Raw genomic sequence first — 64,351 nt, forward strand, 5'->3', positions numbered from 1 at the left:
GAGGTGTCTGAGGGATCGCAGGACTAAAGGCTTATTCCCAGTGTAGCTCTAACAGTGCTGTATTCCCTGTGCAGTCCGGTCTAAAGACTAACATCTTATTCCCAATACAGTATTCCGAGAGCACTGTTATGGAGACTATGCCATATTTCTGAAGTAGTATTCGCAGTGCAGTCTGTAATAGATGTTGACGTAACATTTCCAGGATAGTAGTCTCAGTGCACTCTGTTCTAGAGACTAATGTCATTTTCTCAATGCAGTATTTGCAATAAAGTCTGATTATTATCAGTACTGTTTTCACAGGGTCTATACAAAAGTTAGAGACCACCCCTAATTTATCTAATTTACAGTCAGTTATTTTTTCAACATAAGCAGAAAAGGAGAAAACATATATATGACAGAAAATTATGCTAAAGCATAAAGAATTACATGCACAGTCTAAGCCACTTATCCTTCTGGGTCGCACAGGCTACTGGGTGGAATGCAGGAAACACCCTGGACAGGTTACCAGTCCATTGAAGGGCAAACACACAGATATGTACATCCACACACACACATTCACACCGAGGGGCAGTTTAGCGTGTCCAATTAGCCTGACTACATGTCTTCGGAGCACCCGGAGGAAACCCACGCAGACATGGGAGAGAATGCAAACTCCACACAGAAAGGACCCTGGTCATCTGGCCGGGGAATCGAACCCATCCCCTTCTTGTTGGGAGGCAAAAAGTAATAAGTAATAAAAAAAAAGTAACAAAAAGGAAATAAAAGACAAAGTTGTGTTTATGTAATATAAAACTGTAAAAGTCAGAGAGCACCCTTCATTTATTTAATTTCCAGTCAAAACAGCCATTAAGCATAAGTTAATAATTTTTTCAGTACCAGGAAAACATATTTAACAAAAAAATGTACAAAAGCCTCAACAACTAAATATTTTCAGTATTTATTGTGTTCACTCTTTACCTTTATTACAGTTTACATTCTTTTCAGGAGACTCACTTTCAGTTTCTCAAGTAAATCTGCAGACACACCTCCGAAGTTCAGTCTTAGAAGTTGGTTGATCATTTTCTGAAGTAATCAAACACATTCAGTGATGTTGGGGACTGGACTCTGGGGTGGTCAGTCCATTGTTCTGAAAACCCCATTACCTTTTTTATTTGAATTGCAAATGTACTTCTTTTTCTCTGTTTCCTTCTATTTCTTTTTGTACACCTTACTAAATCAGTACTTAGTAACACCCCCTTGTGGTTGATGTTTAAGCTTACAGGAGGTTTGTAGCCAGTTACGAGTCTTTCTATTCTTGTTTTAGGAATTTCACCCAATGTTTCCTGAGCCAATGGCTACCACACAGTCCCAAAGCATAATAGACTTAACAGCTGGCACGGTGTTTCTTTCATCAAATTCTATTCCTTTTTATCCAAACACACCTTTGGTGATTGTGGCCAAAGAGTACTGTTTTTGCTTCATCAGCCCACAGCATGTATTTTCAAAATGACCAGTGCTTATACCGATGTTGATTTTTGTGATGAGATGACAGTTAAGGTTTTCTTCTGATGACCGATGACTAACATTTTTTAGTTAATCAAATATATGGCAACTGTGCATTAATATATGCAGAAAATGTTATTTTTAGGGTAGTTAGTGGCAAAAAAGGTGTTTATTTCTTTTCACAAAACCCAAACTTACCACTATTTATATTCTTTAAAGTTGATGAAGGACAATCAGTATGTGCGGATATATAAGAGGCTTACTGCAGTGCCTTCAGCATTAGGCACAGTGGCTGCAGCTTAATATAAACAGCTGCGATATTCAAAGGGGGATCTAAGGCTATAATTCTTGCATTGCCCTGATGATCGCTCACTACTGTGTAGTACAGCCTTGAACTATTGCCACCTAAGCTACCGCTCTCAACACCACAAAAGAAGACGTTTTAGCTCATGGGGTTGGTGGCTGTTGGGTGGTGATACCACTGAGATCCGCAATTCATTGTGGGCAATAAAGCTGACTAAGTTACACTCTTACACCTATCAGCCAGGCATCCCAGCAGCCCCTTCTCCCCCTCTTGGCTGTGTCAGATTTCGTCCCGCTCCCTTTGAAGTGCATTGATGGGCACCCAGGGTTTTCCCTCACCCGCTAGCCAGAAAAAGCCCAGATCGTGATTGGTAGGTGGCTGCAGATGGCATAGCTGCCCCTAAGCCTGCGAATGCAGACCCCTCTCTTTGCACCAGCGGGTACAGGACATAAAGCTGTCACTGCTGAGGATCTCAGAGAAAGCTCTGATTGAGCCTTTACAAAGGCTGGGTGTGAAATGACTGGGGTGTTTTTGAACGTAAGTAACATTGACTCGCCCTCAAGTCACATGTTGACTGACTCATAATTTAACACAAAGAAACTTTAATTACAACCGCCATCTTCCATGTGGTAAACGGCTAATGATCTGATGGACAGAACACAGCACAACATGTGGTAAACGCAGTGTTTAAAAGAAAGAGAAAAACAGCCTGAAACAATCTGGCTTACATATAGTTTAGATAGAAGTATGCCATCCAGCAGCATAGCTAATTTAGCCAAAGTTGTGAGCTAATTAACCTGAAGGTTTAGTAAGTTACATATGTGGATTAGCTATTATGCTAGATAGCATAGTTGCTATGCAAACTTCAGATTAACCAACCATTTCAAGAGACTCGTCTCAGGCTTTGAATTGACTTGTAAACATCTCTGCTACTAACTTCTCTGGACAGCTCAACACATTTGGAGGAGAATGCTAAATTCCAAATTAGCTAACAGAAGCCTGCATTGGCTAGCATCACACTGAGAGAAGGAAGAGAGGGAGGGCCATCCTACCCACCCAGAGAGAGAATGGACGATTATGCTCTCATAGACTCCCAGCCATGGATGGCTGTGGTATCACTAGGAAACTCACAATAACATGATAATAATGGCAAAGTCTAGACAAGTGGTTTGTAATTCTTTTCCTGGTGATCAACCTTCCTGTAGACTTTAGCTCCATGTCTAGTTGATCCTACTTGATCCACCTAATTATTGCTTTCAGAAAGCCATCAATTAGATGAATGAGGTTAGATCTGAAGGTGAAACCTGCAGGAAGGTGGACCTCCAGGACGAGGTTTGGTGACCACTGGCTTAGACAGTTGCACCACTTGGGAGGGAAGTTTTGTCATTTTTGATGGGAAAACTCAACTCATCCCAACCCATCAACCCATCCCACCCTAGTGGTCTATTATCAAGCCTCCTTACCCATCAACTACCCCAAGACATTTTGAGCTTGTGCTTGCGGGACCCGTTAAACTGCTTGCTTGGAACAAAAACCCGAAACACTATATGTTAATGATAACTCCCCCAAGGAAGATATGAGTTCATACAATGTGCACTGTCAGTCTGTCCACCTTTGGAGTTCAGGATGGTTCCTGAATAGAGGGAAATCTCTGGCACCAAAAGTGGCAGTTTGACTGGCATGTTTGAGAGCCTCTATGTAACTGGATACACTTTCACTGCTGGAGCTCTACAGCTAACAGAGCAGTATGCTGTCAGGCATTTCACACATAATACAACCCCTGGAAAAATACAACGACAAAAGGTGACGCCGACCAGCTGGCACCTTTGGAGGAAGCTGTGATGAAGCACTGAAGTGTGTGAAGGAAGAGATAAAGAGGTAATGTATCCCAAATTGAGGGACTAGGTAAGTGACAGGCACGGGATTCCCCAGCTATTGTACACTGTGATATCTACACAATCTTTGGCTGTTGTCTTCAGAGCATCTGTACAGAAGATCTAAGGTCGGCATTTCAGAATCTGGTGGTCAGTAGGATGAACGGCTTTGTTAGGAAAGAGAAACCCTGGAGAGATGACCAGGAGGGTGATGAAATAAGTTGACGCAATGGACATGGAAGCAACATGGATCTTTTCAGAAAGCCGGGAAGGCTTTGTGCTCTGAACCTGCTGCTCTCACTCAGGAAGCGTTTTCCACTGCGGCGTTCTCCATCCACTGCAGGGCGCAGCTCCACACTGCCAAGCTCCACCGCAATAAAACGGTGTAACCAGATACACCGCCTAATCCCAGCTTGGGCAATCACAGGCATAGTTCAGCCCTGGAGGGTCCGCACCTCCTCCCCTCATGCCATGGTTCCTGCCTGTCACAGCATGGGCTGAAGCTGAGAGACTCACTGATCCCAGACCAGTTTTGAGGGTTCTTGCTTCCAGAGTTGTTACATGGGAAAGTGATGCCAGGACGCTTGGAGAAGTGGAGGGCGATCTTCAGTCTGATGTCATGTAACAGCTCCCTAGTGCCCAATATTTGTGTCGCTGGGAGTGGATGGAATTGCAGCTCGTGTGGCCTCAGTCTGCTGAAGATAAAATCACTATAGCTTCGACCTTCAGAAAGCAATTCTGGTACATTCCTAAATGTTTAATCTCATCAGACAGCTGTCCTGCTGGCAGGACGAAATTCTGGGGTGTCTTTAGAGCATCACTGGCTCTTGGTTCTTTGAGACAGGTGTCGATTTGTCCCAGGAAACTTGCAAAACTGGGCTAGCAAACCCTAGTTTGTCAGTCTGGACCAGTGGGGCATTTCTTCCCATCCTAAATGACCACCTAAATTTTCAACAAAAACGGTTAGGTTGCTGGATTATATGGCTGGAGTAAAACTGTACTTGTTAATTTTTTAATCAACTCTACTGGAGATTAAATGCTAGATGGTTATCCTATGGATTGATGAAGATCTTAGAGGTGGTGATCTTCCTAATGCAAGGTGCTGGAAAAGACACAAGTAATACTGTGAGTTCCAGGCCTGGTCATGGATGAAGCAGAGGAAGGCTCAGTTATTGAACGCTTTCTGGCAGGTATGTTTACGGTGTGATGGTTGGTGTTCCTGGTATCCAGTAGTTAAGGGCAGAGACAGAGATTGATTGGGGGAGGAGTTGTGGGAGGACAGTAGGAGGAGTAACTCGGGGTTATTTCTCTAAATAGTGCATCAGTGGGGCCAGTATTGTTTTATGTACTGCATGTATGTCAATCGAATGACAGTCAACACAGTGTCTCATTGGGTGGACATGTATCTGTTTATCTATAAACGTGTCCATCTGTATATGGATCGTTCTACTGAATTGGTTCAAAGTCAGAATAGTAAACACATGTTGAACTTTTGACCAACTTATACTTTAGACTGAAATCTTTTTACTTTGATATTTACTAATGTTTGTTTTACTAAAATAATGTTTGTTTAAGTGGTGACGGTTTTGCTAGTGACAATTTTAACTCATTTTGAACAAAACTCAAAAATTCTAGCCAGTACATGACTAGCAAATACAGTTTTGAGCAGTTGTACACACATAAAATCATCATATTTTTCAAACAAAGCAAAAAAAAACTTAATTGCAGAAAATATGCATTTTGGTAGTACAATTTTTAACATTCCTCACTGATTTTTTCGGACATGTTTGCTTCAAAACAGTGGGATCTAACTGCTCACCATGTGGCCATGAGGGACAGGGATGCAGACTCACTTGCTAAAATAAGGCTTCACCTATGGACTAAAACTCGATAGTGACAAAGCAGCAAGAAACAGTGAGTTTTTTTTACTTAAACTCATGATAAATCTAAATCACTCAACATGACTTAAAAAACTCAAAAAGATCTTTAAAAAATAACATTAAAAATACAAAAATGTACACATAAATTTTTACAAGTGTAAATTTAGGGGTCAGTGTTTGGGTCACACATCTCCCAATAGAAATTACCCTATACATGATGAGTTTGTACATATTTAGCTTATTACTATCTTCACTGATGTCTTGGGTTTAAATACAGTCCCATGCAAAAAAATGGGCAAAGCCCAAAATGGCAAAACATTAGGCTTTGACTCTATTGAGTATATTGACTCTATTGCCTATTGACACACACATACATGTATGTATATTATGTATACATGTCATGCATTTTTTAAACTTTTTTGCATAATTTGAAATCTGCGGTTGTCCTTTGCATCGTTTTAAATTTTCTAGAATCACCTGGATTTTTTTTACATTCCATTATGAATAAGGAATGTTTATGTCTTTCTGCTATACATACATATAGAACAAAACCTCCTATCTTCATTTTTGTCATTTTTCTGTTTTTGACATAATTTGAAAATGCCTGTTGTCCTTTACATTGTGTGTAAATTTCATGAAGAATGGACCAAAAGAAACGGCCTAAAATGACTTGGAAAAATGTGTGGTTCCATTGACTTACATTAAAAGTAAAGTATCTTTTGTCCTTCTCCTGTAAAGTTACCGTTTTGGACTAATATATTTTGCTTTGGCACCTCTGAAATAAGCTCGATCTGAGATTATCTATATATTTAATCTGCATATAACATATATAACTACAGTTCAGTGGAAACATGTTGGGCCTATCGAGTGTCTTTGGTGTCTTTCAGAAACTCTCCACTATATTGACGTTCCAGAGAAGAATATTGAGCCCCCCTCGTTTCCTCTCCGGCTCTCCGTCCTTCCCACCTCCCTCAGAGCGCTTAGCGCGTCATAACCCCTCCCTGAACAGACACGCCCACTCTGGATGCCTCCGCTGAGGCCAATCAGAAACTCTCCGGACAGTTTAAAGGCGCGCTGGAGGCTCTGCGACCTGGAGCTGCGTTTCTCTCTCTCTCTCTCTCTCTCTCTCTCTCTCTCTCTCTCCGTGTATAGAAGGTTAAACAGGCTTCATCAGTGCGCTCGTGATGAGACCACGTGAGGACACCTCCGCTAACCCATCCACGTGGCGTCAGCAGTTCGATGTGGCGCGACGGAGTTAACAGCCCAACCAAAGCGCTCTTCCCCTGGATTACTCCATGGCTTACCACCCCGCGGACTTCACCATAGGGGCAGTGCTGGGCCCCCCTCACCCTCACCCCCACCCTGCGGTTTTCTCCGTCCTGGAGCAGCTCGAAAGCCCCATCCAGCTCTCCTCGCCATCCCTCCAGCCCGCGGGGGCGCCGGACGAGCCCGTGGTGCTGCTGGAAGGCGCGGAGCTCTGGGCGCGCTTCCACAACATTGGCACCGAAATGGTCATCACCAAGTCCGGCAGGTAGGCCAAAGCGAGTAGCTCTGACACTGCCCTCATGCGGGTACTGACATTCATGTAGGCTGGGGTCGAAAAATGTGGCTTATAAGTCGTGCGTAATGAGCCGTGCCACCGTGCGCTTTTACGCACGAGTCGATCACTTCACGTTAGGACCTTGGAGATGAAAGTGAAGTCAGGAAGGCTTAAAAACAGCGCAAACTGAAGGAATTTGTCCTTAAGGTTTGTCCAGAGCGTCACATATATGAAACTAACAGGCTGGTGATAGTTATGGGTCGCAGGCTTTAATGTAAATGAGGGATATGTAATAAAATAATAATAAAATATTAACTTGATACAATTTCAATGAGCTTTACATTTATTTGTCCCACTAATTAAGGCAACACTGACCTGCATGGAAAGCATAACCTGAAAATACATTCACTTTAGCAACATATTAGTGTTTTTTCAGTTTTGTAATATTTAAACATTAAATACTTTTACATTCATTTTACTTCACTTATTCATCTCACTGTGTTGGACAAACAGTCACTATTAAAGATACTATAAGTAACCTAACGGCTCTGTTTGTTTGTCTCTTTCTTACAGGCGGATGTTCCCGGCGCTGAAAGTGCGCTGCGCTGGCTTCGATAAGAAAGCGAGGTACATCCTGCTGATGGACATCGTAGCGGCCGACGACTGCAGGTACAAGTTCCACAACTCATGCTGGATGGTGGCGGGCAAAGCGGACCCCGAGATGCCCAAGCGCATGTACATCCACCCCGACAGCCCGGCCACCGGAGAGCAGTGGATGTCCAAAGTGGTCAGTTTTCACAAGCTGAAGCTGACCAACAATATTTCTGACCAGCACGGATTTGTGAGTAGAAGCTCGAAGCGCGTGCGGCGGTTTGGGTCCCCAGATTGCTGTAAAGCTAGATGTGTTTCGGCTTGTGTGTTTTCTTTACTACACTGTAAAAATGTTAATTCACTTTTTTGAGTTGTTACCAGTTTTGCTCTTCTTCCATATTCATAATCATTTCTAATCTGGGTTTTGGCTTTATTTTGCAGTGAAGTCTCAAAATTAGACAACATTTTAAGGCAGCTAGTTTTTTTTAAGGTAAAACAACAAATTAAAACAAAGTTATTTTGCTTTACATTATTTTCTAAAATAGCTTCCTGTGAACAAAACCTGGTAAACTACTTATTACCACATATGATATGATTTCTAGGATGATATGACAAAAAACATTTGACAGCGTTGGCTGTGTAATAACTCTAACAGCACGTTTCTGAGTTCAGATTCGCTCAGTGAATTAAATGAGTAAATATTCAATCTAAAAGTTACTTAAACAGCAGCGTGTTTGTGTGAGTGTCTTACAGTGATATGACTGTTTCATTTCAAAAATATAATATAATATAATATAATATAATGTGGACAGACATGAGGTCATTTTAGATTAAACTGGCAAATGTTTATTGACACTCCCTTTTAGTCTAGACTTAGGCTTAACCCGCTTAAGAGAAACTCGGCTTAAAACCGGCTTCAATATACCCCCATTCAAAAATGTTGTTACTCAACATTTACATTTTTTTTATATTCAATAATAATAATGTAGACTAAAATATTATTGACAAGATGGAAAAAATAATTTTTCAATGTTATATTTGACATTTTAAGTCTTTTGGGGACAAATCTAAGTTATTAAATGATAAATATTATAATGTAATTTTATTTTCAGTCATTTTTGTCAAGTTATCTGCCTTGAAATTTGCGATACGAGGCATCATGAATATTAATGTTACTTCACATCAGTTATCAGTTGTTATAGACTCATCTGCAGCTCTTCATCATTCTGGACACATTTCTGCAAACTTTACAGCTTCATACTAATCATTATACCAAACGTCCGAACACTCCAGGTACACATGTTGTTAAGTGAAAATAAGTAACCACATTTTTTTGTAGATCAGTTTTTTTTTTTTAATTTATTAGCTAAGTTTAACATACTGGAAAAACATAAAATATAAAATGTGCCATAACTTTTGCTCTGGCCACATATTTTGTTTTTTTTCCCCAATATATTAAATTCAGTAAATAAACAGTAATTGGGTATTGAAATGTGCATAAGTGTGTTCTCTGTAGAGGACGTGGTATTTAACTTATTTACACTTCAACAACAGCATGCAACTTGACCAAAACTTTTGCACAGTGTAAATGTATGTACCATACATATATATCTGGTTCCAAATTGTGTGTATATATGTGTGTATCACTGTTGTCGGAAGAAAACCTTGTATCTCCAAAATGACAACTTTACAGGAGAAGGAAAAAAATGACTTTACTTTTAATGTAAGTCAATGGAGCCAGAATTTTTTTCAAAGTCATTTTGGGTCATTTCTTTTAGTCCATTCTTCATGAAATTTACACACAATGTAAAGGACAACAGGCCTTTTTCAAATTATGACAAAAACAGAAAAATGACAAAAATGAAGATAGGAGGTTTTGTTCTATATGTATGTATAGCAGAAAGACATAAATCATGTCAAAAACTGAAAAACAACAAAAATTGAGATAAGAGGTTTTCTTCCAACAGCAGCGATGTATATATATATTAGTTCAACTGGAAAAGCATCTCTGATGGTTCCTCATGAAGCTGCTTGTTTGAAAAATGAGTTTGTAAAGGGGGCAAATTTCTAAAGGAACCTAGAATAGAAAACTGTTTGATTTGTTTCACACTTTTTGCTCACTTTCTAACTCCATGTGTGTTTTATGTGTGTTTGATATGTTGTGATTCTAACAGGTGGAACATAGTTCAAACAATGCAAACCCCTCTATGAGTGGGCTTTCCACTGGTGCTCTCTTTAGGTGACGTTGTTTTTTGTTTTTGTGTTTTGTTGTTTTCTGTTGTAGACCATTCTGAACTCCATGCACAAATATCAGCCGAGGCTGCACATCGTCCAGGCCAACGACGTCCTTCAGCTCCCTTACAGCACCTTTAAGACCTACGTCTTCCCCGAGACCGAGTTCATGGCAGTGACCGCCTACCAGAACGACAAGGTTTCGACTGATTTTACAATTCAGACTCAAACTCAAACTCAAATTTAGACTTAAATTCAGACTCAAATTCCGACTTAAATTCAGAATCAAATTCAGACTTAGATAAGTTTTTTTCAACAAAGTATCACATAATATATATATATATATATATATATATATATATATATATATATATATGATATAATGATGTAATGTAAACAGATTATTGTTAAATCACAGTATGGACATCATACAAATGAATAAAATATGAGTAGGATTAGCATAATAAAAAATGCAGTACATAATCAATTAGAGTTCACACTGGCATATACATGTAGTCACTTTAATTATGTATATATATATATATATATATATATATATATATATATATATATCTCCATGATGTGTTGAATTGTAAATAAATACACAATTACTGTTTATGTAAGTGGAGAAAAACAAACAAAAGCATTTGTAATCTGTGTTAAATATGACGCTCCTTTGGTTTTACATGTACAGTCATATAAGTTTGTGCGCCCCTGGTCAAATTCCATGTTTTGCTGATCCTCTACAGGAAACACACTCCCACACTTTCTACTGTTTGTTTACCAAACTTATGTTTATTTTCCTTCAATATGTTAAACTCAGCACATAAACAGTAGAAACAGTGGACGTTTGTCCTCTGAGGGGGATGTGTTAACTTATTCACATTAGAAAATCAACAAAACGTTTGACCACAACATTCGCCCAAACGTTTGAACATGACCATGAATATATTATACAGAGACAGGATTATTCTTTTCACTGTATCTTTTCTTTATATCTTTCACTAATTAGCCTGTGTTTATTAAGTATGTGCTCAGTGTGGTTATGAGGTAGAGGGGCTGCAGCCCGACTGATATTACAGTAACAAGTTGTACTTAAGAAAAGATGAATTACTTAGAAAATGACTTGCTCTAAAGAAAAGATGTTGTGTAAATATATTTGTGGATCCGGACGCTTCATTCCTAACAGTGTAATAATAAAGCTCATGCAGACTGTTAGCTGTATTTTACTGTAACACCAGCTAATTAAAATATTCCGTGTCAACTTGAGAATCAACACTATTTACGGATAATAAGAGTTTTAGTTATTTTACTTTAGTTACCACTCCATTCATTTTTCGGACATATTATTTCTTAAAAGCTGCATAATTTGCAAGTCATTTTAAATTAGTACAAGTTGTCACCTTTATTTTACCATTTCATTACCAATTTGTTACTCTGCAACTACTAACTTATTATTTAGTAACAACTGGATAATTACCATGTGATTTTCGAGTTAGTGCAACGTCTAACCATGTTATTAACATGTCATCACACACTTATTACCCATCTGTAAAGCGCTGCCGCTGTTTTCTCCCCCGAAAGCTGTTAAATATTGCTGTAAACAGTCTGATGAGGTTGTGTTTGGGGAAATAAGGTCAGGCTGGTGGTTAATTTGTTGTGTTTGTGTGTTATTTTTATGTAGACTGTATATAAGAGTGTGTGAGTTGAAGACTGTTTCTCTTTACGTTCCAGATAACGCAGCTGAAAATCGACCACAACCCGTTCGCTAAAGGGTTCCGGGACACGGGGAACGGCCGGAGAGAGAAAAGGTCAGAGGGTCTTCATGTTGGTCAGCTGAGTGACAGGTTTACTGTGTAGAGAGAGATCTGAGAGCCTCTGTCTGTCTGTCTGTCTGTCTGTCTGTCTGCTGCTCAGGAAGTCGGCGGTGCAGCTGAAGCTCAGAGCGGAGCAGAAGAACGAGAGCGGATCCTCAGACGACTCCTCCTGTGAGCCCCCAGCTTACTGCCTCCAGGAGCCCACCGTTGCCACGACAACACCTAAAGGTCCCTTTACAGCATTCAGTTAAATAATAAAACATATATAACTATAATCAGGTTATTATTTTCCTATCAGTAATATTAATAGCCTTAATTGATGATTGTAATCAAACTATTTCATAGTTTTCATACAATTAATTATATGAATAAACAATCTTAATAATAGTAGTAATAATAACAACATGTCTTTAATGCCTTAGTAGCACAAATGTTTACTTATTACTAATAATAATAATAATTATAATATTAAAAGCAAAATAATAACATTGTTGTTGTTGTTACTGTTGTTCACAACAACAGTAATAATAATAAATACAATTATTAAGAGCAAATCAGTAACATTATTATTACTGTTATTATTCTTGTTGATATTACTGTTGTTCATAATAATAACAATAATAATAATTTCATTATTTTGTTTTAAATTCCATTTCTGTTTATATTTATTTGTCTTTATTTTTAAAGATTTCATATATTTTCATGTTATTTTGTATATTCTTATATTTTATTTTTGTATCCTATTTTTTTATATAAATCTTATCAAATCATACTCACATTCTTTTGCCCATTGACATTTTTAAATTTTTTCTATTGCATTCTGGGATATAAAAAATAGCAAATGTTTTATTATTATTTCTATTATCATTATTATTATTATTATTATTATTATTTGATTGTTGTAATGATTATTACCATTACTATATGAATAATAATAGCAATAAGTAGCAATAATAATGAAAACTCTTCTATTATTATTATTATTATTATTAACTAATATGATCCTTAATATCAGCAATACTGTACACTGAAAAAATAGTTAATGATTTCAATGTTTTATTAAAGTTTACTTGTGATTATGTGATACATTTTAATCAACAATATCAACCATAAACAACAATGTGACAGATTTGAATCGTGTAAACTCAAAGCTTCATTTCTCTCAATGAGCTACTGATAATATGTTGTAGTATTACTAGTTATTATGAAGAAAAAGAAAACAGCTATGATGATGATTATTATTATTATTATTATTATTAACATTATTATTATTATTATCATCAGTGGCAGTCGTTACTCTGTGGTTATTATTGTGAGTGTCAGTTATAACAGTGACTGTGAGCCGTTGAAACCGACGCTGTTTCTCTGACAGATCTGTGTGAGAGCGACTCAGACAGTGACGGAGGGTCTAACAGGCCGATCGCTCAGGCTGCAGAGATCTCCACCACCAGCCACGAGACCCCCGAACACAGCGCTGAACTCCCCGCTGAACACAGCCCCACCTCTGAACTCTCTGAACACACTGAGCTCCCCCCTGCCGAGCCCACCGACAGCGGTCCGGACAGCGCTCTTCCAGAGCGGACTCAGACGAGCCTCATAAACCTTCCCCCCACCCCGTCGAACCCCAGACTGACTCTCTACTCGGCGCGGGACACGCTCACTCACACACACCACTGCTGCCTCCCGCCGTCCGGCTCTGCGGGACAGCAGCTCGTCCATGGCCTCCTGCCCAGCCACGGTCACTTCCACCTGGTCCGGAGCTTACCGCCGCTGATGACCGCCGGGCCGCTGGCTCCGTGGCTGAGCGGCTGGACTGCTGAAGCGGAAGCTGGAGGTCGAGGAGCTTTTCACCCAGAAATCCTGAGACTTCAACAGCTCAGACCGGCCGCTCAGGTGAGCTTTTCAAGCCTGTTTAAAGGGGAATTCCACCAGCTTTTCAAAATTGTGGAGAAACTTACCCTCTCAGATGTCTTTACAGTGGTGGTGATAGAAACCAGGCATCGCAATGACTGCAACACTGTATAACCATTTTATTTACTATCCAAAACCACCAGTGAACCTGTATGTCTTCTGATATTTTACAGAAAAAATGATGATGAACGTTTTCTTTGAGGACTATTTTGCCTCACAGCGCCCTGCATGTATCCCTTCACCAGGAAACGTTATCAGCCAAAACCTTCTCAAAACTATCGTAAAACAGTGTCTCAGTCATCAGGCATTGAATTCATAACTATTTCATGTAATAACTTTCTGTAAAGGAGCCTTTAGAGGTGGACGTCTGGTTCCTATCACCACCACTGTGACTGCATCATCAGAAGGGGGGTTTCTAGTCTTTAAACTGGAAAATCTTACTCTGTGTCTGTTGCAGAACCGCAGTAAGAGGCGAGTAAACATGTTTACAACAGATGTAGTCATGTTTACTTTTTTCTTTTTGGGTGGAGTTCTCCTTTAAGTAATCTCTAATAGCTTGCTTATGTAATTTCTGACACTGTGTGATACACTGTTACCTATAAACATGGACTAAAGAGGCTTCAAGGCAGCTCCTATGGCCTTTATAAGCTCTGTGATGTACATTTGTCCATGCTAATTGCTAATTGGTGGGGTATAAGCTTCCATTGCTTGTTAGCTGCGTTAGCCTTGTAGCTCCAGTGCTAAAGCTAAAGAGGCAAACTTCAGACACCAAACATGTCTTGCCAGATCGACTGCATTTGAAGTAAAGGAGGAAATGATAGCTCAGTTTTAAAGCGATAGTTCAGCTAAAAATACAAATGTACGTTTCCCCTCTAACCTAAACTGCAGTCTGTCAGACAAGAGATATTTGGTGTCTGAAGTTTGTTTCTGCCTTTAGCACTGGAACTATGAGGCTAATGTAGCTGATTAGCAACACGTTCTGAGTTATCACTTTAATTTTAAAGGGCTCATATGATGGAAAAGTGCATTTTCCTTGCTTTTTGTGATGTCAGAAAAAACAGCACGTTTACAAATATCCACCTATTTAGCTTACAGCGGTTTAGCTCCGCCCACTCATGCTGGAGATACAATGAGCGTTTCAGCTTGATTGCTTATTTAACAAGGCAGCCAATCAGAGCAGAGCTCATTTACATATATCACTCTGAAAGGGACACTCTGGTTAAGGGATACAGAGAGGTTGGTCATGTAAATATGAATCAGGACTTTTTTTGTACATAAAGCCACACTACTGAGTGGCCCTCAGAAAGGGGGTTCGGGCCCTTTAACTGAGCCTCTTGCTTTCCACAGGGCCTCATCATCTCCCACTACTATCCCTACAACTACATGAACGTGATAGCGGCAGCTGTCCCGACCGTACAGCCCCGGCCCCGGCCCCGGGGCTCCCCGTACCCCCTCCCTCCTCTCCGGCTTCCAGGGACACCCGCGGGTCCGGGGGTCAGCAGGGGTCAAAGGACACCCACGTCCCGCTCGACCTGAGCGAAGAAGAGACTCTGCATGAGAACCGAACTGATTAAAACAACTCGGCTTATTAAAACAGACAGCCGGTTTTCACAGAACATGAAGGTGCTGTGTGGATGGCAGACCCACCTGAAAGGGGAATTCCAACAAATTTTCAAAATTTCTGCATTTGTCAGAAAAGTGGTTGAGTCGATCAGAGTGGTTTGGTGTGAAATGGTTGATTGTAGAGGTTCAAATTACTTTACAGTGGTGGTGATAGGAACCAGGGGTCGCCATGACTACAACAGAAATGTAGCCATTTTATTTACTATCAAAAACCACCAGTGAACCTACACGAGTCTCCTGAGGTTTATGGAATGATGATGATGGTAAAATAGTGACAAATCTGAAAAAGATTTGCCTCACAATGTCTTGAATGTATCCCTACAAGCATAAATATGGTTTAAAATATATGTTTTAGGCCAAAACCTTTAGAAAACGACTGTAAAACAATGTCTTAGACATCTCAGGCAGTGAATTCATAACCATTTCATGTAATAACTTTCTGTGAGGGAGCTTTTAAAGGTGGACGCCTGGTTCCTATCATAATGGAATTTTGAAAAATGGGTGGAGTTCCCCTTTAAAACTGTTTTTTTTTTTTGTCTGTCCTCTTTAGTCCACTAACATTCATCAGTGTAGCTCAGATATGAAAATCTGGGTTTGTGTTGTCGCTTAAACTGGAGTTTCAGTGGACTGAATATTTAAATGCAGCCGTAGTAAATAAAGTCAAAGACCTTCATTTATTTAATTTATTTACCCTCCAGTCAAAACTGCTGTTTAGTACGAGTTCATTTTTCAGGAGGTATTTCTGAAGAGATTAGATTTAAGACAGTCCACTTACATCAGGAAGGAGAAAGTGAAAAAAAAACGAGTTTCCAAAACTGGAATTTAAAAATGATTAAAAACTACAGTGAAAATGGGGCTCCTAACAGCCACCTGGAAGACCTGGTAGACACCAAAACTGCCCCCATCAGATAAACAGCGCTTAAAGCTTTCCCAGGTGGTTGCTAAAGTGTTGTTAAGCCGCTGCTATGGTTTCCCAGGTGGTTGCTAAGGCGTTGCTAGGCCGCTGCTATGGTTTCCCAGGTGGTTGCTAAGGTGTTGCTAGGCCACTGCTATGGTTTCCCAGGTCGTTGCTAAAGCGTTGCTAGGCCGCTGCTATGGTTTTCCAGGTGGTTGCTATGGTGTTGCTAGGCCGCTACTGTGGTTTCCCAGGTGGTTGCTCATGTGTTGCTAGAAGAAATTAAACGGGCTTCTGAAGGACTGACCACCCCAGAGTCCAGACCTCAACTTCACTGAATGTTTTTGGATTTCTTCAGAAAATCATCAACCAGCTTCTGAGACTGAACTTCGGAGGTGTGTCTGCAGATTCTTTGAGGAACTGAGAGTGAGTCTCCTGAAAAGGGTGGAAGCTGTAATAAAGGTAAAGAGTGACTCACTGAATACTGAAAACATTATATTTAGTTTTTGAGGCTTCTGTGTAATTTTCTGTTCTTTTCTGCTTTTTTTCCTGAAAAAAAAGAAAGAAAAACTCTTGTACTTAATGACTGTTTTGGCTGGTGATGAAATAAATGAGGGGGAGGGGGGGGGTCTCTGACTTTCACACAGTGCTGTACAGAAAATGTGAGTTACGTTTATGTTGAATCTATTTATTATTTACCCCATTTGGTTGTGCATGTTAAACTGAGTGAACAGGAGAGATTTTCACACTGAATCTACTATTAAACAACTCCAGACTCTGAACGGCACCGTTACTGACTCTGAACTGCTGCTGCTGTTCGTGTGGGACTGTTTTACACAGAATCTCTGTGTTTGGACTGACAGTGTTGTTTGTATGTTGGTGAAATGTTGCTTTCATACCTTTTTCCCATAATTTTACAGTGTTATTTTGAATTGTGGTCAGTTTTGCTATGATTTTAATTTATTTTAATTAAAAGTAGGCTGAAAATAAATGATGGCATCAGTAGTTTGCATGAAATTATTATTATTATTATTATTATTATTAAAGTGGCCTTTAATAATAGTTTGTCATTTAGGGCATAATTAAATCACTATATTTTTAAAAAAGCATACTTTTATATTTAACTTTTTATTTAAAATAAATTTAACTGCAGTTTCTTTATTATTTTACACTGTTGTGTACATTTTATATTTCTTAATTTCGGAGTTACTTTGTACTATTCTTTTTAATATTATTACTATTCTTGATTATTATTTAATGGTTGATAACTCTCTCATGCAGTGCCCATTGTTGCCAGCAGAGGCCGCTCTTGTAAAGGTAGTTAATGCACTGCACTTAACTGGACATCAGACTGTGTGCTAATCTCAGCAGTGTTGTAGTTCATATAGTTAATATAGTTAACAGAAATATGTTTTAGGCCAAGACCATTTATAAAACTACCGTTAAACAGTGTCTCAGTCATCAGGCAGTGAATTCATAACCATTTCATGTAATAACTTTCTGTGAGGGAGCTTTTAGTGGTGGACCACCTTAAATTTGTAAACAGAGTCATTCAGAGTCATTTTAAAGAAACTCAGTTAGAATTCACAAGGTAAAGGTTTAATTAATCAGAAAAGTTGAAAAATTGGTTGTGTTCCCCTTTAAACTGATGGGAGATAGGCTCCCCCTGCTGGAGAAACTAACACATCGCACTGATCAAATCCCACCTGTATTCCGACAGGTAACGCTGTGATTGGCTCAACAAGCTGATTGACCTGTGAGTCACCTACGATGCCAGTATTTTATATAACAAGAAACTCAATAAATAAATAAATAAATAAATAAATTCTAAATTATATTCCACGAGAGGAAGTAACATTTAAAATTAAGTCACCATAAACGCTGATATATGTTACTCTTCTGTTAAATAACTGACTGTGAACAGATTGTTTTATTTCCCACCTGCTTAAATGATTAAGAAGCCGTAAACAAAGTTATTCAGGGGGGGTTTGATGTGATGTGAAATCATCAGTTCAGGAGGTGAACAGACATCAGAGCTGGTACGTTTCTCCACAATGAACAATTTCACGGCAAACCCACTTGAATGGCTTTTTACATTTCAACCAGTGAATTGTGCACACATTTTAAAATTCTGTGGAGTTCCCCTTTAAGCCCGAATACGGGTGGGAAGTGGAAACAACGCTGAACCTCCCTCTGTCGTCATCAGAGAGGCGTCGCGGCTGAGGAGCGGACAGAGCGAGAAGAGCTAATCTGTAAAATCGCTAATAAACCCGTTTCAGGCGCGTTAATTCGGGCGGAATGCGGGCCGGGCCGGTAGCGGGGGTCTCAGAGAAGGCCCGGTGTTAGCGCTGCCCCGCCTGCCGCGGACTCTACCCGGGTTTCAGCTCGTTTTCCGGCTGTGTGTTGGCGATGCGGCCCGTCTGTGTGAGCCACGTCCTGCTGGGCGCGCAGTGTTTACTGCTGCTCAGCGCGCTGCTGCTGCAGAGTCTGGAGGGCTCTCAGTCCCCGAACTCCACTCAGACCCCCCACAGCAGAGCCACCACCGCCTCGACCACCTCCACGACCTCCTCAGCACCTGCCGGCACCTCCACGGCCTCCTCATCCTCCTCCTCATCCTCCTCCTCATCCTCATCCTCATCCTCATCCTCATCCACCACCTCCACCGCGGCTCTGCTCAGCGACCCAGCCGAGGGAAACGCGACGGGCGGAGTGAAGCCCTCCGCCGCCGTGGAGCCGACCAACCGCACGGAGCAGTTCGAGTACAGCCCACCCTCGCCGGTGGTCCTCTGCAAATACCTGTAAGAGACTGTTCTGTACTGTTTCTGTTCTGTACGAGGCTGAATTGTCTGTTTGCCAGCTTCTTATTCCAATTTCCCGGTCCACCTTAAATAATACAACAATTAAAGTGTGGCGCCTGTACATGTTTATATGCAACTGCTGAACTATTTAAGGTGGAACGGAAAATTCGAATAAGAAGCTAACTTTAGCCGTTTCTAAACGTGGGGGCCCTAATTTCCCGTTCCACCTTAAAGGGTGCAGAAGTTACAGTTCGGCTGGGCATTTTCTAAACAAGATGGGAGCCTTAATTTCCTGTGCCACCTTAAGTAATACAGCAGTTGCAGTCTGGCGTCTGTACATGTGTATAGGCAACTGCTGGACTATTTAAGGTGGAGCGGAAAATTCGAATAAGAAGCTAACTTTAGCAAGCAGGGCATATTCTAAACGTGGGGACCCTAAATTTCTCGTTCCACCTTAAATAGTGCAGCAGTTACAGTTTGGCGCTTGTACGGGCATGCATATGCAAGTGCTGCGTCATTTAAGGTGGAACATGAAATTGGAGTAAGAAGCTAACATAACCAGGCAGGGCAGTTTCTAAACATTTGAGGGCTCTAATATCATTTTGCGATTCCCCAAATCATATTAACTGATAAGAAATAGTCCATAATTAGCTTTGGTCAAAATATAATATCATACATATTTTAATAGGTCAAAGATTTGAAATTATTATTATTTGGGTGGTGGATCATTCTCAGCACTGCACCGACTCTGGCGTGGTGGTAATGTGTGTTGTGCTGGTACGAGTGGATGATACAGTGTCTTAACAGAGTGGACAGTTAAGTGGACACAGTGTTTAAAAACTCCCGCAGAACTGCTGTGTCTGATCCAAAACCCAAATAGTACCTGCTCTGTGGGGGTCCTGTGGGGGGTCAGTGATCATTGGCAGAAATATGAAAAATGTCAAAACCACAATATTGGCAAACATATTTATGCCAAAATCATAAACCCACTAAATGATCTATGAGTCTGGAAGGAAAGCTGCCAAACCTGTCAGCTCTACTCAGCCAAGTATTAATATTCATATTTTCACGTATATATACATACCGATCAAATCAATAACTAAGGAGCAAAGCTGAATATTTATTTTTGGCATGTATCGTCAGTTTTAATTAAGTATATGATATTTGATGATAAGTAGCTAGATATCTGTGAGATGTAGATCATTTTGAAAATGTACTTTTCAAAAGTAAATCTAATACAAAAGTGCATTCTTTAATGTTTACACTTTAAACATTTAAACATACGTTTTGGAACAATGTAAGTGTATTTAAATGGTCATGAAGCTGAGACTATTTATATAGTAAATGCCTTTATTGGTGCTTTGGAGAGCTCGGCTAGTGAGCAGATGTAAGTATGTACTTTGTAGACAATTGTTATTACAGTTGGAGTATATAGTGAGTATAAATATACTATTGAATGTAAAGATACACTTCAGAGCTCCTTACTGAGCTGTAGTGCAACAGAAATGCATTTCAACACATTCTAAATTATTCTAAACATAAATATGTTCAGCAAATGAAACGTATTTAAGAGTACTTTTATACAGAGTATACGTTTAAATATGCCTACAGATGCTTTTCTGTACTAAATTGGAACAACTTATGTTGCAGTGAAGTTGACTTAAGCCGTTGTTAAGACACAGGAAACATATCACTGCTGTGGGAAGAAAACCTCGTATCCCCAAAATGGCAACTTTACAGGAGAAGTAAAAAACCTACGTAACTGTTAATGTAAGTCAGTGTAACCAGACATTTTGCGCCGTCATTTTGATCCATTTCTTTCGGTTCATTCTTAGTTAAAAGGGCAGCAGACATTTTCAAATTATGTCAAAAACTGAAAATAGCCAAAATGCAGATAGGAATTTTTCTTCCAGCAGCAGTGATATTTTAAAGCTATACTATTGGATGTACAGGTACTTGTAGTTGATTTGTTAGAGCTGTATCACAACTAAAATGTACTAAAGCATACTTAGTTATTGTTGTAAAACATACTTAAACTAATGCACTTAAAATACTAAATAATACACTCAAGATGATGCCAGCTGTTATTGGCGATAACACACTACTCCAGTGTTCTATTGCTTTTATACAACAGTTGAATAAATAAAGTAATAAATTAATAAACTGGGCTGTGAACGCAGCGTTTAATATGTTTTAATGTTCGCAATTCCTTCCGCCAAATTATAGCTCCTTAACGAGCAGCTCGTTGCTACGTCAGAGTAACGAGCTCCGCCCACTCGCTGCACAGCCAGCAGTTCGTTCTTCAGCTCCTTACACTAAATTCCCAAACTGTCGTCACCACTGAGCAGCTTTTCAGTCGGCAGCTGTGACAGAAGAACAGCTAAACAACCTGGAATCAGCCAGAAATGAACCGAATACCATTCGCCAAACGTGTAGTCTGATCTTCAGAGTCTGACCAAATCGGACTGAGCCATAAAACTGCCTCAATATCAAGTTTAGCTCAGTTTTGTCATTTTTTTGCTGGATCAATATTAATGTTGTTTTGTTCCAGCCAGTCTGTAAAGCATCTTACAGTCCATTTAGTTTGGCGAATGGTGTTGGGTTCATTTCTGGCTGATTCCAGGTTGTTTAGGTTCTCTGTCTCAGCTGCCGACTGAAAAGCTGCTCAGTGGTGATGACAGTTTGGGAATTAAGTGTAGCCTCATCTTCAGCGTCTGACCAAATCGGCTGTCGGTCAAATGTGATCTTAAAAGTCTCCATTTTCTGTTTGTGGTAAAGTAAGAAGTAAAAACGTTTAAATGGTCTGAGCGTCTCCTACAGCTGTCAAAGTTGCTGCTTAGCAACGGCATCTCAGCGGAGTGATGCAGTGTTTGTGAAAAAACCTGTGATGTTATGGCGAAATAACAGCACGGTTAGACCGCCTCTCAACCAATCGGCTTGCATGGCCGGAACTAACTGTTGTATAATAAGTGTGTTTTTTTCTGAGGTAACGTTTGAAATCATGTTGCACAACTTACGACACCACAGCTGGGAGGAGGAGGAGTGCTGGTGTGAGGTGTTGTTTGGTGTTAATTGTTTGCAAAATTTGCATTAGATTGCAAAAACAGTCGTTCGTTCTCCATAATGCACGTAGTCATGCTTTTCTCATTGTGATATCACAGTGTCAGAGTGCAGAGCTGCACTCCTGTAAGTAAGACACCCCAGAATTCATTGCTTACTCAGGACTGAGAGAGTGAGTAAGGTTTAGTGTCTTATTTCATGCTCCGTTATTCTTTCCTTTTCCAGACCTGAGGAGTTCATATACTGCGAAGAGCCCGAGGACCATAAAGGAAACAGCACAGCCCTGCAGGAGGTGGGGCATGGATGCCTGAAGGCAAGTAGATGTTTTTTTTTGATGTAGGAGAGAGATTAGAGCCGGAAGAACACCTGATTTACTGCTGTTGCTGGGCGTCTCTCATTTTCTGATTCAAGCTGGTGTTAGATCGGTCAGTGCGGAAGTACAGACGGCAGTTTACGCTGAAAATTAACCACTGACATTTGTTCCTTTTTACAGATTGGGAATCAGGGTCAAGTGTACAAAGACGTGACCCACACCAAAGTGATGTGCACAGCTTTAGATGGCATTGAATGCGCCGGGCCTCGAGAGTTCCTCAGAGGGAACGAGCCATGCATCAAGTAAGTTCAACAGGTTCCACGTCTCTTGTGTTTTTGGATTAAAGGCTTTGTATTTTTGTTCCATTTGGTGAGACCTGTGTAATCCTTTGAAAGCCAATAATTAATTTACATGATTTAAGGAGGCTTTATGTAAAGCTCAGTTGCTGTTCTCACTGCATTCTATATTATTTTGTACCACTGGAGGGCAGTGTAGCACTAAAATTGATGATTTTTTTTTTTTACCACTGGGAGAGTGTTGGGGATAAGACTGAAACAGAATATCTCCTACAGATCATCGAAATGATGTAGATGTTTGTATACTGCACTGCCGACTCTCAGAGGATAGTATCTATCACCTGTCGAGGCGGCTTAAAAGAATAGTCCGGTGAAAAATCTAATTTACCCAGTTTTCCGCTTATCCCATTCGTAGTCGAACAGCCAAGGCAGGTTTGGAGTTCAAATTTTGCTTCTTCAGTTTAGAACTGGTGCTACGAGGCTAACGTTGCTAACTAACACTATAATTCAATAGGCACCCAAATAGCTCAAATTGTTTCTGTCAAAATACGTCACCAAAATGTCTCTCAAAGCACATCCAGCTTCAGTACCTACAGATATGCCCTTTTGTTAAACAGCCAGGCCTTGTTAATGATTTAACTTAAATAATATTTCATGCTACAGACAGAAGACTGGCATTGTGATTATATTGCTATTGCAATATGGACTATACTGACTATGGTGGTCCAAAAGTCTGAAACCACATTAAGAATCTGGGATTTTTTTTTAATTCAAACCTTCAAACAAGAAATATTTTGTTTTGTTTTTAAATTAGTTATTTAAAATTTTGATACATTTATAATAACCAGAAGTTTGTGACAATTAAAATTATATTAGTATGTAAGATTTCAGTATTCACCTTTACAGTAAGGTAGTTGTACAAAACAGTCAGACTATTTTTATTTTGTCAGTCCAGCTGACTCTCAGGTTGATTTGAATTTCTGAAATTCATGTAATGTTTTGAAGATTTTACTCTTCACTCAGATTGTTACGCTGATAATATGTAGTGAAACTTTGCACTGAATTAGTAAGAAATGCAAAGTAGGAGCATGTTCGAGACCACTAGTGAACGTTTACACCCCACTATATGTCCAAATGTATCCACACAGCAACGTTCCAACATGTAGGGTAAAGCCTTCCCAGAAGAGGCACTCGTTATTTTGACACAATAATTTGCATTTTCTGCTTCATCAGAACACTTACAGAAGCTCATCTAGAACTGCGATTGGTCCGAATGCTCATAACATCGAACAAAAATGAACACTGTGATTGGTTAGAGGGCTCACTTGCACCATCACTGTTGCAGAATCCAATATAGTGATACGGTTAATAATCATAATCTTGGCCTTTGCAATACTGACAATATTAACAATACAGTCAAGTTTGAACACCCCATATTTTGTTGATTTTCTAAGAGAAAATAAGTTAACGTTCTGTACAGAGAACACACTTCTGCACAATTATAATGTTGTTCACTTACTTTGTCGGTCCTACAAGGGAAATTTGTTATTTTGCTGCCTCACTATGCCCAATCTGGGAGCAGCACAGCGTCGACAGCCGAACAGCGCCGCCTTGGGCAGTGGGGCAGTCAAGTGCCTATACCTAATCAGTCATGGAATTTGGACCCGCAAACCCACCGGTTGATGGCTCACCTCTTCTACCACTAGACTACCGGCCACCCCATAATGCACAATCAACTGTCTGTTTGATGAATTTGATGCATTGGGATGAACAAAAAGGAAAACAAACAACCAAAACAGAAAATATTTGCTGAATTTAACGTTTTGGAAAAGAAAAAAACAGAAAATAAAAGTAAAAAAAAAAATGTATTGCACAAAATAAAACAAAATAAAAATGAACAAAATAGAACGGAACATATTTGCTTAATTTAATGTATTGTAAAAAATAAAAAAAAATTTAAAAAAAAGAAAATATTTGGTAAACTTAATGTTTTGGAAAAAATAAAACAGCAAATAAAAAATGTGCCATTATTAACTTTTGCACAGGCCACGTTTTATGTTTTATTGAATTGTGCATTAACACGTACATTTTGTTTTCTGTAGAGGATGTTTCACTTGTTTTCACTCAGAAAATCAATAACACAAAGTTGTTTGACCAGGGGTGCCCAAACATTTGCACACTACAGTATATTGTCAGTTAGTGCCGTTTTCTACCTGAAATCATTTGTTCTGTGTTTCGTGTCACTTTCCCTGCTGACCGTCTCCTCGTTTGTGGTGTCACTGCAGGTACACGGGTCACTACTTCATAACGACGCTGCTCTACTCCTTCTTCCTGGGCTGTTTCGGGGTGGACCGCTTCTGTCTGGGGCACACGGGCACGGCCGTGGGGAAGCTCCTCACTCTGGGCGGTCTGGGCATCTGGTGGTTCGTCGACCTGATCCTCCTCATAACTGGAGGACTGATGCCCAGCGACGGCAGCAACTGGTGCACCTTCTACTGACCGGCCACCTGCGTCCACTTCAGCTTTGAGAACTAGACGCACTGAGCCCTCTTTCGTTTGCACGTGTTCCCATGTTTCCGCAGGAACAGTCAGAAGAACCTGCTTAGTGTTTAAAGGGCCCAGCTGGTTTCTCCATTCTGTATTTAAATGAGACTTTGAAGCCTGTTCTGGTTCGTGTTTTTGTGATGTCACAAAAAAAGGCCTTTACTTACTGTATATCTGCCCGTTCGGCCTGCAGCGGTTTAGCTCTGCCTGCTCACTCTGAAGTTATAAGGAGTGTTTGAGCCCTGCTTTGTGAATGAGGGCAGCCAAACAGAACAGAGCTCATTTGCATATATCAGTCTTAAAGGCACAGTAGCGAAAACAGCCTAGATAAAGAAGGAACTTGTAAACATCGATTAAGACTGTTTTTGACAAAAGTGGACAAAATCAAATAAGGGGAAAATACAGAAAATGGGCTCTTTAACTGGTCTAACTTTTAATGTGCTGGGATTGGTTAGGGTTACTTTAATGTTGCTTCAGTTGGGCTTTTTCTGTGACTGGACAGTGTGGGAACAGGACTTCTTGTATATCCTTGTGCTGAGTTTGACCATTTTGTATGTCCATCCTTTAAATTAAATGTGTAAGATAGGTGTTTTTTTTTAAGTATGAAGATGGTTCTCTTGTTGTAAATAAATTATCATTCACTGTCCACAGGTCTAAAAGACCATACAAAATACACAAATAATAAACCTTTTAAAAGCAGTAATATATCTGAATTGCTTTGCTGAAATTCTACCCAATTTTTCGCATAATTTTTATACAAGTCAAACTTTAAGATGTATAGTCATCCATAGTGGTTTGGTGTGAAATGGTTGATTGTAGAGACTCTGATTTCTTTACAGTGGTGGTGATGGGAACCAGGGGTCACCATGACTACAACACAAATGTAGATATTTTATTTACTCTCCAGATATGTAACGATGATGGTAAAATAGTGGAAAATCTGACAAAAGTTTTCTGTGGAGGCCTCACACTGCCCAAGAGGACTCAATGTTCAACTTTGAAAAGTTGGTGGACTTCCCCTTCAGATCCTTGCAGCTCTACTGCTTTATCCATTTCAATGGTTAAGCTTTGAACCAACATGTTTCTTTTCTATTTGAAGGCCAATATGTCTATTCAATCCATTCCACTTGCTACTTGATACAGTGCCAAGATTTGCATAGGCGGCTGAAATGCTGACGGTGTGGAAAGGTGCTGCCAGAGAAAACTGGTGTTTTAGATCAAGTAGCAACAAAGTGTTGTGGGTGTACAGGGACGCGGCTTCTGTAGGCAAATGAACATGATGTCATCATCACAGCTTAATCTTGGCACTGTATCAAACGTCCTGCCAGGAGGGGAGCGAGTGTGTTAAATTCTGTGCGGGGGACAAAAGACAGCAAGTGGAATGGATTGAATAGACATATTGGCCTTCAAATAGAAAAGAAACATGATGTTGTTTTATCATATATTAAGATCCAAATTTTTACATTTCGTCCTCTTATTGAAGTGTAATATAGGGATCATTTAAAGAGGAATTCTACCAGTTTTTTACATTTCTGCATAATCCGGTCGTTGAGATGTAATCAGAGTCATTCAGTGCAGTTTGGCATGAAATGCTCTGTTCTAGAGAAACTTACTGTGATAGATTTTCTCTATAGTGGTGGTGATGGGAACCAGGTGTCATGTTGACTACAACATAAATATATAATGTTGATGGTAAAATAGTGTTAAGAGAAGTAAAAAAAACAAACAAAAAAAAACTTTTCTTTGGGGACTTGCCTGACAGTGTCCTCCGTGTAGCCCTCCGCCATGAATATAAAAATTTGTTTTAGGCCAAAACTTTTATTAAACTATCCTAAAACATTGTCTGAGACCAGGCAGTGTATTCATAACCGTTTCATGTAATAACCTTCTGTGAAGGACCTTTTGGAGGTGGACGTCTGGTTCCTATCAGAACTACTGTGAACAATTCTCACTCAGTTTCTCCAAAATGCGGCATTTCACTTTAAACCACTTTGAATTACTTTGTTCACATCTTAATCATTTAGTTATGCAGAAATTTAGTAAAATTGGTGGAAGTCCCCTTTAATGTTGTAATGAAGGGAACTACGTTAAAGGGGCACTCTGGCCAAAATGAAAAATGGTGCCACTGGTAGATCTGCTGTAAACATGTCCACTCGCCTTCTGCCGAGGTGCCACAGAAGTAGAGTGAGATTTTACAGTTTAATAACTGGGAAAGCCCCCCTCCTGATGATGTATCTTGGAGGTGGGAGGAATGAAAAACTACAAGCACTTTGTGGTGGACCTTTGGGGGCAGACTAAACCACATTTAGCTGAAGTTACTGCTAGGAAGTCGAAGATCCCACCTCTATGTGCTACCCTCTATATTAGTGGCTATGCTAGCAATCTTCAACAGTGTATCCCAGTGTTTGTGTGACTTAATGGTGCAGTGCATGCTGGGTATTATAGTGAAAGAATGTTGATGGCTGAAATTCTGTGAATTCTGTCAAATCAGTGAAGCTGAGGGATGCAATGCTGCGCTACAGGGTATTAAATATTAAATGCTAGTTTTTGGCCGGAATGACTTTTTAAAAGTTTGACACAACTTCCCTGCTTTGCAACATCTTGCCCTGTTAATAATCCGATAAAAGAATTCCTCCCGTCCAGTAACTCCTTTGATATGAGCTGATGGGAAAAGCGCTTTTACTGAAAAACAGCACTGAAAGCAGCAGCTGGTCAGGCCGTCTCATTCCAGCCTGGCGTGAAGAATCAGATTTATTACGGTGTGATAAAAACAGGACCACAAAACAAACACTGCATTTGGAATCAACACAGCAATGCACACTCCAAAGAAGTTGCCAGTTGCTGAAGATATTGAAATGCCCTTGCATGTAATCAGAAAAGCTTAGTTAATAATATAAAGCTCCGTATGTTTAAGTGATTGCGAAACCTGATGTTTCGGAGCTCCTATCCATAAAAATAACCTCAAACATTCACCCTTTTTATTCAAAACAATGTGCATATCGCTGCTGTCGGAAGAAAACCTTGTATCTCCATGTTTCTCGCTTTTGACATAATTTGAAAATGCCTGCTGTCCTTTACATTACATAGTGAATTTAATGAGGAATGGACCAGAAGAAACGGCTCAAAATGACTTGTAAAAATCTGGTTCCATTGACTTGCATTAAAAGTAAAGTAGGTTTTTTTCCTTTTCCTGTAAAGTTACCATTTTGGAGTTTTCTTCCAACAACAGTGATATGCATACAACAATGATACAGGTAAGTAATTGCATAATGTAAAATTATATACACTTTTGACAACACACTTCTGTAGCAGTACAACACTCACCCAATAAAAAACCCAACACACACACCACAGGCCAAAAGTAGGAAAGCAAGCAGTATTTTTTTGTAGCAGTATTTTTCAATTTTTAAAAATATTCATGCTAGCCTCTTACAGCGGTGCCGCAGTGGTCTTGGGTGAGATTTCCTGGTTTAAAGACCCTTCTGATGACCTATCCTGAAGGTGGACACGCTTGGCCACACTGTTGAAAACTGAATCATTCTTTCAACAAGTTTGACGACTGATAGAGAATAGAGCTAAATGACTAATACTAGCTGACACCACATCTGTATTCATTACTCTATAGATCAGTGGCTAGCAGTCAGGATTTGCTAAGCGTTGTGTGATGTATTTGTGTAATGCATGCTGGGTATTGTAGTGACAAAACATTGATGGCTGAAAACGAAATCATGAATTCTAATGAACCAATGAGGCTGAAAGATGGTGCTTTGGTACAAAATATTACATATTAAATGACTTCTTAAATGCTAGTTTTAGGCCAGGATGCCCCTTTCACGTCCGTCTGCCAACAACTGAAACTGGAATTTGTTCCAGAATATTTTGTTGGCGTATGCATTCCATGTTGGTCTATGCTGGTTTATGCTAGTCTAGCATTGGTTTAGTTGGTTACCCAGCATGGTCATGCTGGATGACCAGCATACCAGCATCCAAAACACAACATGTGCTTTGCTACGTTGGTTTTTCTAGCAGGTAATATGGAGTCGCACCCGAGTCACATAATGACTCACAACTGAAATTTGAATATGGCTTTAATTAGTGAGAAAAGCAAGAAATGCTACAATGTGGTGTTTAAAGGAAAGAGGCAAAACAGTGTGAAACAGTGGGCTAGCATGTAGTTTGGCTAGCAAACATGCCAGCTAGCGCAATAGCTCATTTAGCTGAGGTTGTCAGCTAGTCTGTCTGAAGTTTTTAGTAAGTTACAGATCATATTCCTTTAAAACTTACTAAAACTAAACCTGCTGCTGAATTTTGCTGTTATGCTAGCTAGTGTAACTATGCAAACTACAGACTAGCCAAATATTTCAAGAAGCTTTGCCTCTTTTCGTACATTTATTGTGTGGAGAACTTCAGTTCTTTCCTTCCGTCTGAAGGTTTTTCTGTCATGCGTGGCTCATCATCTGAAACCTGACAGGTTTTTAGGTGGGTTTACTTTTGTTCAGTGCAGTGCCTGAAGCTAATAAAGAGACCAAACTAAAATGCAAAACGCTAAACTACATCAGTATTTAATTCTTTCCACATTCCTAATGTAACACCTGATTGAGTGGATGAACCTTCAGGAGCTTCTTAATGGGGAAATCTGGTGGATCTGATTACAGATGTGGGAATCAACAGGAGCTAAACTTATATTAGTGTCGCTTCCAAACTTTTGGCCTGTAAACAATGCCCTTGCTAGTACTCTGCTGTTTAGCACACAGTACCTGCTGTTTGCTTGGTTCACACAAAAGAAATTAAGCTGTTGTACATTATTCCCAACAAAACACACACGCCTACGTCACCGTCACTCTAGCTCCCCGGGGACGATCGTGAGCGTGACGTCTTCATTAGCCCGCCGCACCGTCATGGACAGCGGTTCCCCAGACTTCACTGCATTGCTGACATCATCTGTGGTGTGAACCAGCTGGCCATTGATGCTAACGATCACGTCATGGTTCATCAGGCCAGCGCTGCGAAACACAATACAAACAGCACTTGGACACCTGCATATTAGTTCATTTTTTAAAAATCCATTCATGGTACAGTGGTACATGCATGCTGTAAGGCAAAATAGTCCCCAAAGAAAAGATATTTTTGTGGACTTGCCACAATTTTGTTATTACATATTATATATAAAAACTTATATAGTTTCACTTGTACATAAAATGGCTATATTGGTGTTGTAGTTATAGTGACTCCTGGTTCCTATCACCACCACTGTAAAGAGTCCCTACAATCAACCATGAAGAACTATACAGCTAACATCACAACATGCAGCAGTTTTGTCACAGGATTGGATCTTATTCATTCCTTTTTTCCCACTCCAATATTCCATCCAGAATTTTCTGCTGATATCAGCCCCGTTCCCATACCTGGTGTCAGATTGGTCTCATGTGGAGTTGGCCCTAAGAGAACTGCTATTTTCTGGCTAGGAGAGATGAGTCTGAGGTAGATTTCCATCTCTGGCCTTCAGGGTCGCTCTGATTGAGTCTCCCTGGAGGTATCACCTTGGCTACCTGTTTACTGTTGCCAAGACATTTGGCAACCCAACAAGCACAGCAACAGAGATGGTGCCCACCATGGAAGGTTTTGATGGGGTTCGGATTCAGCCTCTCTGGCAGTTTGGATCGTTTGCCAGCTACTTGATGACTGCACCATTTTCAATCACGTCACAGTCCTCCAAGTCTTGATGGGCCATATGTATCCTCCCTCCAGTTCTTGCTTACCTTCTCGCACATTGCCAAACTGGCCTGCGGTAAGTGACACATTATTATGGTGGAAAGTGGGGCCACAGAGGAATCTTTCCTGAGCGGAGAACCGCGCTGTAGAAAAGCCCCGTGGCACATAGTAGGACATAAATCGTGTAATGAGGTTGGGTGAAGGTATGAGTGTGGCCTCTGGCTGTGGGAGAGTGGGAGCTGGAGAGCAGAGGGGAGGTCTGGACCTGTTTTCTTACCTTGAGGCTGCAGTTCCAGGGATCACCTCGTAGACGTACACTCCTGAACTCACATCTTGGAAATCACTCTCCCTCTCCTGCAGCTCCCTGATCAACCTGTGGTGAAATAAGATATAAAAAAAACTAAAGAAAAATGCTAACTTGGTTTGGAACCAGCGAAAGCTGGGGGATCAGTTAGCATCTCATTTGAACAATGCTAACGGGCATCATGTAAAAGAGATCATGCTTAGTAGCTTTCATGCTAAGTACTTTTCTTTCATCACTAGGCATGTTATTTTTCTTGTTTGTAGTATTTCTGAAACGGGACTAAAACTAGCACTTAGCATGTTAGTTTTTGTTTTATACAGCTTTGTATCCTCCAGTCTTGTTGATTTGAGAGAATTCACAATTTTTCCATCAGTTTTCATTTCTCACATTCTAATATCCAGCATTCATTACACAAATACATCATACAACCATTGGGAGTCCCTGAAGCGTCAACCAATCCTGACTGCTAGCCTAACCACTGATCTACAGGCTAATAAATGCAATCTAGCTAACATTACCTCAGTTATGGAACAAAATCATGAAGAAAAAAGTGATTCTGTCCTCATTCAGTGCGAAATGGACACCAGATACAAGTTTTTAACCCTTTTTTACCAGATAAAAGAAGCCAAACTGAGGTAAAGTGCCTAGATAGTCTGGCTACCTCGCTAATTTTAGCACTTTAGCCTTTAGCTTGTTGTCCTCCTCATCTGGTGTGTCATTTCTGTCCTTTAAATAATCTGTTTTCTTCACTGTAATGATGTTTTGAAGATACAGCAATAAGATATTCAGCCTCCTAGTAGTAACTTTAGCAATCTGGCTAACACCCTTCAACACAGATACATCATTGGATCAGGGTTTTTCCTCATCTTTAACTTGGAAAGTCTCACTCTAAAGACTAATAGAAGGTGAGCAGACATGTTTACAACAGATGTAGTGATGGTTACATTTTTAATTTTGATTTTTAAAGTAAGTAAAGTTAAGATTAGGGTTGCAAAAGCCACATTTTATTTCTGCTTATCATCCTTGGCTATCTGTAGCTAAAATAGCTGTGGGTTGACACGAAAAAATGGCCAGTCAGGATTGCTAGTGCTAAGATACGTGGTAGGTTTTGATGTGAAAATTATTGTTATAATGCATTGACAACTACATATTTTATGCTACTACTACAAATTCTGTGAGCATCATATAAATGCAATAAATGCAAACAGCTTGCTAATATTTCAGATTAAATATCATACATATTCCAAACCTGGGGTGAACTTACGATGGGGTCAGCTGAAACATCCTCACTCCTATATATTTCTTTTTGGGCTGCGTCCTTCCTGCAGTCAGACCACAAAACAAAGGCTAATTTGGTCAATCAGGCCGGAACGAGGGTATATATACGGCCTTTGAATAATGCAAGCAAAAGCCTGAACAAACCTTTCCTTTGTCTCTCATAGGAGTCTGCGAGGAATTGCCGTATCCGGTCTGAGGGAATTGCAAATGATATTCCCGCTGTGACCTTCAAAGTGTTTATGCCGATGACATCTCCATCCTTGAAACAGAAAAAAGAGCGCAGTAGCCTAATAGCCTTTAAAATGAATGAACAATGAACAGTGTAGCCTTGAAAAGCCCACAGGATGCCCCGGTCAGAATCTTTGAGTGTTTCTCTTTTGAGAACTTGCACAGTTTAAGCTTGATTTTGGAAAGTATTCTCTAGTTTAACCAGTGATGTTACATTAGGCGCAATGGTTTTATACTGATAGAAGCAACCGCAGTATGAAAAATGTGCTTTATTATGTTTGTGTAGTAACAGAGTTACTCAAGACTTAACCTGGACTTTGCAGGCTGTCATCAACTGAATTTAATGTAAGACATTATTATTGTCATTTAAAGTGCAATTTCACCAATTGTCCAAAATGTTAAGATGCAAACAAGAAGTAAACTTATTCATTCAGAATTGTTTGAAGCTCTGAAACGTAACAAGTCACAGTGGTGGTGACAGGAACAAGACATATGAAGAGTTTAACGGCTCTAAAAGCTCCCTCACAGAAAGTAACTACATGAAGTCGTTATGAACACACTGCCTGATGCCTCAGACTTTGTTTTACAATAGTTTTGAGAGAACATTTTAGACTAAAATGTCTTTTTTAGACTGGCTTGTAACTCACTCACTCATGTTTAGCAGGCAGAAAACTCTCCACAAGGGGGCAAAGTTATCACTTAACCTCTTAAAATCCCAGGTTTATTACATACTAAGCCTTTTCAGCAACTACAGTGACTTCAATGCAAACTGACTGAGTTCTTCTTGGGTTATAGAAGTGTGTAATAAAACTTCAGGCCTGCTGGTGGGCCCTGGCCATTTAAGGGGTTAAATAGCTTTTGGTGCTTTAGAAGAGCATTAGCTATGTTTCCAATGAAAATGTGTTAAAAAATGTTTTGAAAGCTGCTCGGCAGCTGGATTCCATCAAATTGATTTTAGTGACTGAAAAGTGCTTTGTTTCCATAGCTACATCAAAACTTTTGAAGTATTTTGTAAAGAATTAATTGGACAGAAACTACTGAGACTGTGTCTTTGTCAAAATCCATTCATTGTGGATGGATACATGCAGGATGTTGAGGTAGATCAGTTCCCAAAATATTAATTATCAGTATTCCATATAAAACTCAGAAGATGTGAAGGTTGGTTTTGGATAGTAAATACAACGGCTGTATTTGTGTTGTAGTCATGATGACTCCTGGTTCCTATCACCACCACTGTAAAGAAACTTGAGTCTGTACATCAACTTGCTCTGAAATAACTTTGTTTACATCTCAACAATTGAATTATGAGCTCTCTTCTAACTGGCTGGCTTGTATTATGCCTGATTCAAAAAGCAGTCCAGTCTTAAACCCTACCTATAACTTTAGTGTCAGTGGGCAGGGATAAACAATGCAGTCTAAATAGATGGATATATGGAAATATGTTGGCATTAAGCTGCTTAATTTCCATATGTAGACGGCTTGGACTGTGGCGTGAATGGCATGTTTTAAACTTTAAATGTTTAAATGTTTATATATGATATCAAACTGCTTTATTTCAGAAATATGTGGAAAATGTAGTTTTCATAGGCCTGTTAAGGAGACCTACACTATATGGCCAACAGCATGTGAACACCCCTCGCCTTGCAGTCTCAATAGACAAACACTGGCAGTAGAACGGGTCCTGAAGAGCTCAGTGACTTTAAATGTGGCAGTGTCATTGGATGCCATCTTTGCCACAAGTCAGCTTGTGAAATTTCTGTCCTGCTAGATCTGCCCCAGTCAACTGTAAGCGCTATTATGAAATGGAAGTGTCTAGGAGCAACAACAGCTCAGCCATGTAGACCACGCAAACTAACAGAGCGAGGCTGCTGAGTGCTGAAGCCTGTAACACGTGAAAATCAGCTATTCTTTTTTGCACCACTCACTACTCAAAACTGCCTCATGAAATGGGTTTCCATGGCCGAGCAGCTGCACACAAGCCTAAGATCACTATGTGCAATGTCAATTGTCGGTTGGAGTGGTGTAAAACACGCTGTCACTGGACTCTGGAGCAGTGGAAACATGACCTCGACCCCACTGAACACCTTTGGGATAAGTTGGAATGTCGACTGCAAGCCAGGGCTTCTCGTCCAACATCAGTGTCTGACCTCACAAATGCTTTTTTGGCTGAATGGCCACAAATTCCTTCACAGAATGTGGGCTGTTACAGCTGCAAAGGGGGGCAACTCAATATTAATGCCCATGGTTTTGGAAAAGGACAAGAAGCTCATATAGGTGTGATGGTCAGTTGTCCACATACTTTTGGCCATGTAGTGTATTTTGAAATGTTCTCTATGGTAGATACATTGGGCTGTGTGTTGTGTTGAGTCTACCACTGTTCATACTGCCACAAAATGAATGATGTCCATTATAGCTACAAAGGACAGATGGACATCAGAATGTAATGATGCCACTCAGACATATTGCCGCTGGTCAGAATTTACAGCAGCCTTTTGGAAGCCACTCCACTCTGCTCTAAAAGCAAAGTTTGCTGGACGTTATTGTGGAACTCATAACGTCTAAAGCTGGGGCTGCTTCAGCCTTGGTGTGTTTATCATTCGGCGCCCTGATGATGTTTTTCATAGTCAACACTGGAGCTTTTACATATCTCTTCCCCTGCGTCCTTTTCCCTCCCTATAAATGAAAGTACTTTTTTATTGCGGATTGCAGGGGAAAGCTGGATTGAAGGGCTAGCCTGAGGCGCAGTCGGGGGCACATGTTGTTTTCACCCTCTCAGGATCAATAGGAGAATATAAAGCACGGCAGATCATTTATCCAGGGCAAGACTCCAGAAGAAAGTGGACATAAAACAACAGAGGGTTGAAGGAGAGATAGAGAAAGAGAAGCACTGAAGCGCAGCCATGTGTACTGAGCAAATACAAACCAGACACATGACCTTGGGCCCTCTTTTTTAACCAACGCGAATTGAGACGCGCAGAACACAAGGCCCAGAGAGGGCGAAAGAGGGGCATCACCTTGAGACAGCGAGTGAAAATGAAAAGAGAGAGCATGAACGCTCTTACCAAGTTAACAAGTGGCCCTCCCGAGTTGCCGTACTGCAAGAAAGACATTGAATTGGATTTAATGCTCTTTGCGGCTCACACAACAAGGAGACATAAAAGTCCATTCACAAGCAAGGACAGACACTTTCAGATGCTTTGCTCTGAGCTCTGCATAAGGAAACATAAGTGCTTCGGTTCAAGAGATCTCAGCGAGCTAACATTTGTCTAATGGCCACTTGGCTGACCTAATGTGCTCCCTTGCTTTATTCATGTTCTTGGTTAAACATTTCAAGCCCTTTTATAGTCTATATCTCAGTCGTTTGAATAGTTATGCAGTATAAAAATAATAGTTCTACCAAACATATGTGCACATTAGCTTATTATTAGCTTTCAATCATGGTTAGCGATCTCAGTGTAGTTTGTGTCAGTCAATAGTAACATCTTCAATTCTGAGATATGACCATCTGACCATCGTAGTACGGGCCCTGCTGGTCACATCCCTTCTTAATAAAAATAACGTGTGGCCACAAATCACTAAGGCATGGGAACTAATGCATGGCCACGACTTAGTAGGGTCTGGGAACAACTCAGGTGTCTCGTTCCTATGTCTTACTTTTACCTATTATCTTATTCCCACACTTACTAAGTTGTGGCCATGACTTAATTATCTTGTCCCCACACCTTACTAAGTCATGGCCATAATTTAATTATCTTATTCCCATGCCTTACCAAGTTGTGGCCATGACTTAATTATCTTTGTTCCCTACATATTACTAAGTTGTGTCTATGATTTAATTGTCTTAGTCCCACACCTTACTAAGTTCTGGCCATGACTTAATCATCTTGTTCCCACACCTTATTAAGTCATGGCTACACATGGTTGTAATAACTAAGTTGTGGCTACAACTTAGCTATTAGGACTTTATTATCTTATTCCCTACATATTACTAAGTTGTGGCTATGATTCAATTATCTTGTTCCCACACTTTACTAAGTCATGGCTACAAATAGTCATAATAACTAAGCTATGGCTACAACTTAGCTATTCTGACTTAATTATCTTGTTACCTACATATTACTAATTTGTGGCTATGATTTAATGATCTTATTCCCACGCCTTACTAAGTTGTGGCCATGATTTAATTATCTTGTTCCCACACTTTACTAAGTCATGGCTACATACGGTTGTAATAGCTAAGGCATGGCTACAACTTAGCTTATATGACTTAATTATCTTTGTTCCCTACATATTATTAAGTTGAGGCTATGATTTAATTATATTATTCCCACACCTTACTTAGTCATGGCTACATTGGTTATAAGTTATGGCTAAAACTTAGCAATTATGACTTACTAAGTCGTGGCCATTAATTATTACACCTTAATTATCTTGCTCCCATGTCTAATTTGTGGCCATGGCTTATTTACCTCTTTCCCACACCTTACTATGTCATGTCTATAACTTAACTATCTCATTCCCACATCTGTCTAAGTTGTGGTCATGACCTAATTATTATGAGTTAATTAAGTCATTCCAACACCTCACTTAGTCATGGCCACAATCATAAATATCTCAATTCTATACCTTACTAATTCATGACTGTGATAATTATCTCATTCCCACCCCTTACTAATTTGTGGTGAAGACTTATTATTCACATATCACATTATATAGTATGGGCTAACTATGTCAGCTGTAAACCATTCTATCTGAGACTTCCTTCTGAAGGCCTTGAAAGGCTCCGCTTACGTTGATGATGGCGTCCGTCTGGATGTACTCCATGTCGGAGTTGTGGAGGCCGAGCTCATGGCCACCTCTTTGGGTGGTGCTGATGATGCCCGTGGTGACCGTGTTCTGCAGGGAGAACGGGCTGCCCACGGCAACCACGAACTCACCTGGCCGCAGGTCCGAGGAGCGGCCCAGCAACAGCACGGGGAGGGACTCCTGCAGCCGGAAAGAGAGAGAAATAGAAAATTAGAGAGAGATTGATTGATTTCTTACAAACACTAAAGTGCTTTTTCATTTAACTCGGATAGATTCCCTCATGGACCGGAGACAAATGTACTTTCTAAGCCTGCAGCAACATTTCAGGACGTTTCCAATTCTCTCCTTTGGACCGGTCACTGCTTTCTCGTATTGACCTCCAATATCCACAAGAGAACAAACAGTCTAACTGCTTTTCAGAACAGCAGATGCAGACAACTGATCAAAACCCTTATTCAATCAGGGACAGTCCCACTGAGACTAAAGCCTTATTTCCAGGAACGTCTTCAGCGTTGCTGACACAATACACGTTTTTTCACACAAAATACACATCGCAATATTGCACAAAAGAGCTTTCAGTGTGATCTAGTTCATAGAGTTCATTCGAAAGACTGCCATATTCCTTGCAGGGCTGGAATATGAGTAGTTATTATCCTCCGAAAACTGGGCCGTGTAGTGAAAACAGCACAAATCTCCGCTCTTCCAGTAATACCTGAAAAAGCTCCTTGCTGTGAAGTGGATAGTAAGCCTGGCTCAGAACCTGCCTCTGCCTGCCTCCACTCCTGGTCCATGCCTGGATGGGGTGCGTTTTTACTGTGAGGGGAATGACAGTCTCACTTTATTACCTGCTCTCCTCAGGCACGACGCCCTGCTCCATCCCTGCCTCCCCCCCCGCAGGCGGCCTGTGCACTACAACATCAGATGCCGACCATCTGCCTCCCCCATCACATTTCTGTCCTTGTAGCAAAGTGGCAGGCGGCCGCATGCACGACTAGGGGCCGAGTTAGCGTGACTGCCAGTCACTGCACTTGTTTTGTGCTGCTGCCCTACTGTAGACTGCGGTAGACCTTTGGTAGAAGTTGCTGGTGCTGCCTTACTAAAACATGGCCACGACTTTACGTCTCGTTTCTGCACCTTACTAAGTCATGGCTGTGATTTAACTATCTTGTTCCCACATCTTACTAAGTCGTGGACATGACTATAACGACTTAATTATCTCGTTCCCACACTTTACTCAGTTGTGCATATGACCTAATTATTATGACTTAATTATCTCTTTTAAACGTCTAATTAAGTCGTGGCTACAACTCAATTATCTCAACCTCACATCTTACTAAATAGTGGCTATGATTTAAGTATCTTGTTCCCACATCTTACTAAGTTGTGGACATTACTTAGTTATTATGACTTAACTATCTCGTTCCCACACCTTACTCAGTTGTGCATGATTTAATTATTATGACTTAATTATCTCATTCCTATGTCTAATTAAGTCATGGCTACAACTCAATTATCTCAACCTCACATTTTACTAAATAGTGGCTATGATTTAATTATCTTGTTCCCATGTCTTACTAAGTCGTGGACATGACTTAGTTATCTTATTCCCACACCTTACTCAGTTATGCATATGGCCTAATTATTACGACTTATCTCATTCCTATGTCTAATTAAGCTGTGGCTACAACTCAATTATGGACATGACTTATTTATTATGACTTAATTATCTCATTCCCACACCTTACTCAGTTGTGTGCATGATTTAATTATTATGACTTAATTATCTCATTCCTACATCTAATTAAGTCGTGGCTACAACTCAGTTATCTCAACCTCACGTCTTACTAAATCATGGCTATGATTTAATTATCTTGTTCCCATGTCTTACTAAGTTGTAGCCATGACTGATTTATTTACTATTTATTTTATAATTACCTCATTTCCACACCCTACTATCTCATTGTTATGACTTAATTATCTTGTTCCTACGTCATCCTAAGTCACGATCCTAACTTAATTAATACGACTTAATTATCTCATTCCACGTCTTACTAATTCATGGCTATGGCTTAATTATTATGACTTAATTATCTCACACGTTTTGCTAAGATGTGGATACAACGTAATTTTCTGATCCTCTGTGTTTCCACGTCTCACTAAGTTGTAGCTATGATTTAATTTTCTCGTTTCCACACCTTACTAAGTTGTGGCTATGACTTAATTATCTCATTCCCACACCTTACTAAGTCATGTACCAAAGCAGCAGGCGGTGGTGTGATGGCTAAGGGCCAAGTTAGGATGATTGCCCCTCGCTGCGCTTGCTTCATGCTGCTGCCCTACTGTAGGGTATGGTGGATCATTACTAGTGCGGCAACAGTCAAAATTATCAATACTGATCATGAAAAATTGATGATTTTTTATTGCTGACTCCTTGTTTATTTAAAAAAGGTGTTGTGTAAAGCTTTATAAATGTTCTACAACGATACACATAGACATTCGGATAGATTGCAACACACAACAGTAAGCATAGGGGGCAATAAGGCTTGTTTCCCAGTGGTCAGTTATCCAGTCAAGACTTGTTTTCTTAGTGGTATCTAAATAGATACTGCCAAGAGAGCTGTTCCATTGGTTGGGCCTTCAGGAGCTGAACTGAAGGCTTTCCATGTTAGATTAACTACCAACATAATTAGGAAGTGACAGCGGAATCAAGTGATTGTGTTTTGCGTTACTAAGTGTGGGACCAATTTTGAAAGACAAGGGTCCCTCCACGCCCTCTGGAAGTTCTAAATACATCATTGATTTTGAATATGAGCTGCACTGTGACGAGTCACTATAAAACTGATACATGCAAGCTCAAATACATGTTAATGTCTTTTACACGCTTCAAATGTCTTTATTTAATCTTGAATTTACAATACATGTTAAAGAGAATCTCTGTTAGCTTTGTGCTTACATAGTACTGGAATCTCATAGGGCCGCTAGCAGAAATTACTATTACTGTAGAGGTGTTTTTTCCAAGTTTTTGACCGACAGTTTTGGCCTGAACTGAAGGCCTGTTATAGCCATGCTGAACTGAACTAAACACAACCAACTTGCAGGAAAACACATCAAGCTCTCCTGTTATTAGGAGACGTTAGTGGCAAAAGAAGCATGGAGTTTTTCCCTCTGCTCTAAATGTTTATGGGCCATTGATGGGTCTGTGAAGATTGATTAGCATGCACCGCTAGATTACATCCAGGTTTAATGTAAAAAAAAATGAAAAAAAAAAAACAGACATTACAACAGGCATGAAAGTAGATTGAGAGCCAAGAAATTAGCAAGAGATTAATACAGTTATCGACAAAATGGATAGGAATGGGTAATAATCACATTTGTTGAAACTTTTTTTAGGCTTTAAAAAAAATATTGGGCTGCTTTGGGGCACAGAATTCCCTTGCAACTACTGCTTGTGTCCAAAATGGCCAACAAATGGCAATTTTTAAAGAAGTGAAGTTAAACAGTTCTGAAATCTGGGGTTGCTGCAGCCCTCTCAACACCCCCACTTCCCCCAGCCCTGGCTTCGGCCCCTCTCTGCAGGCCAGAGAGAGCTCCATGCTCTTCAGACACTCTGTTTACAAAAGCAGTGGGCACTGGGAGCTGTAACAGATGTGTTTGCCATCATCGTTAGGCACAGAAACAAGCTGTAACCATGAATTCATAAGAGCAGGACCGAGCAAGTCTGGGGACAAATTGACCGTGTCAAGAAAACGCAATCTAATTTCAGGCGGCGAAGGCCCTCGCTGACGCGTCTCTGGAACATCTACTGGACTCCCTCAGGATTCATTTGCTTCCAGATGCTTTGATGTTGCTCAGCGATGGCAAGGCAGTGGACCGTGGCAATGAAACAAAGTGCTGCCACAAAACCCGCCAAGCGTGGCTACTTTGAATGAGCAGCAAATGCTCAATGAACAGCTTGACTCATAGCTCGTGTAAACATTTTCATTCCATGCTGAGCAGACAGCCGGGGAGGAGCAGGATGCTAATGATCACTTGTACATGGTGGGATGAGGTGAACTTACCTCTGAGTCGATCTTAATCAGAGCGATGTCTAATTTCTGATCCACATCTTTGATGGTGGCATCATAGTGGACCCCGCTGTTCAGCTCCACTTTGATACGCTGCTTGTTGGACAGCACGTGTGCGTTGGTCACTATCCAGCCGTCTTCGGACACAATGAACCCAGAGCCACTGGACACAGGTACCTCTTGGTCGGCGTATGGCAGTCTGAGGAAAAACATTTCTCATTTTTGAGTCGTTTTCATGGCAATGAGCCCATTTACAGGATGTATACCTTCATCGCTTCCATTAAAAGGACATAAAAAAAGACATTTTATTATTATATATATGTACTATATAAGGTGATTTGTTGAATTTAATACAGAAAAAATTAAACCAAAATATGGCCAGTGCAACTTATCCCATTATGTATATATATATGTGTGTGTGTATGTATATATATGTGTGTGTGTATATATATCCACCCTGTCACACTCACCTCCGTCACAGCTTTAGTGTGTTGGCGTTATACTTCTCAGTGTTGTTTAGCATATTAAAAAAATAAATAAATGGCAAGCGCAATGTGAAATTTAAAGTACGGAGGACAAAAATATCTGATTTCTTGACAAGAAAACATTTCAAGCAACATTTCAACTATGATGCTTTTGGGAACCTTGTGCTCTGTTCTCCTCCTCCACTGAGGTCAGATCTGATTGACCGCTGTGATTCATCCTCACCTTCTGAACAGCTCCAGGTGAACGACTGCAGGGGCGATCTTGTCCACTACGTCTGCGATGAAGTTGAATTTGTAGCGCATGCTGCCGGGGTTCCGAGAGCCTGTCGAGGAAAATGAACAATGTCTGAGGATGAAAGACCCCCTAACAGGAAAACAGAGCCACCAGTCTGAAGAAATATGGCTAATTACAATATCCAGTAATGGAAATAAATACATTTGGGAAGAGTGTTGAATCTAGATCAATGAAGCCATGTTTGCTGTGAAGTGAAGACAAAACATTGTTTACCAACATGTAGGCCAGCAGTCTTCTTCCTACACACTCCCACTAGCGTATCACTAGTACTGATTGCTTGATTAAATGCCAAGTTGTGTTATTCACAATCTTAAAGCTTCACTATGTGAGATTTGGGGATTTAGAGACCTGTCTAGTGGAAATGTGTGCTTTGGACCCCTTCCCCAATACATTTGATGATTGAGAGAGAATTTAAGGAAATTATTTCAGGCTTCAGCAGAGTATGGACATCTTATTTTAGCATTTTTTCTACTGACACAATAATGACAATAATTTCTTTCAATCAAAAAAAAAAAACCTTACGTAGTGTAGCTTTCAATCCAGGGTTTTGACCAGGATATTTAATTTACTCGTTTCTTTTCAACTTTGGTACCAACCATGAAGCGTTCTTACATTCTGGCTAAAACACTTTATTTCAGCAATCAGACTAAAACAGTATGTGTTAACCTACACCTGCCATAGATTACAGTCAGTGGACAACCAAGACTACTACAGTTAGACCTTCAGTTTGGGCCATACATGTAAAACTCAGTCAAATCAAGGAAAAAAACTATGACAAAGTTAATTTCTGCTGGAAACTAATGGGATTCTAGAATTATCTTAGCATTGAGCTAATGTCGGTTCACATTAACATTTAACCATTCTAGATTAAAAGCTGATAAAAATGTGTTTTATCTGAAGCTTGTAAAAGATATTAACATATATTTGAGCTTGGATGTCACAGTTTTACACTGACTTCTTCAGTAAAGAGTCCTGGCGTAGAGCTGCCGCTGCTGTTTTCCATTCCTAACAACTACCTGAAACCTGGTTAGGCTCTGGCTAATTCACAGCCAGTGAACTATCTAGAACATCCAGAAGGACAAAACTGACTTTCTGAAGTGACTTCACAAAACTGAGCCCTCTGTATTACTACTAGATTTGCAGAGTTCAAATACAAGAAGGATGATGACTCTATTACATAAAAAGAAACTACAATTAACAGAAGGGTATTTGTTTATATCACAGAACTCATTAGGCCTGCTCTGAAAGACTAGAACACCCTGAGGGTTCCCCACTGATTAGGCTTTATAACCCAACTTCAATATAATGCCACAGCCACGTCAGGAATTTCTTGCTTTTACCAACCTAGAACATCTTGTATGGTTTAGCAGGGATGCGGTTTGTTGTTTGCAGCCATAAAACCTGTAAGCTGTGCCACTTCACAATTGGGGTTTTGATTGTAACAGCCTGAAAACATAATTATGTTCAAGGTTAGTTGAATCCAAAACCCAGCACGATTTCTTCCAAGCTTTTCTTCTAAGAGCGCTAGCCACTGCGCATAAAGTGCCGCACAATCACCACCACGCTGCCAAGCTCCAGCCTCGTTTGGTGACCTCCCTCAGTCAGCTTTCTTAATTCTATGCATAATTTGTGGGAAGGTTTCAGCAACGCTAGTCATGTTTTTGGTCCATAGTTAAGAGCTTAACAGTCTGGATCAATGCTGTTTCTTTCAGGTGCATCCAAAAACCAAAACCAATCTGAGACAAATATTAAGGAAAATATGCCTAATATTTTCATACAAAGAAAACAAAAGACACCACATGCTGTCAGAAGCTGGTCTGAAAGCTAACGTTAAAATTGCATGCAAAACCACCATCCTTTACACAGTTGAGCAGAAAAAAAATCCTTATAGGTCAGGAGGGAAAAAATATAGCAACATGTGCTCACAAGCCACGTTTCGGAGCGCAGCGGCGGCCCCTGGGCGTCCGGGCCCCAGCTCGCCTGCTGTATGCGAGATAGCCTGTCAGAGGTGTTTTCGCTGCGTTAAATTGATGTGGGCCGCTTATATTGCAACAGCTGACGGCAGTCTCGTCTCCGCAGGCGGGCGCCGGCCTCCCCAGGGTGAACCGTAGCAGGTAAACAGTATCAAAAACGTCTGATGGATCCTCATAAGAGGGAGAAATGAGAAATTGGAGCGTGACACAGCCCAAATCTATTTCCAAGAGGTTCTGCAAATAGTCCACTGTGTCTCTACAGTGGTGCAAACTACAGGCCAAAGGTATGGAAGCAAGACTACTTTTGTGAAAGTACAATTATTTTCAAAGAGATTATGAACAGTTATCTGTAGCTGGTGCAATCTATCGATCTTCTTCATGTGCTCATGTTAACCTGCCTTCCAGACAGGTTCGACCACCATGGAGCCACTTCTATGTGCCATAGATCCACTTATTATGCCTGAGAGCCTAACTTGCTTGTGCCACTCGCTCTTCAATACGAATATAAGCCTTCAGTCATTGATACAATTGATCCTAGTTGGGAGATTGAAGACTAGGATCTCCCGACAGTAGCAGCAGCACTTAGATTAGTTTTTTAGATATTCTCAAAGATTATTTTAGACGGTTCTTATTCTTTGCTAATGCAACATCACTGCACAGCTCAACACCCTTGGAGGAGAACACTAACTGCTAATTCTGTCCATTAGCTAATAGACGCTCATGTTGGCTAGCATATTGTTGAGTGATGGAGGCAAAAGGAGGACCACCCTACTCTACCAAAGAGAGAGGACAGTTATGTTGTGTTAGACTCTTGGTCACAGATTTGGCACCATCAGGGACAATAGCACAGCTCCCTCTGAGTCTTGGTTCCTTTCAGTGTTTCTTCCTCATCTTTTAAAACAGCATCTTATTTTAAGTCTTGGTTCCTTTCAGTGGTTCCTTTTCATCCTCTTAGGGAGTTTCTCAGTGGTTCCTCCTCATCCTTTTAGAGAGCTTCTTCTTTTAAATCTTGTTTCCTCTCAGTGGTTCCTCTTCATGCTCTTAGAGAGTTTCTCCTTTTGAGTCTTGGTTTCTTTTTGTGGTAGTTTCTCCTGCTCTTAGTCAGTTTCCCCTTTTGAGTCTTGATTCCTCTCCATGGTTTTTCCTCGTCCTCTTAGAGAGCTTTTCCTTTTGAGTCTTAGTACCTCTTAGTAGTTCTTCTTTATGTTCTTAGTCAGTTTCTTCTTTTGAGGCTTGGTTCATTTCAGAGGTTCTTGCTCAGAAGAACCAAGTAGGACCCACCTCTTTTGGGATCGGTTTAGAAATTACACAGTTTGTTCCTATTCTAAAAAGTCTACATTCCCACCCATATCTTCACCAAAATTTAGCATGGTTGTCCTCATGATTGGCCCCGCCAGACTACACAATCAGGTGTGTTATATTGAGTGTCGAAAGAACTTTAAACTGCTTAATAAGACACTGTTATCAACAAAGAGTGAAGGTTTTTTCCGGCAGAAAACGCTAGATTTAGAACACAGCACTTCAATATTCTGGTTGAACTACATGTCAATAAACATGTAGTGTTGACTGTTGGCAGATTGACTAAATTGTCAAATATTTCTGCAACTTTCTTGCTCCCGTACTCTTGGCCTGTAGGGTATACAAGTGTGCCTAATTGTCTATTTTCTCTGCCGAATGCAACATGACAGAACGCATATCAGTGAATTCTTCCACAAATGCAAAATTGCCGGTCTCGGCCTCGCTACCAGGGATCGTTTTTGGCAGAACTCCAACTGTTCTCATCTGTCACTGTCTACTCTCTCCACGCTCCGTCCCCTAACCCTTTATTATTTTTTAAACACATGCTCAGTAATCCGCATGGCACTTTACTGTTTCACTACTACGCCAATCTGTTCCACTGTAAGTCCCGCTGGACGGCGGCTGTTGATTTGCGAGTGCAGAACCGTGGCCTAGATTGTTTTTAGCAGCATGTAGGCCACTGAGATTCGACCTGTTTGGAGCTGTTGGCAGGGATAGATGTTGGAGCATGTCGCACGGCGTTCTCTGTCACAGGTAGCGTCCCCTCGGGCGCCGCCTTCAGACCCAAATAGTTGTGAATCTCTTGGAAAGCGGCCAAGTACACTTAGACATGTGAGACTTCATTCAAACCTTCAAGACTGCTGCAGGAGGGCTGAGCTGAGTATAATATCTACTGTCATGTTATTTTGGAAATAAATCTATGGATTAATTGGCTCATCTCTGACAGGCCTGTGTTCCGCAAGATAAAACACGCTGTTGGAGGGTGTAAAAAGAGAAGATAAGCTAATGACAAAACAAATACAAGTATTACACAGCAATGACTATGTTAGTCTCTGTTTTATAATGGAATATACATTCTTTTTACCCAGTGCTTACTTTAATTTTTTTAATAATAGCTTTTTTTTAATGAGCCATTAACTGATCATTCATAGCTGTGAGGTAATCAGATTTTGAAAATGTACAAATGTTTATAAATGACAGTTCATGCAGTTGTTGATGTGTGTATTCATATTTATAAACGATGTAGGGGAGCAAAATACTGAGGGGATTTGTCAACGTTTTAAAGAAATCTGTGCCAAAGAGTGTTTTCAGGGCATGTATGTCTTTTTTTCAACACAAGTTTTTTTCAGTCACTGAGCTGTTTGAGTAACTCACAAAATCCAACATACCACCGTTTTGAAACAGCTGACAAGCTCACAGCAAGTGCTAGTTAGGCTTATATAAAACCTCCATACTGCGGGGTTAGTTGTCACAGTGTTACAACTAAGCCACCTTTAGAAACCAAAGACAAATAAAATACATTTTGTCTTTTTGTTCTATAGGTTTGCACAGATTTTACGATGAAAAAGAGAAAACATCTGAGAATCTGACATTCATTTTCTTCTACTTCATTAGTGTCTTTCAGATGTTAGTATTTTGATTTTAAATAAGAATATTAATGAAATTGACATTAACAGCTGGTAAAGCTGTAGTTTTTCAGAAACAATGTTCCATATTTTACTGATGTGTGATGTTTTTTGTTTGCTGTCTTCCACTGGACAAAAAATACATGTCACTGTTTGACACACAGACTCATCTCAATGTTCATATACAATCTGATGTGCGTGTGTATCTATCATTTGAGCTGTCTGTCTGTATTATGGATAGATAACACATGATGCAGTATGGTTGGAAAATATGTATTTCTTACTACATAGAATTATGGATTATGCTCTAATCCATCAACTTTTCTAGCAAGTGTTAAATCTAAACCCTCAGTCTGTTACAGTGAACCAACCCATGGGTTAAATTTTAATAATGTGCTTCCCGTCATTTTTAGTGGAATTGTACATGAACAGTTGGTTTTGCTAGAAACAAAGTTTAAGTGTTTGTAGCAGAGATGTTTATGTTGCTTGTATAAAAATATGATTGGTACAGCTTAAATATTTTGTAAAGTTATTCAACAAAAACCAAAATGTGTTGTGCCCCGCTCTCCCCTACATGCTGTTGTCCTGTACATTTACAACAAACTCTTTCACTAATTAATAATATTATACAAACATACAAATGTATGCAAATCTCCACTGAGATGGATGACTTTCTAATAGTGACATTAGCTTTATATTTTGCTCAGTATGTATATGTGATAACATATCTTATAAATAAGTAATGAACTAACTCATGTGTGAAGTTATAACTCCTGTTATCAGATGTGAAATATGTATTCTTAATGCAAATCTAGTAACACCCACTATTTCTTATTGAATGTGTCTGTTACTTAAGTAAAGCTAGTTAAGATGAATTGAACTGGATGAGTCCTACAGACTGAAGAGTTCCCCAGCATTCTTAGCAGCTTTTGTGGTTTCTATTTAAATCCTATTTTTTCTCATTTTTCATTTGTTTCTGTTACAGCATATTCTCACGCTAAAATATTAAGTTTGAATGCATTTTACATGTTTTTGTTCTTTTAAACGAGATTAGGTCTCGTGTTTAGGTCTATCAGTTCAGCCTGCAGCCAAGAACGCTCAGCTGGTGAATATCAGCCCTTTGCTTAAAGCCATTTGGGTTTCTTAGAAATGGCATTTCTTTACTACTAATGGATTAGACCAGTGTTTCTCAACCCAGGTCCTGGAGGCCCATTAGCTGGAACAGGTGTATCAGGAGCAGAGAAACCACTAAAAAGAGCAGATAGGTGGGCCTCCAGGACCAGCGTTGAGAAACACACTGGATTAGGCAATATGTAGCTATTAAAATACCCGAGTTGTTCCACAGTTGATACCAACGCATTGAACACAGATTAATATTTGCCACAAAATGCAATTAAACGATGAGGTTAGCCTAACTAGGCTGATTCAAACCGACGTAACTGAATCCAGAGTAAACAGAAAAAGTAGAGCACTGCAGGATTAAACTAGCTGAGACTATTTAAAATGATTGGTCTGCAGAAATGAGGATCACTGAAAAACAGAAAGCACCCACAACTCAAACATACTTTAACCTGTTAAGTGACTTTACTAAACTCTTTCAAGGCAGTAAGTCTGCATGATTATTTCCAACTAATTTCAACTAACTGAAGTTTAGAATGTGCATTCTTTCTTCTCCATCCATCCTTCCTTCCTTTCTTCCTCTCTTTTTCTTCTTTCCATCCTTTCTTTCTTTTTCTACATTCCTTGTTTTTTTGTTTCCTTCCTTCCTCCCGTTCATCCTTTCTTTCTTTTACCTTCCTTCCATCCTTCCTTTATGTCTCTCTTGTTTCTTTCATTCTTTCTGCCTTCGTCCTTTTTACCTTTCCTTCTAGCCTTGCTCCCTTCTTTTCTTTTCTTTCTTTCTTTTCATTTCATCCATCCTTCTTTCCTTTCTTGTCTTCATTTCTCTTTTTCTTTTCTTCCTTTCTTTCTTCTTTTTTCTTCTTCCCGTCCTTCCTTTCTTTCTTTTTCTTCCTTCATTCCTTGCTACCTTTTTCTCTTCCTTCCTTCCTTTTTTATTTCTTTCTTAAATTTCTTCCTCTTCTTCTTATTTTAATCCTTCCTCTCCTTTTTTTTACTTCCATCATTCCTCGCTCCCTTCTTTCCAATTTTTTTTATCCACATACATTAAAAAAGTTAGTTCAAAATATTGATATAAGGTGAGGGAGCTTTTAGAGGTGGACGTCTGGTTCCTATCACCACCACTGTGAACAATTCTGAATCATCTGAATGATTCAAATATGCAGAACCTAAAACTTCAATTTCCCACTTAAAGTTAGCAGTTATCTATATATCATATCTAATCAGTATGAAAGACTATCTGATGGTGACTTCTTCCAGCTATATCATGTCATGTATTATTTTTGACCCATTTTGTAGCACTACACAGGCATTTGGACGTCTATGAAGGGTAACTGTTTGAGAGTGACGCTGGCATGTATGAAACTCTTGTAATGCCAATGAACTTTTGAGTTAATGTTAAAATAATATTCATCCTCAGAAGCGCTACATTGTCCACGCACTCGAGTTTGAAGGCCAGCGAGCTCAAAGTTACAGCGGGCGTCGTACAGAAATGAAGCATGTATCAGAAACTGCTTTTTTCCAAGGTCAGCGGCGCTGCTGGAGCACACCGGCAGCATTATGTAGTGAAGTAAGAGCCATTAAAGTTCTCTTGACATTGAAAAAGCTCTGGCATGCAGAGCCATTTTTATGCTTTTCCAGAGCTTTATAGGCATACCAATAAATCCATTACCACATAAATGCCTCCTCTTACTGCTTTATGAGGGGCCTTGTTTGAATTTTGCATGAAGTTGTAAAGTCAGACTCCAATCACTGTATTGACGTCCGAACCCTTGAATAAGTTTTGGAATGCATTATTCGCCAGAAAGTTTGTGTGATTTGATGGGTATAAAAGCTGAAAGCAGATGAGTATCATCATAGATATCAAATGCAAGTATGGATGATTAATAATAGGTTATGTAATCATGAGTGAGTTTTATACTTTTGGAGTTTTATTAATGAAATAAACTGATTAGGTGCCTAATTTATATACATTTAAATAAATGTATATTCACCACCATTCAAAATGTGTACGTTAGATGTGTCCGGATAGAGCTGCAGAAGATTGTGAATGACTGGGAAAGCTGGTAAACATCAGATGAAGTTCTAATAAAGTTAGTATCAGAACAAAATCATGAAATTACTATCTAGAATGAAATTCTAATAAAATTGATATGTCAAATTGTGTTTTGATTAAATATTTCAAATGAAGTTCTAATAAATTGAATATATAGAATGAAGTTCTAATAAATTAATATCCAGAATGAAGATCTAGTCAAATCAATATCCAGAAGGAAGTTTTAATAAAATTAATATTCTGGATGAAATCCCAATAAAATTAATATCTAGAATGATTTTGTAATAAAATAAATATCCAGAATCAAATTCTAATAAAATTCATATCCAGAATTAAGCTCCAATAAAGTTATATTCAGGAACTATGAAAAAATTAAATAAATATCCGGAATGAAGTACAACTTAATTTAATATTGACAATGAAGTTCTAATAAAATTTATATCCACAATGAAATTCAAATTAAATCTATATTCAGAAATAAATCACAATAAAATTAATATCAAGGATGAAATTCTAAAAAAATTACAATGTAGAATTAAGTTATAATTAATTTGATATCCAAATTAAATTTCTAATAAAATTCATATTCAGAATAAAGTTACAATAAAGTTAACTTTTAAAATGAAGTCCTACTAAAATTACCATCCAGAAGTAAATTATAATAAAATTGATATCAAGAATTAATGGCCATAGAATTAATTTCCAGAATTAAACTGTAATAACATTAGTATGGAATTAACATACAGATATATTTTAATAAAATTAAAATATAATACAATTAAAATAAAATAAATGTAAACATTTAAATAAAATTAAAATATGGACTGAAGTTCCAATCGATGTAATATCAGGAAATAAAATTAATAATACTCACAATGAATGGGTTATATAATTAATGTCTAGATTTATTAACCTGAAATTAACATCCAGAAAGAAGTTTTAATAAAGCTAATATCTAGAATGAATTTCTAATACAATTAATATCTAGAATGAATAATTAAATTAAAATATGTTAAAATTAAAATATAGTTAAAATAAAATGAATATATGAAATGAAGCTCTAATAAAGGTAATATCAGGAATTCAATTAGTAATAACCACCATTAATGGTTCATATAATTAATCTCTACAAATAATAACCTCAAATTATTATCCAGAATAAAATTATATAAGTAACAACAATTACATAAATTAACAACAATTATTAGTATGACTAATACTCATGAGTCTAAACCTTTGCAGTGTTGTGTATTTAGGGTTAAGAAGCCATGTCAGTCATAGCGATACATGTTTTTATCAGGTTTTTTGATTATTTTCCATGAAAACATGAAGATAAAGGTAAAATTACTTTTTGATGGATATATTGATTGATTTATAGGTTTATGTATTGCCACCTCCTGCCTCTGACTCTTTCAGGACCTCATGCTCGGTCTCTTGTTGTCCTCGCCCATGTAAAAGTGTGGCTTCTATAAAACGGTGAAGCTGCAGAGACATTGAGCAGATAGATTACCTTTCCTCCTCCCACAACATCATTCAGCATTAGTTCCACAGACTTCATCCTCACGCTCTGACAGCTCATAGCTGCGACGCGTATTTCGTGTAATTTACTGTGAGGCCGTGGTCAAAAACTGCTGATATTCCTCAGAGCTTATTGAAGCATTATTATTAGATAAGTCTAGCGTGTTGTGTTGCAGCAACAAATCTCCACAACAGTTGCAATTATTATGTAAATTAGTTAATGCATAAAAAATATGACTTTTGTTTCAGTTTATAGCTACATTTCCTGTCACGAAATGAATGACATGCAATGTTGAAATAATACAGTATTGAATTAACACCTGTATGGAGCATCAGTTTAACGCTAACAGTACTAAATAAACAGCTACAGTGCTGAATTAGCGAATTCAAGAATGGATGCCTATGGTGTTGACTGAACATCTAAAGCAGTGAATGCTAATGGTATTAAATTAGTGCCTAATGTTGGATTAGCTGCTACAGTGTTGAATTAACACCTGTAGTGTTCAATGAATGCCCTTTGTATTGAATTAGTGCATATAGCATTGCATGGTCCTGAATTAGTGTTGAATGAGCACACACAGTGTTGAATTAGCACTACTGACACTGAATTAGCAGCTAGAGTGCTGAATTAGCACACAGAAGGGTGAATTAGTGCCTACATTGTTTAATCAACACTTGAGGTGTAAGATTACCATCCCCAGCAGATTAGGTCCTACAGGTTTGAATCAGTACATGGAGCGGTTCAATTAGCGCCACTGATGTTGATTTAATGTCTACAGTGTAGAGTTAGTCCCAACAGCACTAAAGGAACATGGTGTTGAATTAGCACTTGTGTTGAATCACGGAAAAATGGTTGCTAATAATGGCCTTGGACTATCACCTACGGTGTTAAATTAGGGCTTTGAGTGATGAATTAGCACCTACAGTGTAGAATTAGCACACAGCGAGTTGAATTAGCACCTTTAGCATTGAATCAGAAGGTTCAATAATCACTACAGTGCTGAACAAATGTGTTGAATCGGCACCTATACTGTTAGATTAGCTACTTCAGTGTTAAATTCGAAACATACAGTGATACATACAGAACATACAGTGTCAAATTAGCACATAGAGAGTTGAATTAGCACCTTCAGCATTGAATCAGTTTTATAACAACTACAGTGTTAAACAAATGTGTTGAATTAGCACCTATACTGTTAAATTAGCTCCTTCAGTGGTAAATTCAGGCTTATGGTGTTGAATGAGCACCTATGGTATCAAATTAGAACCCACAGAGAGTTGAATAAGCACATGGAGAGTTGAATTAGCACTTTCAGCGTTGAATTAGAACCTATGGTATCAAATTAGTACCCACAGAGAGTTGAATAAGCACATGGAGAGTTGAATTAGCACTTTCAGCGTTGAATTAGAACCTATGGTATCAAATTAGTACCTACAGTGTAGAATTAGCACATGGAGAGTTGAATTAGCACCTTCAGCGTTGAATTAGAACCTATGGTGTCAAATTAGAACCCACAGAGAGTTGAATAAGCACATGGAGAGTTGAATTAGCACTTTCAGCGTTGAATTAGAACCTATGGTATCAAATTAGTACCCACAGAGAGTTGAATAAGCACATTGAGAGTTGAATTAGCATCTTCAGCGTTGAATTAGCACCTATGGTATCAAATTAGAACCCACAGAGAGTTGAATAAGCACATGGAGAGTTGAATTAGCACCTTCAGCATTGAATTAGAACCTATGGTGTCAAATTAGTACCTACAGTGTAGAATTAGCACATGGAGAGTTGAATTAGCACCTTCAGCGTTGAATTAGAACCTGCGTTGAATTAGAACCTATGGTATCAAATTAGAACCCACAGAGAGTTGAATAAGCACAGGGAGAGTTGAATTAGCACCTTCAGCGTTGAATTAGAACCTATGGTATCAAATTAGAACCCACAGAGAGTTGAATAAGCACATGGAGAGTTGAATTAGCACCTTCAGCGTTGAATTAGAACCTATGGTATCAAATTAGAACCCACAGAGAGTTGAATAAGCACATGGAGAGTTGAATTAGCACCTTCAGCGTTGAATTAGAACCTATGGTATCAAATTAGTACCTACAGTGTAGAATTAGCACATGGAGAGTTGAATTAGCACCTTCAGCATTGAATTAGAACCTATGGTATCAAATTAGAACCCACAGAGAGTTGAATAAGCACATGGAGAGTTGAATTAGCACCTTCAGCGTTGAATTAGAAGGTTGATGAGCACATGGAGCGTTTAGTTATTGTCTGTTGTGTTGAATATGGACTTGTGGGGTTTGAATGAACAATCGCACGTAGTACTGAGTGAACAGTTATATTGTCCAGTTAGCACTTAGGCCTACATGCAGCGATGCTTTTGTTCATATAAACGTTAATTTGCTTTTATTATATTCAAAGACTTCATCGGAGCTGAATAAACCAGTTAAGCTGCTTTTGTCACGTTTTAAAGTTGAATAGAGTTGAAGTGACATTGTCAGTGTGGTCACTCACAGTTAACCCAACACTAGAGGTTTTTTCCCCCCCCTGTGGGTCACTCACCGGTCCCGCACGCGCCTTTCTGAATTAGTAGAACGGGCGGCGCGCGGTTCAGCTCGGCCCTCCTATTCTCGGCCTTAAGGCGGCACGCGCTCGGGTACGTCCTGCCGTCGCTGCCGCACACCTCGCCTTGCTCGGCGCACGCGCACTCGGAGCGTCCAGCCGTGTCGCGCGCGCACCTCAGGCCCTCACCGCAGAGCGCGCGCTCGTCGTCGCACGCCTCGCCCTCGCCGGCCGCGCACACCGGGCAGCACGTGCAGGGGTCCTTCACCACGCCAAAGTAGCAGGTGTCCGGCGCGCGCGGGCAGACGGACGGCTCGCACGCGCCCGAGCAGGCGGCCGCGGCTCGGGCGCGCGCCCGGTCTCGTGCGAGCCGTCTCTGTGGCCGCGCTTCACCGAGGTGGCGCGCGGGCAACGAGCAGGCCACGAGGACGCACGTCAGCAGAGTCCAGTTCATCCGCATAATCCACAACATGAAAGCAGGTCAGACTCTCAGGCCGGAGCGCATCGCAGCAGCTCAGCTGAAAGACTCTGTCTGCTCTGTGTGTGTGTGTGAGTGTGAGTTAGTGGGGTTTAAGGAGGAGCTCCAACTTTACACTTTAAGACTGCGACCCCTCTGGCTGCACCACCCAGCCTTCTACACACACTCCCACCTCACACAGTACAGGTCACTGAGCACAGTATATTACACTAATACTCTATATACATATCAGCTCCACTGACCATATAGGAGCACTTTGTAGCTCTACAGTTACAGACTGTAGTCCATCTGTTTCTCTGCAAACTTTATTAGCCTGTTCTTCAGTGGTCAGGACCGCCACAGGACCCCCACAGAACATATTTGAGTGATGGATCATTCTCAGCACTGCAGTGACACTGACGTGGCGGTGGTGTGTTAGTGCGTGTTGTGCTGGTACGAGTGGATCAGACACAGCAGTGCTGCTGGAGTTTTTAAACACTGTGTCCACTCACTGTCCACTCTATTAGACACTCCTACCTTGTCAGTCCACCTTGTAGATGTAAAATCAGAGACGACAGCTCATCTGCTGCTGCAGAGTTTGTGTTGGTCATTCTCTAGACCTAGTTCTTAGTCCAGCAGCGACACTGAGGTGTTTAAAAACTCCAGCAGCACTGCCATGTCTGATCCACTCGCACCAGCGCAACACACACTAACACACCACCACCATGTCAGTGTCTCTGCAGTGCTGAGAATGATCCACCACTGAAATATGCTCTGTGGGGGTCCTGTGGGGGTCCTGACTATCAAAGAACAGGGTAATAAAGTACGCAGAGAAGCAGATGGGCTACAGTCTGTAACTGTAGAACTACAAAGTGCTCCTATGTGGTCAGTGGAGCTGATAAAATGGACAGTGAGAGTAGAAACAAGGAGGTGTTCCTAGTAAAGTGCTCATTGTGTGTATCAATGCTGTATTATGATTAACACCACCTTTATTACAGACTAAAAATGTGTTGTCCATTATACATCAATAACTTTTCCCTCAGTATAAGACAGTGACTTTTTCACTCTTTACCAAGGGTGCCAATAATTATGGAGGGCGCTGTGTGGACACATCTGAATACATGTATGCAAAACACTACACTCAGCGAGTTTGGACCTGTATAAGAAACTGAATGCTGTTCCACAACATAGCTTAGTACATCTAACACCCAGTACAGGGCTAATGCTTACTGCCATTCATCTCAGTGAGTTCAGTGAGCAAAACAACATCCGTTCAGAAGGCAGCCGCAGCTTTTATATAACATTGGAAGACTCTAAGTCTGAATGCTGCCTTTTGTCTGAAGTTTCCACATGGAAACTGGAAACTTGTAGTTGGTTTAAATGAACGGAACCAAGATGCGCCCATTTCGAGATGAAACATCTCTTTGAGCTGGATTTTTCAGCTTGTAGACCGAGTGACCTTCTTCGATTCTTCTATTTTTATCAGAAAACATTCAAAAACATGCATAGATCGTTCGTATCTGAAATATTTTCCTTCATTCTTCTTTCACAGACTGAAGATTCTGTACTTCTGGACTTTTCATAAACTGTTATGCAAAACAGCCTAAGCTTCGTTTTATAGAAAGGCTTGTGGTCAGAATGTTTGAATATTCAAATAGCCAGGAAAGTGTTAATATATTTGAATTTTCCAATATGAAAATTAGCTTTGTCTGAACTCTATGAACCACAAGAGAGCTGTGCAGCTCAAGTAGCCAGAGTATCTAATTGTTTAGTCCAAAGAAGGAAGCATTGAAAGACTACTGCAACCAGCTAAAGGCTACCACATGCTGGACAAGAAGCTCTGTGCTGCCCCCACAGAGGGTTTCTAGTGGTGGGTAGCAGATAGTACACAGTGCAGCTATAGCACATAGGAAGCATTGCAGAAAAAGCACTGATAAACATTCAGCTCAAGTTCTCTTCACACTTGCAAAGATTTAATGGAATTAACTTTCAGCATTATTTAGTGCAGTGATTCCACAGACAGTTCAGATTTTTACTCCATCTATGTGTTGGAAGTTGGAGGAAAAATCTGGATTGTCTAGGAGTCCCTGAGGATCGGTTTGAGAACCACTGTAAATATTTGAAAGTTGATGATGTTATTTTTATTTAAGCTGTATAACACAGCATATTGGAGTTGAAATGAAATAATGAGCTCAAAATGCACACCTTCAGCTTTGATTTGAGGGTATACATTTTGAGGGTATTCATATATAACCCCCCATTTCTGGGGGCAAGTGATTGTACAATCAGCTACTCAGCTGTCCCATGGCCAGGTGTATGTTATTCCCTCATTATTTAACTTACAAGTAAGCAAATAAAAGGTCTGTAGTTGAACTGAAGTGTGGCCTTTGCATTTTTGTGAACTCTCAATATGAAGTCAAAACCATTATAATGCCATCATTATGTGGAAAAATCAAAACAACCTCATCAGAGAGATGAAAACATGATAGGTGTGGCCAAAATCAACTATTTAGTACATTATTCAAAGGAAAGAACATGCCCAGAATTGCCAAAAGGTCCAGAAGAACATAGAAAACAACTGTGGTGCATGACAAAAGAATTCTTTGTCTGGTAAAGAAAAATCCTTTCACAACAGCTGGCCAGATCAAGAACACCCTCCATCAAAAAAAAAAAAAACAGCACAGTTCTGTAATAATGTCTTATGGACAGATGAGCCAAATATTAACTTGTACCAGAATGATGGAAAGAGAAAAGTATGGGGAAGTGAAGGAACTGCTCATGTTCCAAAGCACACCACCTCCTCTGTCAAACATGGTGGAGGTAGTGTTATAGTGTGGGCATGTATGGCTGCCAGTGGAACTGGCTCACTTGTGTTCACTGATGTTCAGCCAGATGCTTTAAAACTCATTGGATGGTGCTACACAGTGGAGATGCATAATGTCTAAAAACATACTGCAAAAGCAACTCAAGACCTTTATAAGACAAAAGTGTGGATTGTTCTTCAATGGTCAAGTCAATCGCCTGCCCTCAGTCCAATCAAGCGTGCATGTCTATGGGTTCTGGTGATGTCTATGGGTTCCAAACTTCAGGCAGTCACTGAGGTATTAAAAATGACAAATTCATTTATGATGGTTATTTTGTCCAATTTCTTTTAGACCCCTAAAAATAGCTGTGTATCTGAAGCCTGTTCTGAGGTCACTTTGGAAACACTGATATGTCAAAGAAAGTGTTATAGTGTCTTTTATATCAGTGCTTCATCTCCTAGAGTGAACACTTTACCTTAGATCCTCCTTTTGCTCTGCATTTTACACCCGTTACCTCAAAATCTCTCTCTGCTAGCTGTAATTGACTGCAAACTTCTGCCGTGTAGTAAATGTCAAAAACATATTGATTTATAATCTCATCTGAAAGGAAAAAATGATAGAATTGTGTCTTTCTTCAAAAGTCTGGCTGAAAGAGGGATGCCAGCTCGGTGTTCGAGTGAGGAACGTTGTAGTTCACCGGCAGTATGACTTACCGTTTTGATCTTTGCTGAAGACAAAAAAGAAAGATGTTGTTTTTGAGGCTCTTCTTTATTCACTCGATATGAAATTGAGGCCTTGAATGCCATAAATTCCATCGTGCTTTCAGAGAGTTTAAAGAAAAATCCTTCTTCCGACCTCACCGCCCTTTAGGAGATACAAAACTGTTCTTCGTCTTACTTTGGAGAGATCTAAGGTTGTGTTTTGCCAGGGTTCAGTCTGAATGAGCTGGTGAAGTGTTTGCCTTCTCTTATGATGACCCTTCACTGTTTTGCTGGACCTTCTGTGCAAACGGCATCATTAGGACCAGACCATTTTTCAGATATGGCAGTTTTTTTTATTTCTCTTGGCTTTCTGGGTGGATTAACACTCGAAAGTGTAATTACTAGGACTGCCAAATGAATGTAAACGAATGTGAATCACCATATTTGTCTTATTTACTCAAATTTGACCCTCAAGAAAGATTTTCTCCACTTAAAAAGCAGTGCAGTTTGTCAAAGCTGTATGAATGGACAAAATAAGCTTCATCAGAATTTATTACTTTCAATGATACAGTAACATTATTTTCATCAACATGAAAATCACTTGATTTTTTCAGTTTTAACACAGTTAACACAGTTAAGTTTTAATTTTCATCCCAGACATTGAGTGAGAGCACCAGTGGCTATATCTTCCAAACAGTGAGTGTATATATCAAATATACAGTCAATAAGTGTATATATCATATATGTAATATATACATTATATGGACAGAAGTATTGGGACACACCTCTTAATCAATGAATTAGGTGTTTCATTCAGTCCCATTGCCACAGGTGCATAAAATCAAGCACCTAGTCATGCAGTCTGCCTTTACAAACATTTGTGAAAGAATGGGTCAAGCCTAAACGTAGCTTAAAAGACTTCAATGGTGCTTTGCAATTAGCCAGTCCAAGACTAGTCTTAATCCATGTCTAGGAAACTGGCCCAGTAGTATTTATTAAGGCCTCTAATGTGTACACAACAAAAAATCAAGCCTAAAAATCTTATAATTCACCCATCTTGCCACTCCTGTTATGAGGTGCTAATTGAGGTGGCCAGAGGTTGCCAGTGTCATCCTAGAATTAAGCATGGCCACCTTTCTGGTCACCCCAGTTATGGGATGCTCATTGTTTTCTTATTACAGTGGAATACATGCATGTGTTGTAGATTACCTTACACAGTGCTATCTGCATGTACCCCTCCAACATGCAGGCGTTTTAAAAAATAAGGTTTAGGCCGAAACCTTCTCAAAACTATCGTAAAACCATGTCTGAGGCAATGTATTCGTAACCACTTAATGTAATAACTTTCTGTGAGGGAGCTTTTAGAGGCATTGAACTCTTCTGATGTCTGGTTCCTATCACTTCCAAGTTTCTGTAGAAACTTTTCACATCAAAGCACTCTGAATGACTTTATTGTACCGTCATTCTTTCCTCTGCACCCTTTTTGAAATCTCCTGCACTGCCTCTGCCAAAGCTTTCAGCCTGGCCTTCAGGGGAAAGTAAACACACAATACAGTGTCATTTGACTTGACTGAGCAGCAGAGGAACTATTGGAATTATGATCATGCAGCCGAATATGACTGAGAAAATCTGCAAAGAGTGATACATTTCTAGGCTAGTCATCGTTCAAGGATGTGTGGTTTGTTTTTTCGTTGTTGGAACCAGGCGCATAGCTAGAGCTTTTAGAACGGGGTGGCCAGGGAAGTCTCAGAGATTTTATCGGGGTGGGACACTGTTTGGAAAAAAATAAATAAAATAGTATGACTTTATTAAAATTATATAAGTGATTGGATCGATCATTTCCACATGATCAAAAGTAGCATACCAATACAACTACTGCTGAAAGTAAACCTAGAGACAAAACTGTGTTAGTTGACATATTTTATTCTCTCATGAGGAAATGGTGCATTTAAATCAAGTAAATTAAATCACTTTTTTCAGCTGAGTTATTTTTCGTTATAATGATAACCTACAACACATGCATGTATTCAACTGTAATAAGAAAACAATGAGCATCCCGTAACTGGGGTGACCAGAAAGGTGGCCATGCTTAATTCTAGGATGGCACTGGCAACCCTTGGCCACCCCAGTTAGCACCCCATAACTGGAGTGACCAGAAAGGTGGCCATGCATAATTCTTGGTTGGCACCTCATAACTGGAGTGGCAAGATGGGCGAATTACAAGATTTTTAGGCTTGATTTTTTGCTGTGTACACATAAGAGGCCTTAATAAATACTACTGGGCCAGTTTCCTAGACATGGATTAAGCCTAGTCTTGGACTGGCTAATGGCAAAGCACCATTGAAGTCTTTTAAGCTTAAGTTTAGGCTTGGATCTGGAACCAGACTGGGTCTGGTAAACTGGCCCAAACTATGTTAAATGCAAAATTACCAGAATCTGTGCTGGCCCTGTGTCATTTAAAGATATGGTCCGGATCCATGGGATGGACTCGATCCGACTGACTCAGACTGGATCTGAGCAGTCATTCAAAACGGGCTCGGGCCAAATCTGTGTGCTGGGCTTTTTGCAGACAGGTAGAAAATGGCCTGGAGAATAAAATAGTTTGATGAAGTACATAAATATTTAAATAAATAAGTTCCAAAACATACCATTCACTCCTCAGTCCATGCAGTCCATATAAAGAAATTGCAAAAACAGCCCATTTTGAATGAATCACAAAATCTGACACAAATTTGAACAATGTTTATATCAAACTCTTAAGGCCTTTACACACCGAGTGCGGCTTGTGACATTTATTCAGACTTCTGATGTAAATGATTAATGGATAATCCATTAACTGACAAGTAAACAATTATTCATTCACTGCTTTTGGTTAAAATAGTGAGTTTTATTTCATTTCCAATGATCAAAAGTTCCTGTTTAAGTAGGTAGGTTTATGAAGTTTTAACATTTTTGAATTGTACACGAGAGTGCTATAAGTAACTAGCTCGAGGGCCTACTGAAAAATTACAAGGTTTTAGATTTAGGTTTTAGATAGTACTTCTTTTTGTTAGAAAACATGACATCACACTTTGCATTTAATAATATGGGGTTGTTGTGGTGATGCAGGGGCCTGTGTTAACCTAACGTTAGAGATTTACAGAGATACAGGTACTCTGAAGAGTGTTTTTATGAACTTCGCAAAAACTGTTACTGCAAATTTGCTCTTAAATTACATTAGAAGTGGCATAAAAAGCTTTACTTTACATTAAAGGTGCCTGCAGACAACCTTCACCAGGTGGGAGGCAGGATTCATTTTCTCGATGTCTTGCTTTGCCTGAATCTGAAGATTTTAAAGACGTAGTAAGCTTTTTAAATCCTCTAAACATATTCATTTCCAAAACATCAGTGTCCCAGTTATACAGAACGCATTTCTGAGCTGTTCTCAAAACATTTATGCCAGAAAATCGTTTAGAAACCATTACTTTTACTGTTTTATTGTAGGCACTATTTCACGCCAGGGGAGGATTTCCTCGGAGTTCTTCGGTCAGTTTCCATGCCAACGACAGCGCGCGCCCGAGAAAGCGTTATTTTCTATTTTCACCCACCCGTATTCAGATAAATCCCGCCTCCTGCATTAGGATTGGCTAGTTTTCTCCACCCTGCGCTATGATTGGCTAGAATTTCACATACGCAAGCGTTCCTCATATCGCGGGATCTGTCGGAATACGGGTGGGAATAAAACACTTCATCTAATAGCCAAACAAGACACAGAGAAGCCCGCAGAGTTTTAGGCTGCTTCGCCACCCCTATAAAAGGCAGTTTTAGTTAAAAACTGTCCTGTTTTAAATAATTCAGTGTGGAGAGGTGTGTTTTAATGGTGTTGCAGTTTCTCTTTTTAAATGACGGTGAGTGAAGAAGTGAGCTGAAGTTCAGTTAAGCTCATTGTGTGTAGCCTAAATATTAGCTAAGAGTTAAACTATATATTCCACAGAAAAACTGAGTTTGTGTTGGTAGCTAAATGTTTCCGAGATTTGCTTTGTATGAGAGTTTTACGCTCACTGTCCACTTTATAACACGCTTAACTACTGGTTTGTGTTATTTTCTGTCCAAATCAGGTGTAACTGGGTCACTTTACTGAGATGTACATCTGGTTTAGCATCGCAGCCGTTGGGTCTGATTTTCCCGCCATTACGGCGGCGGCGCGCGAGGAAGCCCATCACAGCAGAGACGGTTCAACGGCGTCAGCAGCTGCGGTGACTGACAGAAAACTGTGAGTAAAAATCGTTTAAAATTATGTTTTTGTTGTAAAATCGTAATAATGTGCAGCAAACTGAGTATAAACAACAGAAATATGTTTATTAGTTTATTAACATTATAATTGAAGTGCCATTAAAAAAGATTACATGCAGATTAAAATAGCTCATATTTATTTAAAATATATTAATAAATAAAATATTTAAATTTAATTGAGAAGCTTGTTATTATCCTGCAGTAGGTCCTGTTTTAAGAATTCCATTCGCATAAAATGTATTTGGTTTTATTAAGGAAAGAAAAAAATATAGGCAGTTACTTTAGAAGCGGGATAATAGCCATTATCCATTACAGTCAAAATACCCATATCTTTTTATGTATTTACAGTTTACGAGCAATGACCTGCTTTTGTGTGGATATATTTGGGTGGTGGACCACTTTTAACCAAGCAATGACACAGATGTGTGTAACCAGCACACAGACTACCATATCAGTGTGACTGGCTTGCTGAGAATTGATTACCACCCAAATAATATCTGGACAACAGCAATTTTATAGTCAGAAAGTGACCAGTGAGCAATCTGGTGGACGGGGGATGATAAATTGTGCAGCAATAAGTGAACTGCTATCTGTAATTGTACACCGATATAGTGGACCTGTAAGGTAGGTGGAGCTTGTAAAGTGGACAGAGTGGAGGCACAAGGTAGGTGTTTCTAATGAAGTGGCCAGTGAGTGAAAGTACAAGGTAGGAGTTTCTAAAAAGGTCAGGGTTGTTTGTTGCTATAAGCTGTTTAAGAAGTTGCTTAGGTCTTATCCCTCTTGTGAGAGCTTGAACCTCAGAAGTTTTCATAAAAATATTGATATTTATAAATAAGGCAGGTACATTTTACCCATCATAGTTGCCACATATTGGTGAAGCATTGCAGCTTTGACAGTTCTTAATCAAATTAGACCTAGATTGGGCTTCAGGGGGTCCTCCAATGCACAACGAGACTTAAAATAATTAGTAATAAATCCTACAGATAAATAATACATCTCATGTGATTTAATTTTTTTTTATCAGAAAAATTATGCAAAGTGACCTCATGACCTTGTCAGTTACCTCATTGTGCTTGGACGGTATTCATTAATTTTCTTTCTTGTGTACTAAATAATGTTGGGAGTTTTTCAGAAAGACTGGACAGGGTGTAGAAGTGGATATGATGGATTTGAAACTCAAAAAAAACAAAAATGATTTAAACTCTTGAAGGTAACCCGGGTCAGGTTTGTTTGGGATAAATAATGTGTCAGCCTCAGAGTGACAGTGTGCGATGATTCTGTGATGATTGCATTTGACCAGTCAGTGGTTGCACTATTTCCTGTTCCATCTATACTGTATACCGTACGGCGCTGTCCTGTGGAAAAACGTCAATAAATAATTAGCATTTATCATGCTATTTAAGGAATGAAAAAAAAGGTTAAAGTACACTCAGTTCAGCATGTCCAAATACTTAATTTGCCAAATGTGGAAAAATCTAGTTTATAGCAATCTGGCTGGTAATGTTCATAGTAGACAGAGAGAGACGGAAGAGTATGGCCTCTACTTGTGATCCCACCTGGACTCCAGATTGTCAGCTATCCCAAAATGAAAATCGATCATCTAAAATATTAACCTCTTCAACTCCTTGA

The 64,351-nt window shown here is 39.7% G+C and overlaps 3 protein-coding genes across 3 annotated transcripts; 2 read left to right on the plus strand and 1 right to left on the minus strand.

Annotated features, from left to right (window-relative positions):
* The first annotated feature begins 6,835 nt into the window (after positions 1 to 6,835).
* On the plus strand, positions 6,836 to 15,167 carry tbx3b (T-box transcription factor 3b). Its single transcript, XM_036599145.1, has 7 exons — positions 6,836 to 7,071; positions 7,654 to 7,921; positions 9,956 to 10,102; positions 11,638 to 11,750; positions 11,821 to 11,948; positions 13,093 to 13,613; positions 14,979 to 15,167. The coding sequence occupies exons 1-7, from the start codon at positions 6,836 to 6,838 to the stop codon at positions 15,165 to 15,167; spliced, it is 1,602 nt and encodes a 533-aa protein (XP_036455038.1).
* A 3,194-nt stretch (positions 15,168 to 18,361) lies between these two features.
* On the plus strand, positions 18,362 to 26,024 carry tm2d2 (TM2 domain containing 2). Its single transcript, XM_036599267.1, has 4 exons — positions 18,362 to 18,947; positions 22,233 to 22,320; positions 22,501 to 22,622; positions 24,902 to 26,024. Exons 1-4 carry the CDS (start codon positions 18,559 to 18,561, stop codon positions 25,113 to 25,115), a joined length of 813 nt encoding a protein of 270 aa, XP_036455160.1. The 5' UTR covers positions 18,362 to 18,558; the 3' UTR covers positions 25,116 to 26,024.
* A 3,777-nt stretch (positions 26,025 to 29,801) lies between these two features.
* Positions 29,802 to 55,043, minus strand: htra4 (HtrA serine peptidase 4). Its single transcript, XM_036599251.1, has 9 exons — positions 54,489 to 55,043; positions 42,261 to 42,360; positions 41,547 to 41,751; positions 37,474 to 37,668; positions 35,745 to 35,777; positions 32,599 to 32,713; positions 32,441 to 32,498; positions 31,150 to 31,245; positions 29,802 to 30,163 (listed from the first exon to the last, which is right to left on the minus strand). Exons 1-9 carry the CDS (start codon positions 54,958 to 54,960, stop codon positions 29,998 to 30,000), a joined length of 1,440 nt encoding a protein of 479 aa, XP_036455144.1. The 5' UTR covers positions 54,961 to 55,043; the 3' UTR covers positions 29,802 to 29,997.
* Between the last annotated feature and the right edge of the window lie 9,308 nt (positions 55,044 to 64,351).

The sequence above is a fragment of the Colossoma macropomum genome, unplaced genomic scaffold (assembly GCF_904425465.1).
Source record: "Colossoma macropomum unplaced genomic scaffold, Colossoma_macropomum, whole genome shotgun sequence".
Taxonomy (NCBI): Eukaryota; Metazoa; Chordata; class Actinopteri; order Characiformes; family Serrasalmidae; genus Colossoma; species Colossoma macropomum.

Coding starts and splice junctions, on each gene's coding strand:
- tbx3b (XM_036599145.1), top strand. CDS start 6,836: ATGGCTTACCACCCCGCGGACTTCACCATAGGGGCAGTGCTGGGCCCC. Junction 10,103..11,637: donor CCGCCTACCAGAACGACAAG/GTTTCGACTGAT, acceptor TTTACGTTCCAG/ATAACGCAGCTGAAAATCGA. Junction 11,949..13,092: donor TGCCACGACAACACCTAAAG/GTCCCTTTACAG, acceptor TTTCTCTGACAG/ATCTGTGTGAGAGCGACTCA.
- tm2d2 (XM_036599267.1), top strand. CDS start 18,559: ATGCGGCCCGTCTGTGTGAGCCACGTCCTGCTGGGCGCGCAGTGTTTA. Junction 18,948..22,232: donor GTGGTCCTCTGCAAATACCT/GTAAGAGACTGT, acceptor TTCCTTTTCCAG/ACCTGAGGAGTTCATATACT. Junction 22,321..22,500: donor TGGGGCATGGATGCCTGAAG/GCAAGTAGATGT, acceptor TCCTTTTTACAG/ATTGGGAATCAGGGTCAAGT.
- htra4 (XM_036599251.1), bottom strand. CDS start 54,960: ATGTTGTGGATTATGCGGATGAACTGGACTCTGCTGACGTGCGTCCTC. Junction 42,361..54,488: donor GAAAGGCGCGTGCGGGACCG/GTGAGTGACCCA, acceptor TTTCCTCGACAG/GCTCTCGGAACCCCGGCAGC. Junction 30,164..31,149: donor CCTGGAACTGCAGCCTCAAG/GTAAGAAAACAG, acceptor TGTGTTTCGCAG/CGCTGGCCTGATGAACCATG.